General features: G+C 40.9%; 1 protein-coding gene across 1 annotated transcript; it reads right to left on the minus strand.

Annotated features, from left to right (window-relative positions):
* Window positions 1-30383: 30383 nt before the first annotated feature.
* Window positions 30384-58954, minus strand: NUS1 (NUS1 dehydrodolichyl diphosphate synthase subunit). Its single transcript, XM_004597583.4, has 5 exons — window positions 58333-58954; window positions 42660-42785; window positions 41315-41464; window positions 36431-36530; window positions 30384-31918 (listed from the first exon to the last, which is right to left on the minus strand). The coding sequence occupies exons 1-5, from the start codon at window positions 58745-58747 to the stop codon at window positions 31828-31830; spliced, it is 882 nt and encodes a 293-aa protein (XP_004597640.2). The 5' UTR covers window positions 58748-58954; the 3' UTR covers window positions 30384-31827.
* Window positions 58955-72089: the final 13135 nt, after the last annotated feature.

Consider the following 72089-nt stretch of genomic DNA (forward strand, 5'->3'; position numbering starts at 1 on the left):
CTTTTTTATCATTCTACAGTTTCCTCCTCATATTGTTGGTCAGTCTATTTTATGCAAAATTTTATTGGTTAAATATATTCCTGCTTTTTTAGTTATGTTTTGCCTGAGTTATGGTTGGTGGCAAGTCCAAAAACTCAACTCCATGATCGATATCAAGGAAATTTTCTGTTTTTCTTTCAGGAGTTGTAAGATATCAGATTAACGAATGCTTCTCTTTTTATCTTAAAATGTTTCACATAGTACAGAAAAGTAGAAAAAAAGAGTTCCATGCACATATAAGATTTAACGATTTTTAATACTTTTCCATATTTACTTCAAATGCAGATAGTATATATACTCACGCATGCTATTTTCTTGAAAGCAGAGATGGTTATCTTAATATCATAACATGGAATCCATGGAAAACATTATAAAGTGGGTAAAGATACTATATTAATATATAGAGTATAATCCAATGATTACATTTTCAAGAATTCACAAATACATATGTGATACTATTTATGTAAGTATCTATCAATGTCATACACAGTATATATTTATATAAGTGTGTGAGTGCTTGTAAACTTCCAACAATGGAAGAAAACATGTGGTGTTTTCTGTAACTGGATTATTTCTCTTAGCATAATGGTCTCCAGTTCCAACAATTTTTGCAAATGTTAGAGCTCTCAGCTTTTATTATGACTGAATAGGATTGCATTGTGTATACATACCACATTTTCTTTATATAGTTGTCAATGAATCTACGTTACTTCCATATCTTTGCTATTATGAACAGTGCTGTAGTAAATATTTGAGTGCAAAGCTCTCTTTCCTATGCTGATTTTATTTCCTTTGGATATATTCCCAGAAGCAGGGAATCTATTTTTAGTCTTTTGAGAAATGTACATGCTGTTTTCTATAATGGTTGTACTAATTTGCATTTCCACCAAAAGTGTACCAGAGTTCTGTTTTCTCTACAAACTGGCCAAAATGTGTTACTTTTTCTCTTTTGGATAGTAAACATTCTATTTAAGTGAAATGAGAGCTCACTGTGACCCATATTTGCACTCCTTTGATAGCTAGTGATACTGTCCATTTTTTCATGTGTTATTCAGCCATTTGTGTTTCTTCTTTTAAAAAATGTGTATCAGATCCTCTGCCCACTTCTTAACTAAACTTTATGCCTTATTGTTAAATTTCTCTGGCTCCATATGTATACTTTAGATGTGAATCTTTTATTCGACGTGAAGTTTGCAAATGTATTCTCCCATTTTGTCAGGTATAGATATCCAGTTTTCCCAAATTCACTTATTAAAAAGATTATTCTTTCCATATTCTGTATTTTTGGAACCTTAATGAAAAGTTAGTAACAATGCAAGCAAAAGTGTATTTCTGGGCTCCCTGTTCTGAGAATAACTTCCCAAAAATAGGAAGAGTTTCATTTGGCCTATAATATCCCATTCTACTGGTCCATTTATCTGTTTTTCTGCTTTTAATTCCTGTATTTATAGTATAATTGAAATCATGAGGTGTTGTGTCTCAAATTTTGCTTTTCCCACTCAAGACTGGTTTAGCTGTTTAAGTTGTATTGTAAAATCATACTAACTTGAGAACTATACTGAAAAATGTTTTCTTTTTTTTAAATTTTTTTTAAAGATTTATTCATTTTGTTACAGTCAGATATACACAGAGGAGGAGAGACAGAGAGGAAGATCTTCCGTCCGATGATTCACTCCCCAAGTGAGCCGCAACGGGCCGGTGCGCGTTGATCCGAAGCCGGGAACCAGGAACCTCTTCTGGGTTTCCCACGCAGGTGCAGTGTCCCAATGCATTGGGCCGTCCTCAACCGCTTTCCCAGGCCACAAGCAGGGAGCTGGATGGGAAATGGAGCTGCCGGGATTAGAACCGGCGCCCACATGGGATCCCGGGGCTTTCAAGGCAAGGACTTTAGCCGCTAGGCCACGCTGTTGGGCCCGAAAAATGTTGTTTTCAAACACAGGAAGTTCTATTTCTTTCTTAATGTGAATGCCTTCTTATTTGTTTTTCCTGCTTAATTTCTCTGGCAAGGATTTCTAGTGCTATATTGAACAGAAATGACAGTAGTGGATATTTTTGTACTGTTCCTGATCTTCGAGAAAAAAGCTTTCGGCTTTTTACCACTGAGGATAGTCTTTTGTGTGGACTTGTAATTGATGGCCTTTATTATGGATATTCTTCGATCTTCCCTCTATATCTAACTATTGAGATCTCAACTGACCTTGAACTGTGGTTATGCAACAAGGTGGAGGAATCCACCATGGTGGGAGGGTTTGGGGAGGGGTGGGGAGAATCCAAGTACCTATGAAACTGTGTTACATAATACAATGTAATTAATGAATTAAAAAAAAGAAAGAAAAAAAATCTAACTATTGAGAATTTTTAATCATAAAAATGACATTTAATTTTATCAAATGCTTCTTCTCACCTATTTTAGCTATTCATTTTTATTTATTTTTAATTGCCTCAACAGCAGAGAAAAACCAAGAAAAAGAAAACTGCAATCTACTTCTTCACTCCAAAAATGTTCCTTAAGTTGGCCTTTGCCAATTCTAGATTCATCTAGAATCAGTCTGGGTCTACCATGTGAGTGGCAGGGACTTCAGTGCTTGAGGCATCACCTGATACCAGCAAACTGGAGTTGGAACGAGCCAAAAATCAAGTGTTGGCCCTTACCTGTGGAATGCAGACATCCAAATGACAGTTTAACCATCATGCAAAATACACTCCCAGATTACACTAATTTTATCCTCATCTTGTTAACAAAGTGTATCAAATTCGTTGGTTTCTACATGTTGAACTGTCCGTTTATCTGAGAGGTAAATCTCATCTGACCAAAATGTATAATTGTTTTAGTGTACTGGACAGTCTTGTTTACTAGTTTATGGATGAAGATTTTTGCATTTGTGTTTGGTTTTATTTTCTGATGGTATCTTTTAATGGCTTTAGTTTCAGGCTGATACTAGCTACATAAAATGAACCTGGGAGAGTTCTCTTCTGTTAATGATTTTTTAAAGAGTTTGAGAAGGATTAGTTCTTTAAAAGTTAAGTAGAATTCATTGCTCAGCTAACAGACTTCTTTACTGAGAGAATTTTGATTGCTGATTGGGTCTTCTTACTCCTACTATTTTGTTAATAATTTTCTATTCTTTCATAACACAGTCCCAATAGATTATATTTTCCTAGAAATTGACTCACTTCTAGGCTGCCCAATTTGTTGATATATATTTTTTCCATTTATAATCTTGTATTTCTGTGCTTTCAATTATAATGTCTCCTGTTTCTCTTTTGTTTTTTCTCCTTCTACTCCTTAATCTAATGGAATTTTATATTTCTTTTTTCTATTTTATATCCATTTACAAAATATTTATGTTTCACTGATCTTTCTGAGTGTTTACACTCTTTAAATTTTTATTAATATAAACAATAGATTCCACAAAGTTTATAGGCATAATCCTAAGAAGTTAACCATACTTTCTTTTTTCCTTTTTCCCTTCCTCAATCCCCTCCTTCCTTTCTTGCTTTTTAAATTTTTTTTCCAAAAGCAGAACTTCAGTCTGCTTTATAATCACAGGCTTAATGCACCACTAACCATAATATTCAATAAGTTAAAAAAAAGTTTACAGTTCCACAAGAGTATAAACAAAAGCTAAAGTCAGCAATCACATCTCTACATACTCATTTTTACCCTATACATTGTTTTGTATTCTATATTAGTGGTTTAAATTTGTCTTCCCCACCAAACTCAGAATTTGGGACTCAAAATCTTCTGTGAATGGCACGAAGAGGACCTACCTTTGGTCCATTAATGGCGTGTGGAGAGCAGCTCAATGGCAGTTGATTGGACTGGGTTGGGCTTTCAGGGTGGAAGCTCCACGACTGGCTCCTAATGGTTTTATAAGAGACCACATTGATACAGATAGGGCCTGTTCCCTGTCACTTGCTGTCACTTGCTCTGGCACCGCTTGGAACTTTAGCAGTAAGAGTGCCATCAACAGAGACCGAACCAGAAGAGATTGCCTGACTGGGGGCAAGAAGCTCCAGTAAACCAAGAAGTCTTTTCTCTTTATAAGGTAATCTCCTCAGATATTTCATCACATGGATGAAAAGTTGATGAATTTTCTAGTCTCTTGCTCATCTAGTTCTGCTTTGATTTTGGATATTCTTTCATTTTTTATTTTGGGATTGGTTTGTACAACTTTTTCCACTTCCTTGACATGTAAGCTTATTTGAGATCTTCCTTTCTTCTTACTGTAAGTTCCTTCCTTCTTAAAACTGCTTTTATTGGATCATAAAAATCTAAAAGTATTTCCATCTTCGTTTTATCCCAAGATATTTTTTATTTCCACTTGGGTTTCTTCTTTGACCTATTGGTTATTCAGAAACATACTGTCCAATTTCCATGCACTTCAGAATTTTTCAGTTTTTCTTGGATTTTTAATTCTTCCTCCTTACTATAGTGATTAGAAAAAGTGGTTCAATATAATTTCAATCTCTTTAAATTTGAGAAGACTCAGGTTCAATATTGGTGGAATATGTTTGCCTATATAAATCAAGCCCAAGTCTATGTGTGGATATATTTATTGGGTCTGATGGTATACATAAGTTCAACTGCAGGGCTCAGATAGAGATGAGTATGGAGTGGGGCAGGAGTGAGGGCGTGGTGTTGGAGAAAAGCAACAGAAGTTCACCGGTGACATGAATGCATACTGCTGCAGGAGGCGAGACTGGTGGCATGCGTGTGTGTATGTGGCCCTAGGGCTCAGCCGCTGGTACCTCATGGCAGTGGAGCTGGCTGCAGAATCAGGGTCAGTTGTGCACACCAAGAGTTCAGGTTTAGCTTTAGGCACATGAGACGCATGGAAAGTCAGTGCTTGCGATAGAAGCCCAGGTCCTTTGCAAGCATGCATATACGGTATCCTTACTAGGTCCTAGGGCAGAAGCATCTGCAACGACATCAGCTGGGGAGTCTGAGAAAAAAATTGAGGAACCATGATGACAGTTCAGGCATCTGAAGAGTGTCTAAGTGAAAATCTGCAATGTTCAGAGATGAAAGATCCTGGCATCCTCCATGGAGAAGAGATCTAGGAGCCACAGTGCAACCACCATGGATTCCTTCTGAGAGCTGGCAGGGAAGAGGGTGCAGGGGCAGAAGAGCTCCCGAAATCCTGCTGTGGTGAAAGCTAGGAATCCAGCTGCTGTGACGCTCAGGGACATGCACCGGATAACCAATACTGCCACCACATACAGCCTCCATTTTCAGGCATGTCCTGATGGGTCCGTTTTGCTGGTCTTCCCAGTGGCCTGGGTTAACCTGGGTTGGGTGATACCAAGGCAGGCACTTGGCCAGGGAAGACTAAGCTAGCTGGCCATGCACCTTGCTTTTCCCTGCTAAGAGAGCTTCTGGTTCTGTGGAATGGCATGACACAGACCAAATGAAAGTGTTCCTCTTTCCCTGTTGGGAAGTTGTTCTCAGGTTTGCATCCTGCTGTGTGACCACATGAACTCTCCAGAGCTGCTTCTGCTTGTTGACAGTTGTCTGATTGTTACTGAGAGTGACACGTTACAGAGGCTTTGTGTTCCGTTACTGAGAGTGACACGTTACAGAGGCTTTGTGTTCCACCGTGGTGGATATTATTCTCTCAAATCCGATTTTTTTTTAAAGATTTATTTGTTTTTATTGGAAACTCAGATATACAGAGAGAAGGAAAGACAGAGAGAAATACCTTCCGTCCGATGATTCACTCCCCAAGCAGCTGCAATGGCTGGAGCTGAGCCAATCCAAAGCCAGGAGCCAGGAGCCTGTTCGGGTCTCCTATGCAGGTGCAGGGTCCCAAAGTTTTGGCCGTCCTCAACTGCTTTCCCAGGCTGCAAGCAGGGAGCTGGATGGGAAGTGGGGCCACCAGGATTAGAACTGGTGCGGATCTCGGCGCCTTCAAGGTCAGGAAGCTATCGTGGTGCGGGGTCCCAAAATCTGGTCTTTAACAAGATGATTTATTCTTTAAAAAGAGGCAGGAAGTTTGAATAACTGGTTGAGTTCAGGATGTTTTTTGTTAAAACCCTTGAGAAAACCAGCTACTCAAATTTTGGCTAAATACATGCCACATTAAGTAATAAAAGAAAGGAGTCAAGGTGACCTCATATTTTGATTCACTTGACTGATTTGACAAAACCTGTTTTGATTCAATTATACCAGGAAAAATAAAGAAGACATTAATATTCTCTGCACAAATACTGACATATCCAAAATGTACTATTTTTGGTCAGATAAAGATTGCTAGGAAATGAATCTGTCTTCATCAGAGCCAAATATGCTAAATAATCACTTCATTGAAATTGACTAATGCTACAGCTCCTTCAGAAATGGCATTTTGGCAGCAAATCATGGATAAAAATGAGATGCTTTCAACAAAAAATGGTTCTTATTTGGTCTGATTTAAAAATACTTTGCGGGCCGGCGCCATGGCCTAGCAGTTAAAAGTCCTCGCCTTGAATGCCCCGGGATCCCATATGGGCACCAGTTCTAATCCCTGCAGCCCCACTTCCCATCCGGCGCCCTGTTTGTGGCTTGGGAAAGCAGTCGAGGATGGCCCAAAGCCTTGGGACCCTGCATCTATGTAGGAGACCTGGAAGAGTTCCTGGCTCCTGGTTTCGGATTGGCGCAGCACAGGCTGTTGCGATCACTTGGGGAATGAATCATTGGACAGAAGATATTTCTCTCTCTCTCTCCTCCTGTATCTATATATGTAACATTGCAATAAAAATAAACAAATCTTTTAAAAACATACTTTGCTTGGGGCCAGCATTATGGTGTAGCCGATCAAGCCACTGCCTGTCACACAGCATCCAGGCTGCTCTACTTCTGACCCAACTCCTTGATAATGTGTCTTGGAAAGCAGTAGACGATGGTAACATGCTCTAGCCCCTGACACCACCAAGATGAAAGGTGAGCAACCAAGGCGACATTGCAGACTCCGAGCTTTGGCCCATGGCTTATCATTTGGGAAATTAACCAGCAAATGAAAAATCAATCAATCTCTCTCTCTCTCTCCCCAGAGTTCTTTCTCTCTCTGACTCTCCCTCTTTTTGTAACTCTAATTTTCAAATAAATAAATCTTCTAAATCTTAAAAATAAATAAAAGAAATAATGTTTAACTGTAAGAAAAGCCTTCATTCTTTGGCATTTCTCTCTTGAACAGCTTCCAACATGACAGCATGAGCATATAACAGGAAAGATGTGCCAGCTCACATTGTCTGGAGGCAAAAATTTCTGAGAAAAAATGGTGAGGGACCACCTGACTCAGCTTGAAACAACAGCAGCACCAAAGTAGAAAGTGAAGTATTTCTTTTGACCACGAGGGGGCGCAGAGCCAACAGAGTTACTTCAGGACTACTAATCAAAGCACAAACGTGAAGGAGGGCCCCCAGACAACACCAAGTTTGTTACTCTTTTAATGTCTACAGCAGAATGTCCACGTCCCTTACTTTTTCCTTCAGCACTTTCTCCTTTCATTCCCCTTGGGTTTGCATCTTAACTTTAACCAAATGGTTCTGATTCCCAGTGTCAGAATTACCTGTATGCATTTTTTTAATGTCATGCATGCTCGCTTCATTTACATATACAGCTAGGGCTGTACATTAGCCGATGCTTTATAGAGAGACAGAATTGATAGGATATATATTTTGATGTGTGAAAGGTGATCCTTGGAGATAACTGACTTACCCAATTATGGCAATTTGACTAAATTTGGCAAGATTCACTCATAGGTGAATCTTTTGAAAATGTCTTTACGAACCACCCAAAATGATGCTTCTTTAGATATCTAAGTATTCCTTAATCCAGTCAAGTTGGCACCTAAAATTAACAACAACAAGCTACCACAATGTAACCACGTAAACTGGCTTAAATGAGGAAATTTCTCCTATCACAGTTCTGAATGACGGAAGTCCAATATCAAGGTTTCAACACATTCAGCTTCTTCTGAGTTCTCCCAACTTGGTTTGCAGGCGGCATCTGCCTCTCTAAGCCCTCACATGCTCATCCTCGTGTGTGTGTGTGTGTGTGTGTGTGTGTGTGTGTGTGTGTGTGTGTGTCTAGTGTCTTTCTGTGGGTCCAAATTTCCTCATCTTAAAGGCACTCTCTGCGAATATAGCCACTCTCTTACGCAGTGGATTGTAATGGCCTTACCACATGAATTAGTAATGGGGGAATCACAATTTAGCCCATGAACTTACCCAAGCCCCAATTGCAGAAAATCAAACTCAGTAGATCTAGAATATTATCTTGGGATCTCTATTTTTTAAAATTGTTTTCTATGATACAATTTTAGAGGTATAGGGATTCACCACTACCCTTTCCCTTCCTCTTATCCTATTTTCCCCTCCTGCCATTCCCCTGCACCCACCCATGTTATGGGATCTCTAGTTTTGTAACCACCACAGGGAATCACAAACGCACAGGACCACTTTTCAAGACGTTGTACTTTTGGACACCTATGGCCTCTCTATAAGCTCACCGACTGATAAATGCATCTTTGTAACCCTACTCTTCTCTAGTGGGTTTTTCCCTTCTATTTATTTACTTTAGTTGATTTATTACTGACATGAATATTTCATTTGTGTGCTCTCCCACCTGCCAGAGGCATTACTGTCATATCCTGGCGGTTTTCATGAAAGCCCACCTGTATTTGTGCCTGTGTATTCCCCAAGTTCGTTCTCCTGGAGGACTCTGGATTTTAGATCACTCTTGAGAGGAATTCCAGGAATCATCCATGCTTTAGGGAGGCTCAACTCTAGGCAAATTCCCTGCTTTTCTCAATTCAGCCTTGCATCTCTGTCTTGGTAACTGGGTCTTGGTCTTAGTTCACAATCTAAATTCATGGCCACACTGTTTCCACTGAGTTTCTAGATCACTACCTACTATCTTACTTTTTGTCTTACTAATCTGTCCATTTCTTGTTGTCTGAAAACGTTCATGCCTGCTCCTCACCATCTCAGCATTATCAGAACAAACCATCAAGTTTAGGAGGTAGCAAACTTTCTCTGTGAAAGACCAACTAGTAAGTATTTTAGTCTTAGGCAGTCATGCATACTCAACAGAAATTATCTAACTCTAGCATTGCAGAGCAAAAGCAAATACACATGATATTTAAACAAAGGAGTGTGTAGTTTCAACAAAACTTCATGCCAAAACACAGGCAAAAACTAGACTTGATTAGAAGTCTGAAATTTGCAACCTTGATTCCAATAAATGGTTTTCAGTATCCCAAGAATTCAGGGGCTGCTTCTATCAAAGAGTAGAGTAAAAACAGCTTAGTTTCTTTTTCATTTTTTATGTTTAGGATTCTGTCTTAGTATGTTTGACCTGCTGTAACTAAATACCATTAACCAGGTGACTTAAACAACAGAACTCTATTTAAGTTGTAGAGGCTAGAAAGCTCAAGAACAACGCACTGACCAATTTAGAGTCTGGCAAGGATCCACTTTTTTTTTTTAATTAAGGCCAGCATTATATTATTTTTTAAAGATTTACTTATTTTACGTAAAAATCAAAGTTGCAGAGAGAAGGAGGGAGAGACAGAGATCCTCTCTCCACTAGTTCACTCCACAATGGCTACAGTGACCTGAGGCTGCACTGAAGTCAGGATGCAGGAACTTCCGGGTCTCCCAAATGGGTACAGGGTCCCAAGGATTTGGGATACTCTTCTTCGCTTTTCCAGGCCATCATCAAGGAGCTGCATCAGAAGTGGAACAGCCAGGACTAGAACTGGTGCTCATATGGGATTCCAGTACTTCAGGCACTCTGGCACCAAAGGTTCACTTCTTAATTCATAATTGGCCATATTTTTGCAGTCCTGACTTGGCAAAAGGGAGGAGCATTAGTCCCTCAGACCACGGAAGGGCACTAATCCCTCTCATAAGGGTGATCATCACCTGAATATGGGGTAAGGGTTACTAAAACAATCAGACAATAACAGACTACAAGTTAAGGTTTTTAAGGGAAAAGGAGGTTCTACTGCTCTAAGTTTTGAAATTGGACGACTTGGATCAGTTCTTACGAGTGAACAGACCAACGTCTGAAGAAGTCCCATAACCTGTCATGAGCTGCAGAGCTGGAGGCAGGAACTCCTCCCAGTTTTCCATACTGGGCTCTGATACCGCATGCTAGCTATCATAGTATGAATGCAGGAAGAGGAGTTGGCATTTCAAAAACATTTCTAAAGCTTCGTTAAAAGGATTTTGGAAGCCACTTAGTTCCTCTTCAGAGAGCAACACTCTCCATGAGGAGTGGCTCCCTGGATGTGTGACTTCTTCAGTAAGATAAACCTTCAAGGTTAGAAAGACCCTGCAATCTGCTTTCATTCTCTGCAAGTTCCTAGTCATTTTTTAACCAGAGGTCCTAAATTTCTGATTTGCATTGGGTCCTACAAAGTGTGCAAAAATCCTGCTCCTCAGCCCCAAATATGTATGCAATATCTTGTGCAGTAAGATTCCTTGAATGTCTATAGAGAGGTGAGATTCCCCTCTGACTTAATTCTTTTCAGAAATGATTGAGAATCTTCACTTTGAACTTAAAACTGAGGTGTAATGGCCTCAGGCTAATGGCTTATATAAGAGCTATACAAACATTTAAATTTGATGGTCCAAGGCAAAATCTGCAGCCTGCCAACATGGCCTTTGGTTCTCCTCCCTATAGTACATATACTTCAGGACATCATTTGGACTTGAATCCCTTCCTCAGCCTCCAGCTGTGTTTCACTACCCCCACACGCTTCAGTTACAGAAAAGGAACTTAGTAAGTAATATTTTTTGTCACAAACGTCAGTTCCTAGTAATAGTGCCTTGATATTATTCAGACACCCACATCTTCCACGTGACCTTATAATTCAGAGGAGGCCGGATCCGTCTCTACATTCAACGGTCAATCCTAAATCATCTGTGCCAATAATGAAGACCATTCTCTCCAGTCACTACTTGGAGAACATACATGGCATGTGTAAACCGAAGAACAGGAGTGGTGGGACTGGGAAACTGCCTCGCTCATTGAGACAGAAAAACATACTCTGATTTGCCTCAATATGTGTGTCATTATTTCTTGAAAACTAAAACCTGGGGACAGCAGTGGCCTAGCGGCTAAAGTCCTCGCCTTGAACGCGCCGGGATCCCATATGGGCGCCAGTTCTAATCCTGGCAGCTCCACTTCCCATCCAGCTCCCTGCTTGTGGCCTGGGAAAGCAGTCGAGGACGGCCCAATGCATGGGATCCTGCACCTGTGTGGGAGACCCGGAAGAGGTTCCTGGTTCCTGGCTTCAGACAGGCACAGAACTGGCCACTGCGCCCACTTGGGGAATGAATCATCGGACGGAAGATCTTCCTCTCTGTCTCTCCTCCTCTCTGTATATCTGACTTTGTAATAAAAATAAACACATCTTAAAAAAAGAAAAAAGAAAACTAAAATCTTCAGAATCTGTGATTGGCCCAAAGCATGTACTTATGTAAACTAAAGCATATTTTCTTGTGGTCTTGAATGACAATCTAAAAAATGAAGTTTTCCTAGAAGAAAAATTTGTTAAATGTTTCCAAATGATAAGCACTATAAGAGGGATTCTCAAAAGTCAATACAAAATAAGTATTATGAAAAAAAATACTTGGATTTCAAAATTTGTCATTTAGTGTCTGCTTTTAAAGATCTGTTTGTTTGAAAGGTAGAGTTACAGAAAGAGAACTAGTAGCAGAAACAGATACAGAGAAATAGATCTTCCAATTGATGTTTCACTCCTCAAATAATCGCCAATGACTGCGCCTGGGGCAGGCCAAAGCCAGAAACCAAACCCAGAGCTTTGTCTACTCTAGCTCTCACACCTGGTAAGCTACCACGCCATTGTGCTGCAAGACACCAGAACCAGCTATCTCCAACTGCATGTTGGTACCCATCACTCGGCTTCCCCATCCCCCACTTCCATCTCTTCCTTCCCAATCTCTAGCAATCACCATGTTAATTTCAAATCAACTATGGTTTAAGCTTCCACATATGAAAGAAAACATATCATAACTGTCTTTTTGTGTCAGGATAATTTAATTTAACATTATGATCTCTGGTTGCATCCATTTTGTTGCAAATATAGGACCCCATTCTTTTCATTGCTTAATAATATTGCATTTCTCTCTCACACACACACACAACATTTACCTTATCCATTCACCCATTGATGGCTATGTAAGTTGGTTCGATATCTCAGTTATTGTGAACAGTACTACAATAGACATGGGAGTACATGCCTGTCTTTGATATGCTGTGAATTTCCATAGGCTATATGCCCCCAACCAAAAAATGAGTAGTTTCATCTTAGAATAGATCTGTACTTAATTTTTTGAGGAACTTCCATACTGTTCACCATAGTAACTACAAAATTTTTATTGGCATCCCCAGCTTGTCAGGGACCCCTTTTTCTCTGCCTCCTCACCAGCATTTATTGTCTTTTGCTTCTTAATAATAATAGCCAGGCCATATTAAGTGGAGTGATATTTCATTGTGCTTTTAATTGTGTTTCCCTAATGGCTCATGATGCTGAGCATTTGTTCATGTTTCTTGACCATAAATAACTATTCAGATTCTTTGCTCATTTTTTAACTAAATTATTCATTTTTGTTGCTGTTGAAATTGTAGAATTCCTTATAGATTCTTGATATTAATCTGTTGTCAGATGCATGGCTAGCTAATATTTCCTCCCATTACTCAGCTATCTTCTCACTCTAGTGATTGCTTCCTTGGCTATGCAGAAGCTTTTAATCTTCATTTCTGCATTTTGCATTTCTTCTTAGGATTTTAGGGCCTCCTCTTAAAAAAAGCATTGCTGGTAAAAAAAAAAAAATTGCCTGTGCAAAGTTTTGGCATGCTTCCCCTATGCTGTGCTTGTAGTTTCATCACTTTGGGTCTTACATTGAGATCTTTGATTCATTTGGGCTGCTACTTACTTATGATCAATGTGGGGTGAATGAGTCTTCTGTTCAGAAAAATCGTTTTCCCAATACCAATTAGTAAAGTGAAGGTCCTTTCTCTGCTGTATGTTTTTGACATGTTTGTCCGAATCAGTTGGCTGTACAAGCACAGCTTCATTACTGGGATGTCTATTCTGCTACGTGGGTTCATAAGTGTCTTTATTGCATTACCGTGGTATTTTGTATACAACAGCTCTGTAGTACGTCTTGAAGTCTGATATTGAGATGCCTCCAGTTTTGTTCTTTTCATTCAAGATTGCTTTAGCTATTTTGTCCTTTCTGCTTTTATACGAATTTTGTGATTTTTTTTTCTAGTTACATGAACATGAACAACGCCATTGATATTTTCATGAATATTGATTCAATCTGTAGACTTCATTTGAATAGTATAAACATTTTAATAAGACTCATGTTTGCAAACCATGACCATAAGGATTTTTCCCATATTTTTGTGTCTTCTCCAAATTTATTTCTTAAACACTTTATAATTTTTACTGGAGAGAACTTTCATATTTTGAATAAATTTGTTTCAAGGTGTTTTAATCTTGTAGCTACTGGGACTAGGAATTCTCTTAGTTATTTCTCCAAAAGTTCATTATTGAAGTACAAAAATATGTGTATATTGACATTGTATCCTGCATCCTTACTAGTTCGATTAGTGGTGCTAAGAGTTTTTGGCGAACTCTTGAAGCTTCTGTACATATAGAATTATGCAATCTGCAAGTAGGGATAATTAGACTTCCTGACCCCCTATTTGTTTGCTTTTTATTTCTTTTTCTTGCCCTATTTATATACTTTTTTTGCTTTTCATTTCTTTTTAGTGCCATATATATATATATATACATATACATATATATACTTGTCTACCTATATATCTATTTGTTTTTTATTTTGCATAAGTACTGCCTTCTATTAGAGAGAACATATGGCATTTGTCCTTTTGGGAATGACTTATTTCTGAGCATAATGGCTTCCAGTTAGGACCACTTTGTTGCAAATGGTAGAATTTCATTATTTTTAATGGCTGAATACTATTCCATGGAGTAAGTGTACCACAGTTTCTTTATCCACTCCTCTTTCGGCGTGCATCTGGGTTGTTTCCATGTCTTTGCTTTAGGGATGCAGGCTGTTTTCCCATATGTAGATTTCATTTCATTTGGATATATTCTCAGGGTGGGATAGCTGGGTCTTACAGTAGGTCATTTTTTAGTTGTCAGAGCACTCTCCACGCTGAATTACATAGTGGCTGCACAAGTCTTCACTCCTATCAGCAATAAAGTAGGGCGCATTTTTTCCCCACATCCTCATCAGCAGGTATTAGATTTCTGTGTGTAGGTGGAACCTCAATATGGTTTTCATTGCATTTTCTTAATAGCTAGGGAGCTTGAGCATTCTCTCATGTTTCCCTTAGCTATTTCAGATTGTTCTTTTGAATGTCTGCTCATTTGCTTTCAATTATGTCATGATGCAGCTTTGTTTAATGGTATGTGTCCAGAAATCTATTTTTTCTAGGTTTTCTTTTTTTTTTTTTTTTTTATTGTTAATTATTTTGCATTATGTGACAGTTTCATAGGCTCTGGGTATCCCCCCCTCCCTCCCCCTCCCCTCCCCCCGGTGGATTCCTCCACCTTGATGCAGTATTACAGTTCAAATTCAATCAAGATTCTTTCATTGCAAACATATACCAAGCATAGAGTCCAGCTACTTATTGTCCAGATTGGTTGAACAGTTTCTTGGGGAGACCTTTTCTGGTCTGAAGTTTGAGCTGGCAGAATATCATCACAGTCAATTAAGAGTCCCAATATAACATCAACAGCAATTTGCAATGTTATGGAGTTGACATGGTTTTGAGTAACCAGTGTATTAAAAAGAAAAAAAAAAAAAAAAAAAAAGGAAAACAAGTCCTAGCCACAACCTATGATTAGCTCATTGACATTTCAATTTAGTTCATATACAGGACCGGCTGCTCTATACCTTAAAATGGCCATAAGGCACCATTCAGCTATTTCGTGTCCATTTCATCTTAGTATTTAGCCAGTTGTTGTGTTGAAGTAAAATTTTGCTGATCTTGGCAGATTTTAGGATAATCCAGACTGGCTTGTAACTCTAACAAGATATATGTCAACATTTTAGGTGCAGAACATTTTTTTTTTTGGGGGGGTGCAGGAAAATCCTCAACACCATGGTGAGGAGTAAAACTAATCTTTGTGACCCACCCAGCGAGGCATGAGCCAATCCATGCCAGCTCTTTCCTGTCAGATTTCAAGTTCTACTTTCTGTTGTTTATTTATTTTCGGGTTTTTTTTTTTGTTTTTTTTTTTTTTTTTTAGTTTGTATGATTGTTTGTTTGCTGTGAGGGGTTTTCGAAGCGATCCCGATGGTCATTGCGAGGGAGGGGGGGGTCCAGAAGTGGAGCCAGGCTTGGACCAGAGAAAGCTCTCCTCCCTGGTCCCGAAGGACGTTTATTGTTCTTCTGTGTCTGCAGACCACTCAGGGCTTCTGGTTGTCTTTCCGATGACGTTGGTTTCTGCACGGTAGTGTTTGGACTTCTTCCATCCCCTGTGGAAGCTCCGGTTGGGGGTGGGTGACCTCAGAGTACTCGGCCTCCGAGGGCATCCAATTCCCTGTGGCCTCCTTGGCAGTTGGGATATAGTCCTTGTTGCTCGTATTAATAGTTTGTGGTGAAGGTCTGGGAGTCTTCATGGTTGGGATCCAAGCTTCCTCCTTACCACCTGCTCCACTCTGGAGTGCTCCCCTGCTCCACGCACATGACCTCCTGTTAAGAGGTTGTCAGGATCGCACCCGATTCCCCCCTCATGCATTGGTATAGTAGTTTTAGTGTTGTTTAGTGCCGCTTTGAGTCTGTTATCTATGAATTACCAGATTTGATCTTGATAGGCTATATTGTACTTTTTTCTCACTCTTTTTATGGTCCTGAAAGATTTCCCTGCACTCCCCCCCCATTACAGGTTAGGTTTTCTTATTTGTTGCCATATAACTGCTTGTAATGGTTCTATGTATATCAAAGGGGTCTGTTGTTATGTATCCTTTTTGTCTCTGATTCTATTAGTTCATCTCTTCTCCTTCATTTATTTATTTTGATCAGTTGGGTTAGTGGGTATCCATTTTGTTTATTTACTCAAAGGACCAGCTCTTTGATTCATTGATACTACATTTTATTCCTTTGGTCTCTATTTGGTATATGTCCTCTCTTATTTTAATGGCACATTGAAAAAGGAAGTTTGCATCTTTAACTTCTATATTTTAATTTCATTTCCATAATTTTAAAAAATCTATTTATTTAGCATAATTCCTCAAACTTTACTGTTCTGCTTCAGGTTTATTATTCCTGTTCTAGGACATGCGAATTTTCATATAGTTTTGAGTCATCTTTTCAATTTTTGAATCAATTTGCTGGGATTTTGATTAGAACAGTATCTACAAATAAAGTTGGAGATAATAAAAGTCTAACAACGCTGAGGCTTTCGAGCTCACGGAAAATTGGAGTGCCCTCGTAGGTCGAGAACTCTGAGGTCATCTATTCCCTATCGGACCTCCCACATGGGATGCAAGAAGCCCAGATCCTTCCTCACAGGATCTAATGTCATCGAAACTGCAGCCAGGAGCCCTGAGCAGTCCTCAGTAACAGAACAGTAAACTCCCTTCAGGACTTGGGGGAGGAGCTTTCTCTGTCCTTACTTAGTTCCAACTTTGGCTCCCTACACTCTCTTGCAATGACCATCAGGGTGGCTCTGGAATACCCCGTGCCCCCAAAATTAGATCAGATAGAGACCAATAAGAAAAGCTTAGAATAGACAAGAAAAAGTAAGTCAGCTTAGACTCACATATACCTTACTAGGTAGGACACAAAGATTAGTTACTCCTCACTAAGGTATTGAAGATTTCTCTGCACACCCCTCCTAAAACTGTTCTGCTCCTCAGACGTTAATATATGGCTTGTTAGATTTATAAGCCTTGTTTGGGCTACCCTGAAAATTCGCCAAGTTTAGTAAAAATCATGATTCAATACTATAAGTTGCTACATATAAAAATGAAAATAGTTGGCTCAAGGACCCCCTGGTATGCGCAAAATCTGGCACTGGGAGGGGTTCTGATGGAGGAGCCTGGACAACTCCTCTGGCAGGACACAGTCCCTGCAGGTAAGCACAAGAAGCATGATAGGAAACAGCCCAGAATAGGCCATGGAAAGTTTCGCACTGGCACACATTTGGCATGGGTCAGGGGCAGACCAGGCTGAATCAGTTCATGTCATCCACTGGCAAATCCGAACACCAGAACAGAGTGTGGGTTGAGCCGGGTTTGGTCTCGACAAAACCAGTCACATTATGGAATGCCAGGGCGAGGTTGCCTGTACTGGATTTGACTGCAGCACCCAACCAGCACACGTGAGATCCAAAGGGAGGGGCAGAGCTGGCAGGGGGATTAAGGGGCTGGTCCCACTGGAGAGTGTGGGCTGGGATGGGGACAGATCAGACTAAGCAAGGCTGCAACACCTGTGCGCTGGATGTGGACTAGATTAGGGAAAAGCCAGGCTGGGCTGATTATTCCTGCTGGTGCAAGCATAAATTAGAGTGGGTGAGGGATGTTTGGGCATAGCAGCAGAAGCTGGCACTGGGGACTAATTCTGTCAAGTCAAATCACAGAACCACCTAAAGAGTGCATAAACCGGGACAGAGAGACCTGGGAGGGAAAAAGTGGGTTCCCCCTTCTTGGGTCACTACTCCTGTGGGAGGGCAGGAAAACTAGGACGGGGGCTGGGGTGGCTAGACAGAGAGGCACTCAACAACATCCGTGAGGGCTGCACAGTGGAGTTGGTTAGATGGAACTAAGCTTTAATACCCATTGACATGTACAAGAGCCAAATGGGATGGAGGCAGACTGGTCTACTGCTACACATACTGGCAAATCAGGGTAGGGGGCGGGCCTGGTGGGGGTTATTGTGGGTCACCCCGACTAGGCTGCAGCTCCCACTGGTTGATGTAAGGGCCGAGTATGTGCTGGGCAGAACCAGACTGGACTGCAACACCCATTGGTTCCAGTGAAGTCGGGACTGAAAACAGAACCAACCCAGCAATTGCAACCACCAGCTGATCGGGGTGATGGACTGTGCCGGGCCCTGTGCTTGCTAGAACATACAAGAAACTAGTCTGGGAATACCTCAAAGTTTCTTTGGATATCTCCCCAATCGAGCTGCTGGACTCAGAACTCTAATCAAGAAAAGACAGAAGACAGAACAGGTCAATCATTCATCTCAGCTATATGTTGGTAGCAAAATATGGGGCAAACGGTGACTTTATGATGGACCATATCAGTGGACAACCTCATAGAGTGAAACTGGCAGCGATTCATAACTGGAGAACTATTAACACCACTTGAGCAAATATCTCAGAGCATGCCCCACATCCGGGACTTGGGATGGGTGGGAAACCGGGTGGGGCTTCTCCCTCAATATCCCCCTTTACCTCAGATACAAGATGGAAACAATATGGACATAATAGTATTACCCACTTCCCTATACTCCCTGAACCTCTTTTTTTTTAACCGTAATTAACTATGTAAAGATTGTCAACAACAATACAATAAAATAAATTTTTAAAAAAATGAAAATAGTCACGAGACAGGTGAATGTACCCTATAACCATTTTAAGATTTATAGCAGCCGGTTGTGTGCAAACTAAAATTGAAATGTCAATGAAGTAGTCACAGGACGTGGTTAAGAACTTGCATTTTCTAACATATTGGTCACTCAATACCATGTCAATTAACTCCATAATGTTGTAAATTGTTGCTGATGTTTTGTTGTGGCTTTTCATTGGAGGGGATGATATTTAGCCAGCTCTATTTTCAGACCAGGGATGGTCTCCCAATGAAACCGTTGAATTTATCTGGACAATAAGACGCTGAACTCTATGCATGGTACAAGCCCGCAATGAAGGAATCATGACTGATTATGAATTGTACTACTGCAACAATAAAGAAAAATCTAACATGGGGGGAGGACCTGGGGAGGGATTCCCAGTGCCTATGAAACTGTGTCATTAAAAAATGAATAAATAAAAACTCTGAGCCTTTCAATCCATATGTGTGCCATGTCTATTTTTAGGCTTTAATTCATTTTTCTTAGCCTTATTTTTGTGCCTTTTTTAGTGTAGAAGTTCCCATAGTTCTTATTGTTTTTCTATAAAACTGATTTTAAATCCTGCCATATTGCTAATTTCATTTATCAGTGTAGTGCTCATTATACAGATGTTTTTCCGTACAGCTATGTAGTCATCTGTGCTGAAGGGTACCTGTGCTCTTTCCTCTTCCATATTTATGCTTTGTATTTCGCGCCTTATGAAGCTAGCTAGGATTTCTGCACGGTACAACTCTGCCCTTTCCCTGTTCTTAAGGGAAATGTCATAGTAGTTTGCTATTAAGTATCTTACTGGTTATTTATAAGATATGAAATGATGCTGGTTGTTTGCTCTTTTATTTTTTAAAACATTAGTGGGTGTTTTGTCTTTTTTTCTAGCTATGGAAATTGTATGACTTTTCTTCCTATTTTCTGTCCTAATGTGAATGACACTGACTAGGTAAACATGCTAAACCTATTTTACATTCCTCAGGTAAACTCCACTAGTTCACAATTGTACATACTGCTGGATTAATTGCTGAATTTTCTCTAGGAATTTTGAAATATTCATCATGAGGTGTACTGATCTGTATTTTTTTTAATTTATTTTTATTTGTTTGAAAGTGCAAGAGAGCAGAGGGAATGGAAGGGGAAGAGAAGAGAGGAAGAAGGGAATGAGGGAAGAGAGGATGGAGAGAGAGAGGTCATGTGATTACTTAAAGATGAATTGAGGAGCCTGGCCTATAGAAGGAGCGAAGGCACTACACATCTGACCCCAGCAGAGCCTCCAGTGCCCACTCCACCGTCGGAGACTTCCCAGAGCAGACGCTGGACACGATGCAAGGAGCTCAGCTTGGATGCTCTAGCTGTAGCAGGCATGATGTGTAACAGATTGCCTTTCCTATTGCTTGTGTGAATTCAAGGTATGCAGAATAGAATGATTTAAAACATTGTTCAAAGCATGAAATGGCTAGATTTTTAAAAATTTTTTGAAGATTTATTTATTTTTATTGGAAAGCCAGATATGCAGAGAGGAGGGGAGACAAGGGAAAATCTTCCATCCAATGATTCACTCCCCAAGTGGCCACAACGGCCAGAGCTGAGCCAATCTGAAGCCAGGAGCCAGGATTCCTCCAGGTCTCCCACGTGGGTGCAGGGACCCAAAGCACTGGGCCGTCCTCAACTGCTTTCCCAGGCCACAAGCAGGGAGTTGGATGGAAAGCGGGGCCACCAGGATTAGAACCGGCATCCATATGGGATCCTGGAGTACGTAAGGCAAGGACTTTTAGCTGCTAAGCTATCGTGCCCGGCCTAAAATTGCTAGGTATTTTGTCATACATCACATAGCTAAAATATGACTACTGGGATAAGCTGCAGGGGGTAAGCATGGGGTCAGGAGCGGAAGGGATGAAGAGGCAAAGCAAGAACGAAAAGAACAAACACTGAAGCGGCAGAGGACGCCAGTCACAGAGCGCTGCTTCAGACCGTCCACGGCATCCAGCTCCCACTAAAGAGCTGATCGGCGCAAGAGCTGAAAAAGCCGTATGTTTCTACCAGTTTATCATGAAACCCAAGCTTTAAGCGTTTTCACTCTACACTTCTGTGTAGAGATTCTCCATATGGTTTGTAGCTGAGCTATAAAATTGAAATTGCCGTAAGTAGTCCCCAATGACTTTGTAGATGAGGAAAGTTGTCCTGCGTAAAACAGATGCTTTGAGGAAGTGCACTATCCTTTTACATCTGAAACAAACTGAAGCACAGATTCATTGGTGGAATTCTGCAGCTGACTTCAGGCCACACCTGCTAGGCCAGCTGCCGCATCTGTACACGGTGCTGTTTTGAGATCCACACTTAAGCAAGAGGCAATGGGCACAGCAAGGCTGGCAGTGACAGAGCTGAACGACACAGATGCACCTAAGACAGAAAGGCTTGCAGAGCTGATTTTCTAATAATGGTTAAATACAAGCACGAAGGATGAACAAAGCTAGCAGCCGCTTCTACCTGGTTTTCCTTCCCTTTCTTCCCTTCCTGCATTTCTTCATATAAAATGGAAATTTTGGGCCTGGTATTGTAGCCTAGTGGCTAAAGTCCTTGCCTTAAATGTACCAATATCCCATATGGGCGCTGGTTCTAATTCCAAAGGCTCCACTTCCCATCCAGCTCCCTGCTTGTGGCCTGGAAAACAGTCAAGGGTGGCCCAAAGTCTTGGCACCCTGCACCTACATGGGAGACCTGGAAGAAGCTCCTGACTCCTGGCTTCAGATCGGCTCAGCTTCGGCCATCACGGCCCCTTGGAGAGTGAACCAGCAGAAGCATCTTTCTCTCTGTCTCTCCTTCTCCAAGTATATCTGGTTTTCTAATACAAATAAATAAATCTTTTTAAAAAATGGAAACATGCTCATAAGATTCTTAGGAAGATTAAAGACAACCAATGCATAAAATGCTTAAAACAATGCCATAATATTCATCCATTCATTCAACAAAATACCCCACCATTTCATCTTATGTCTTATTACATACCAAACAGGATCTGACTACCATGACTGATAGATATAATTGTGCAAAACAGTCATTTGTTAGCTTGTCACAAAAAGTTGCTTACATGTTCCAATTACTTCATACAATTTGCCATGACTCGAAAAGCAAAACAACACCAACAAATGTAGGTCTGAGCATGACGGCTTACTATGATGAGTCAGAATCCCACGGGATTAGAGATTAAAACCTGTCAGGATATCCGCAGCGAGGAAAATGAAGCTGCAGCTCTTAAGACCCAGCTTTGTGGGCCCAGCGCATTGACCTAGCGGCTAAAGTCCTCGCCTTGAACGCACCAGGATCCCATATGGGCGCTGGTTCTAATCCCAGCAGCTCCACTTCCTATCCAGCCCCCTACTTGTGGCCTGGGAGAGCAGTCGAAGTCGGCCCAAGGCTTTGGGATCCTGCACCCATGTGGGACTTGGAGGAAGCTCCTGGCTCCTGGCTCCGGATTGGCACAGCACCGGCCATTGCAGCCACTTGTGGAGTGATTCATCGGACCGAAGATCTTTCTGTTTCTCTTTCTGTATATCTGACTTTGTAATAAAATAAATAAATCTTTCAAAAACAAACAAAAAAAGACTCAGCTTTGTAAGCTACACAGAGCCAGACCCACACTGATGGCACAACAAATGAACACACTTTCAGAAGATACAGTATGGATGGATTTGGATGATACAGAACTCTAAACATCTGCCATAGGAATTTAACTGAATTCATTCGGGGGTTAGAGACAAGATGTTGCCTAGGGAAACAGCACCAGCATCTTCGTGGGCAGCTCCTGTTGGAGTCCAGCTGCTCCACGTCTTGTCCAGCTCCCTGCATACAGCCTGAGAAAACAACAGAGGCTGCCCCGAGTCTTTGTGTCTCTGTACTCGTATGGGAGATTCAGAAGAAGCTCCTGGTTCCTGGCTTTTACTAGCCCACCTCTGGCCAGTGTGGTAATTTGGGAAGTGAACCATTGTATAGAAGACCTCTCTCTCTTTCTCTCTGCAACTACATTTCCAATAAAAATTAATAAATGAATCTTTTTAAAAGAAATATATGCATGACATGGATGGAAATAATTTGGGAAAATACATATGTTGAAGAAAATCACACTGAAATATTAGGAAGAATTCAACATTCCAAATATAGAGTGGAAAGCCTTAAGAACAGACTCAGTGAGTCAAAGGAAAGAATATACAATCTAGAAGACAGAGTTTTGGAAATAACTCAAACCAAATAAAGAAAGAAAAAAATCACAAGAACCAAAAATGGTGTTCAAGTTTAATGGGAAACCATCAAATGGATCAAATGTATGTGTCTTACAAGTTCCTGAAGACATGGAATGACAGAGTGGATTAGAGTACTTAATCAGCAAAATAATAGCAAAAATGCCCATAATTGAAGAAAGATACAGACATCCAAGTACAGCAGGCACCTAGAATTCCCAATAGAAATGAATAGAAAAATCTTCACCACAATGTATCATAGTTAAACTTGCAAAACAAAACATAAAGAAAAAGTCTATGTCCACAAAGAAATTTCACATTACCTTTAATGGATCTCCACTTAGACTAGGCTGATTTCTCACAGAAATCCTGCAAGCTAAGAGACACAGAGTGCAGTTCAAGTCCTAAAAGAAAGAAGCTGCTAAACCAGAAGAGTGCACACTACAAAGCTCTCATAAATGAAGGGGAAATAAAGACCTAAAGCAAACAGACTTACAAATGATACTTATGAATGTGCTACAGCCAGAAACAAAGAAAGCATCAAGAAAGAATATGCAGATAGAAACCTCCAATTAAAAACACAAAGGAAATTCAAAATAAAAATTGGAATATTTATGGGAAAAATATTCAACAAACACGCCTACACCAAATGTACATTAATCCTATATTTTTAAACTGATATCTATAGAACATTTCACCCTACGACAGCAGAAAAAACATTATTTTCTGCAGTGCAAGAAACTTTCTTTAGGATAGAGCACATGCTATGCTATAAAACAAGCCTCAACAATTCCAAAAATGAAATTTTAAATGCATTTTTCTCTGACATTAATGGAATGAAGCTGGAAATGAACAGCTTAAGAAATTCTAGAAAATATGAAACAACACAGAAGCTGAATAACATGCTCTGAATGAACAGAGAACATAGAAAAAAATCAATAAGGAACTCAAAAAATGCTTAGAAAGTCATGAAGATCATAACACATCCTAACTTACAGGATACAGCAAAAGTACTGCTAAGAGGAAGGGTTATAGCAATTAATGCCTACATCTAAAATTGGAAACAATCAAATAAATAATTTGTACAAAAACTAGGAGGGGCTGTGGTGGCTAGACAGAGAGGTACCCAACAACATCCATGAGGGCTGCACAGTGGAGTTGGTTAGATGGAACTAGGCTTCAATACCCATCAACATGTACGAGACCAAGTGGGATGAGGGACAGACTGAACTAGTCTGCCACACATACTGGCAAATCAGGGTAGGGGGCGGGCCTGGTGGGGGTTATTGTGGGTCACTCTGACTAGGCTGCAGCTCCCACTGGTTGATGTGAGGGCCGAGTATGTGCTGGGCAGAACCAGACTGGACTGCAACACCCATTGGTTCCAGTGGAAGACAGGGCTGAAAACAGAACCAACCCAGCAATTGCAACCACCAGTTGGTCGGGGCAATGAACTGTGCCGGGCGCTGTACTTGCTAGTACACACAAGAATCTGGTTTGGGATCACCTCAGACAAGGTTTCTTTGGGTATCCCCCCAAACTGCCGGACTCAGAACCCTGACCATGAAAGGACAGAAGACAGAACAAGTCAATCAACCACCTCAGCTATATGTTGGTAGTGAAAGACTGGGCAAACGGAGACTCTATGATGGACTATGTCAATCAGTGGATTCTTCAACGACCTCATCGTGCTTGGAGTGGCGAGACTGGCAGCGATTCATAACTGCTGAACTCTCAAAACCACTTGAGCGAGACCCTCAGAGCATGCCGCACATCGGGGACCTGGCGGGTGGGAGACTGGGTGGGGTTTCTCCCTTAAAATCCCCCTTTACCTCAGATATATGAAGAAAACAACATGGAAATAATAGTCTTACCCATTTTCCTGTAGCCCTTGAACATTTTTACCCTAATTAACTATGTAAAGATTGTCAAAAATATAATTTAAAAAATGGGAAAAAAATAAATGATTTAATGATTCACTTTAAGGATCCTGAAAAACAAGAATAAATCAAGCACAAAATTAGTAGAAAAAGGAAACAGTTAAAATTAGAAAAGAATCAAAACTGAAATAAAAATATAAAATACCAGTGAAATAAAAAGCTTGCTTTTTGAAAAAGTAAACCAAATTGATACACCATGGAATCAAATACAAAAAATAAATGATGAGGGAGAAAACCAAAATTACTAAAATTAAAATAATTAAGGAAATTAACCAAATAGAGACCAACAGAACATGCATAAAATCATGATCAAAAAGCTAGTTCTCTGAGAAAATGAACAAAATAGATACGCCCTAGCACAAATCTCAAAAAGGGATGTGAGAATATATGACTCAATAGATTCAGAGATGAAAAAGGAAACATAACAAAGGATCTCTCACAACCAACGAACCAACAATCAATGTGAGTCAGACTGCTTATGATCTACATCAAAGAATTGTAAAACCTAATATACTTTTAATGCCCTATGTTATTCCGTAAAGGGGTGGGAGAGTGGAGAAATCTTCCATCGCCCCAGAAGGTGTGAAGATCATTGATGGGAAGGTAGAAAGGTACAAAATTAACATAAATCGATAGCCCTAGTATTCACAAACAACTCCATGGCTGAGAAAGAACTTGGAAGATCAGTCCCTATCAAAATAGTGGACAAAAACCTTAAACACCTTAGAATAAAACTAACCAAAGACATAAAAGAACTCTATGAGGAAAATTGTAAACACTAATAAAAAGATACATGTCAGTCACGGAAAGATGGAATAATTTATCATGCTCCTGGATAAGCAGAATCAACATAATCAAACTGTCCATATTACCAAAAATAATACACAAATTCATGTGATCCTAATCAAAATCCTAACATTCTTCTCAGAGCTAAAAAAGATGATACAAAAGTTCACCTGGAATCATATGAGAGCACGAATAGCCAAAAGCTGAAGAATAAAAATAAAGCTGGAGGAATCACCATTCCAGACCTCAGGATACACAGCAAGGCAGTGGCCGTCAAAACAATCTGGTACTGATACAGAAACAAAGATCAATGGAACAAAACAGAAATCCCAGAGGTGACAAGCAAACTGAAAACAACCCAGGAAAAGAGGTTGGTCTCTTCCGTAAATGCTGGTGAGACAACTGGATAGTAGTTTTTAGAAGAAACAAGACTCCTACCTCACCTTATGTCGGGGAATCTCCGGACCCGCGGAAGAAAACCAGACGCTGAGTGAATGTGTAGAAACTCTTTATTCCATCAGGCAGCATGCAAACAGGAAAGCCGCCTGCGCCTTCTTTCTCTCTCTCCGTCTGCCCTCTGCTCCAGGACCCAACCTGCTTATATGTAACACCTAGCCAATCAGCTAAAAGGTCACCCCTGCACGTGGGAAGCGACCAATCAGCTAAAAGGTCACCCCTGCACGTGGGAAGCGACCAATCAGCTAAAAGGTCACTCCAGCAGGCAGGACAGGCAGCCGTGCCCCAAGGGGAAGACACTTCCTGAACTTGTTTACCGCTGCCCTCGTGCTGTGCTAGACAGCCCCATAGATCATTAGGCGCTCTCAACAACCTTACACAAAAACCAGTTCGGAATGGATCAAAGACCCAAATCTGTACCCAGAAACCAACAAAACAAAGGAAAACATAGGTAGGAAGCACATTTTTGGTTCGATAGGCAGATTTTAGAGGAGAGACAAAGGTCTTCCATGCACTGGTTCACTCTCTAAATGGCCACAATGGCCAGAGCTGATCTGGGAGCCAAGAGCTTCTTCCAGATCTCCCACATGAGTGCAGGATCCCAAAGACTTCGGCCATCTTCCACTGCTTTCCCAGGCCCCACGCACTGAGCTGGATCAGAAGTGGAATAGCCTGGACACAAACTGGTGTCCATATGGTACGCTTGTGTGACAGGGTGACGTTAGCTTGCTGAGCCATTGTGCTGGTCCCCCCAAAAAAATAAGATTGGTAAAGGCCTCCTCACACCAGGCCTAAGTGCCATGTATTAAGTTCATCTTTTTGACAACATATTAGATTAAAAATGGGCCAACAGCTGAGTAGTACATGTTATACTTCTTTTAAATTTCACAATCACTCTTAAATTGTGTTAACTTTGCTTTTCTGTTCCAGCATCCATAGCAGATGCTGTGGTTCTGCATTAATTAAAATTATCACAAATTATATATCCTAAGCCCTGTGGACGGTGTTAACATCAGAGTCCCTTGTATCTGATTGGTTTGGTTTTACAAGCAATTTATCTGTATATTTATGTATGGATGCTTTAATTGCAAAACACTTTGTAAGTTAATATTTAATAAGAAATAATTTGCCTGGAAATCTTCTGTTCACCTGTCAAATTCTTCACATTTGGTGCTATGCTGCACATGTCAAAGACAGCTATCAGGCTATTTTTTCACATATACATCTCATCTGTAACAACACAGGCAGATTTATTTATCACTGTTATTCTTCAGAAAAATCATCTTTACTTACGCCAAGCATAATCTCTATAGGTAAACTCTCATTACATAGTTGACCTGCAATTAGCTCTTGGAAAAGTTACAGGAGCATGAGTCCACCTGTATCACAAAGCCACTAGATTAAATTACTTGAAAATAGGGTCCAGCATGATAGCCTAGTGGCTAAAGTCCTCACCTTGAATGAGCCAGGATCCCAGATGGGTGCCAGTTCCCATCTAGCAGCTCCACTTTCCTTACTAGCTCCCTGCCTTTAGCCTGGGAAAGCAGTTGAGGCCGGTCCAAAGATTTGGGACCCTGCGCCCGCGTGGGAAATCTGGAAGAAGCTTCTGGCTCCTGGCTTTGGATTGGCACAGCTCTGGCCATTGCGGCCACTTGGGAAGAGAACCAGCGGAAGGGAAATCTTCCTGTCTCACCTCCTCTCTGTACATGTGCCTTTCCAGTAAAAATAAATGTCTTTAAAAAATTACCTGAAAATAAGCGATGAGAACTTTTAATAGATTTAGTCATCACTTTGAGACGTGACCTCAAAAGTAAACACTGGTTAGATATTAAAAAAAAAAAAAAGCTTTTAAAAGTAATTGTAAAAGAAAAAACTAGGTGGTTCAATTGCGGCAATTATTAGTACATATATAACATAAATGAAGTTTCTTGATGTAGACACAATTGGTAGTTCTAAGGATGAGATTTCTAACATTTCACATAAACAAAACAACAACCAAAAAAGATTTTTATTTGAGTCAGTTATAGAGAGAGAGAGGGATAGGGAAAGATCTTCCACCCTGGTTCATTCTAAAAGGACTGGGTCAGGCCAAGTCCAAGCATCTGGAATGTTTTCAAGTCTCCACATGGGCGTAGGGGGCCCAAGCACTGCTGCTTTCCCAAGTGCATCAGAGGGAAACGGATCTGCAGTGAAGCAGCTGGCACTCAGCTGGTGCCCCTGTAGGATCTCAGTGGAGCAGGCAGCAGCTTCATCTGCTATGTCATAGGCCTAGCCCCACAGAACATTAAAGAAAGCATTTTCTTTCAAAAACACTTGCAATAAGTTGATTGGTTTTAGAATACTGGTAGTTACAAAATTCCTAATTAAAATGTGAACATAAAGAATAAAACTTATGAAAAGTATAAAGCAACTAGTGTTCATGAAGAATAAGTTAATCTTGGTACAAAAATTTTGAAATCCATGCACATAAGGGACACTATGTTCACCAGAAACGTTAAAATTGTACATGAATGCCAAACTCTTTTTGCATCAAAATGGCATTATTTCCCATACATTTTGAAGCTCCTTATCATCCCATGTAGATAAAATACATATGCATTCACGTCTTAACTGAGATTTACACATTAGTAGCCAATCTTGCCTCCTTTCTTAAAGTTACCCCATACAAACATTAGGCATGTAGCATCACCGTACCCCAACAAGAGACAAAACTATTAGGATTCTGAACCTCAGCGTTGCTGACACGTGCGGCTGGGGAGGTCCAGTTGACAGGGCCGGGGAGCGTGTGCAATGCGCTTGGCAGCATCTTCTGCACTTCCCACCATGTGTCAGTGGCCTCCTCTCCACCATCCAATGTCACTAGGAGGCAGTATCTTTACTCCTGAGGACCACTGTATAGGACAAATGCTTTCTCAGAATCTCCAAGTAAAGTCTCATCTTTCAATTATTTGAAATTAATTAAAATGCCAAGATCCTCTTTGGAGACTAGCTACTATACAACAGTATTGCTGTCCACCCACAGGAGGTTTTCATGACAGCAATACAGCCCCTACATGTACAGAAGAAAAGTAGCATTCACATAATACTATAGTCCATGAAAAGAGTATATCTTTATTGTTTTCTGTTCATACATGTTATCTCAATTTTCAATAAAACTCAATAAAGTTTATTCCTTAATCATAAAAACTCACTGTACACATTATTTACATGTTGCCAAAGTCTACAGCCATACAAAACATCACAAGGATTTTACTGACTCTATGCATGGTACCATCACACAGAAGTAGGGAATTAAGTAAGTAATATACATTCAGAGATTATAGTTATCCACAGTGATTTTGGCACTGTTCATTAATGTTTTCCTCTCAGAAATGGGCACTCTTGTCTTAGTCACAATTTGCCAGAATTTGTTATTCACATTAAAAGCCAGGTTTTAAACTTTCTAAACAGTATTCAATTAATTTAAAGCAATGCAACACAACCAGAATTGGAAAGATGTTCAAACCCTCCAACCTCTTGCTACACAAGAAGCTGCCAAGCACGAAGAGGTATCACCTGGTGATTTGTCCATTGTGGGGACTGTCAAGAAACCATTTACGACAACATCCTCCAGTACACAAGCAGATACAACACTTCTCTTGAAAAATCATCAGTTCTTCTGAGGAGTGCAAAGGGAGTCTTGACGATGAAGTCTGTGATGATTCAGCAAGAACTGTAGAATGACCAAGGCCATTCCAACAGCAGATTGTACTGGCAGCTGGGCCCATAGGAAAAGGTTTTGAAATGCCTAGGTTTGAATTCAGAACCTGTACGAAACTGTTTTAGGGTCTTGTTCTAGAACAATGAGACTCAGAACCAGGGCTATAGATCTACTTGAATTTCTACAATGTTATGAAATAAAACTACATGTTTTAGAAACATGTACTATATCCTATAAACCTTTAGAAACTTGCACTATAACCCAGTAATTTATCTGACTAAAAATTTAGTTTTGATAAATATTAAAATCCTTTCACTTCAATTAACCCCACTAAACTCATTAAAGTTGCATAAATTCCAGAATGTTTATGAAACACTAATATCTACCATGTTTCACAGAACACATAAACTCAGTCTTAAACTAATATATATATCAATACGTGATGGACCACAATCTAGGGGAACAGAAATAGAAACATTTTCTGACAAAGTTTAGATATGCTGTAGCTTTACACAAAACTTCTGCAATAAATTAAGACTTTAAAAAAGGTCTTACAGTGTAAAAAAGACTATGAAATGTAAAGTAACATCACTGGACCAAAATTCAGTTTAATCACTTTTATTTCAAGTGTATTCTTAAAATCATAAATGGGGTTCTGAAATATAAACTTGAAATACGTATTCTTCATAGTTTTAGAATTCAAGCAAATCCAGACCATGCTTCCAAATTCCAGTCTTCTTTGCTACCTTTTTAGATTCCAGAGACCTTGCATTTATACTACGGCATTCAAAATGTACAATTTTGGAAAATCAGTTGCACATGTGCTGACAAGAGAGTTTTCTGAAGAGTAAACCAAATGTAAATAGTGATTTCTCACTGGGGATCAGCAGTGAGGGAGAAATATTAAACACCGATCAAGAAATCATTTATTCATTTCAGAAACAACAGAACCAGTGCTGTTCTCTATTTTAAGACAATGTACAGCAGTAAGCTATTTTTGCAGACGTTGGTAATATTTTCTTCCCCATGTAGGTCTCAATACTATTTAAAGGTCTTTTATGCAAAGTCACCATTGGGATTTACTGAATAAAATTCTGAGTGTTATTCCACAGAGAAATAGGTCACTTTTGAGGAACAGATCTGATTCATAACTTTCCTCAAATGCTTATTTTAAATAAAAAAGCTAATGGAAACACTTTTAAAACTAGCTCTGGGGTGCTATTTCAAATGCTAACTGTCAACAAAAAAAAAGGAAATCAAAATTGCTTTCATTTTTAAGAAAATTTTCTATCTTCACTGTAATATTACAACTTATTCACCTTTTTTGATCGCCTAAATATTTAAAGGCCTAACGTTTTGTATTTATCAGTATATATGTGGAGTTCTTTTTCAAATGATCTTCACAACTCAGACATCAGATAACAGACGCCACAGGACACTCCTAGGTCGCGCCGTCTGAAGATAATGAAGAAAGAAATGAAAATGGACGGATATATGAAGGTAGGTATTCCCTCCGCCTTCAAGGTGAGAAAGGTCTTATTACGTCAGCAACAGAGGACTCTGTTCCTCTGAAGTACTCTCAAATTTAGAACACTTCTACTTCATAAAATCAACATATCAGTATTAAAATTAAAAAGTTTGGTCACTAGGAAATATTGAGCAAAAATGACACTTTTCTCAACAACCAAGACTCTTCTAATCACCCTCACTGTTCCCCACAAAAACAGGGGAGTAGTAGAGGCTGAAGTCCTTAGGTCTGGAATTCCAGTTCCTAAAACATTTGCTATTTGCTCAAAGCTGCAGGTCTGTGTATTTCCTTCTCCAATACTTCCCCCATTTATAAGTTTATTCCCATACATACACATGTGCACGCACACACACACGCACACTCACTCATTCTCAAGTAAGACACTTTTTGTATTTGTTGATAAATTATGAGGGTATGAACTAGGTGCGTATAGGGTTTCATGAATGTTTTGTAAACATCAGAGTCACTTGGGTCCTTTTCTCCGAAGGCCTGAAGTCCTATTACACAGTCGGGGACAACTACTTCCCCAGACGTTGTTCGCAGGCTGCATATTGACGAAGCGCAGAGAAAAAGTCCTCATAACTGATGTTAAGGTGGGAAGGCAAAGAGCTGAAAGGTAAGCACACGGGAGCAAAAAAAATTAATTAAAGGACATACCATAATTTGGTGGGCAGAATCAGGATAACAATAGAATAAAGTAAAAATTACAAGCAGAATATGCCAAATCACTATACTAAAAATTTGTTAAACTGTGAAACAGTTCAAGCAAAAATTAAACTTCCACTTCTTTCCACAATAAGAAACAAGTTAGATTCACAACCCATTGAAGAATAAGCTTAGAGTAATGCCAGCTGGAAATGTAAGTTTATAAAGGAACTCATTCACACCCACATTTAAGAACTCTTATGGTCTAAGTCACTACTGCTTGGAATGTTTTATGCAAAAAAGCCAGGCTTACATTTGGGCCAAGCTGCACAGCACCCCCACATTATAACACACTGAGGCTACCAAGAAATAAACACGGATCTCCAGCACTTCCAGCTGCTAGGAGGCAATCAGAACATAAAAATATGTACTCTTAAGACAGAGAACAGACCAGAGGACTCCCCTATAAGCATTAATAAATAAATAAATAATCTTATTGGAAAGCCAGATCAGATTTTTGAAGAGGAGAGACAGTGAGAAGGAACTTCCATCCACTGGTTCACTCCTCAAGCGGCCACAATGGCTGCAGCTGAGCAGAGCCAATCAGAAGCCAGGGGCCAGAAGTCTCCTCTGGGCCTCCCACATGGGTGCAGGGTCCCAAGGCTTTGGGCCATTCTCCTCTGCTTTCCTAGGCCACAACAGGGAACGCAATAGGAAGCGGAACAGTTGGAACATGAACTGGCACCCATGTGGGATCCTGATGCTTCCAAGGTGAGCATTTAGCCACTGAGTCAAAGCGGCAGGTCTCCCCTGTAAGCATTTTACCACTTAAGCTTTCAATAATTAGTATTGAAAATATATGTATACAGCTCTTTAAGAAGCTCTGACAATCCCAAGAAGTATCCAAGCCACACCTCTGACCAGCAGAGGTGTCACATTCAGAGAAAAGATAAAAGAGGGACTTATCAAATCGCCCATGAAAGAATTTGATTTACGTGAGGTAGAGTCTTCTGCATCCTTCCTCTGACCACCAGAGCTCCGGAAACATGTCACTCACTCCCCTCTAATTCCTTATTACCCTGAGATTCCCCGTCACCCACCTATGTGTCTCTACTGAAACGGTATCCTCAGAGGATACCTTTTACGACATTCTTGCTAAAGTTTGCTTCAAATTAATTCCTCAAACTTTCCACTTTCCTAACTTTCTCATTTGGCCCTTATTCTGCTCCCTCAAGATGCACTGTCATTTCCATTTTATGCCTCAGAAGCCATTTTGCTATTTCGCAGTCTGTTCTCTGCAGCCCTGTCCTTCTATTTCTCTGTGTTATGACTGAGACTGTCAGCATGTGCTGACAGCATGGTGCTGGGTGGTGGAGGGTACAAGCACACAGAGCAACTCTCCATGTAACAGGAAAGAGCTACAATAGGCACAGGCACTGAAGAGCTAGGTATCTGATGTCTGTTTTCAGATGTAACACCCAACTCCATAATAAAACGTCTATTTCATAAAACAGAAAAAGTTAAGTAACTTTCTAATACCATGCTCTTGACCTATATAACCAAAATGTAAATATTTCCGACTTCGCAAGATGTCACTGCCTGCTGCCAGTCATACAGCTGCCCAGAAAGGCACCTAAAATGACTTGGAAAACCCTGAGAAAACCAGAGAAGAGAAATGTGCCTCTTCCACAGGGACATTCACAGTCTCAATTCCATGTAGTACATGCTTAAGCAATGTTTCTTCTCCAATTTTATCCACAAACTGAGAAAAGGGGACCAGATAATTCACAATAATTTCCTATTCACACTAGCCGCTCTCTTCTGTCATTTTGACATTTTTTTCTCCCATCTGACCCAAATTGAATTGCTTCTTAAAAGACAACCCTCCATACACTTTGCAGAGAATCTCTCTTTATATATATACATATATATATATATATATACATATATATATATAATTTTGAACTATGTGGTACAATTTCGTATAGATTGGGATACCCCCCAAACTCCCACCCCTGACAGATTTTCCCCATTTTACTAAATGGTGCAGTATTTCATAAGGAATCACAATTCTATCAGTCTCTTATTTAAGTGTACCCCGACACTGTCATAGACACAACTATTCCCCAGATTCTGATATCCCCAAAAATACATTTTTAGCTTTGATTCCTTATCCAATCATCAATCCTACATCTTTACTTGCCCTAATGAGTGTTTCCATTTAAAGAGATTAGAGTCTCAAAGGCATCTACACCTTCCTATCAAAAAATATGTATTCCCCAGAACCAGTGCTCTGAATCAATGGGATAAAGTGCCATTTGCAAAACTAGCATCCCCTACAGCAGATGCTACTTCCATTCTGACCAATCCTCTTCCGATCCAGCTCCCTGCTAATGAACCTGAGCAAGCAACAGATGACTGACAAAATACTTGAGCCCTACCACCCATATCGGGGAGAGGGATGGAATCCCTAGCCTTTGGACTGGCTAACCTGGCTGTTGAGAGCATATTAGGAGTGAACTAGTAGGTGGAAGAGGGTGTGTACCCCTTTACTGTTACTCTGCTTTTCAAATACATATATCTTTATTTTTTTTTAAGATTTTTTTTATTATTATTATTATTGGAAAGCCGGATATACAGAGAGGAGGAGAGACAGAGAAGAAGATCTTCCACCCAATGTTTCACTCCCCAAGTGAGCCGCAACAGGCCGGTACACGCCAATCCAATGCCGGGACCAGGAACCTCTTCCGGGTCTCCCACGCGGGTGCAGTGTCCCAAAGCTTTAGGCCGTCCTCGACTGCCTTCCCAGGCCACAAGCAGGGAGCTGATGGGAAGTGAAAGCTGCCGGCGCCCACATGGGATCCCGGGGCTTTCAAGGCTAGGACTTTAGCCGCTAGGCCATGCCTCCAGGCCCAATACATATATCTTTAAAAAGCAGTAGAAGATGGCGCAGGTCCACCAACCCCTGCAACCCATGTGGAAGACCAGGAGAAGCTCTGGCTTCCCGGCTTCGGGCAGGTCAGCTCTGGCAGCTGCAGCCACTTGGGGAGTGAATCAATAGATGGAAGATCTCACTGTCTCTCCTTCTAACTCAACCTTTCAATTAAAAAATAAATATAAATATTTTTTTAAAAAAATTATACTCAACCCTTCCTGAGTTTTGCCTCAAGACATATTTTAACCATTTAGTCTTAAAAATTCAGTAATCATTTAATGTCTTCACTAGCTTTAATCAAAATTAGTAAAGCTCTCAGGCCAAAAACATACATACTTGGTAAGTATTTCTTTAGACAGATAAAATCTGCAATATTTCCCTTCTAAAATCCAGGGCTTATATATAGTTGAAGCTACCCAGTCTTTCCATTATTATTAATCTGAAATTGGCAAACGCATTGCCTGGTATACATTTTTATCAGAACATAGTCGGGCTCACTTGTCTTACATTGTTAAGCTATATTAGCAAAGTTAAATTGTTCAAATAGAGCGGAAGAGTTGCAAGACACTGTATGGTCTGCAAATACCAAAAGTTTATTATCTGACCCTTTACAAAGCAGTGTGTTCTCTCCACTGTATTTTTCCTAAAATTACAGCTATGATCCTTTCACTTGTCTTTTCACGACACCCTCCCCAAAACTCAAACCACTGTAGTCTGTAGCTTCCAAACAAATCTTCAAAAATCACTAGTCCCATATTACCCACAGGCTGAACAGGCTCCTACTGCCTCTCTACTGTTATACACAGTCCTTATGTTGGTATTTAAGAAACTGTGACACACACACACACAAGACGAATGCTTTCATTTCTTAGTACTGCCTGACATTGACTCTTTTCCTTGGTATGCCTAGTTCCTATCTCTTTAAGACACTCTTGAGGTCTTTTCCTCTCTTGCCCCCCAACCCTAAGATTTATTTTATTTATCTTAAAGGCAGTGACACGCACAGAGGAAAAGACATCTTCCACCTGCTGCTTCATTGCCTGGAACCTGAAACTTCATCCAGATCTCCATGTACTTAATCCATCTTCCATTTTTTCCCTGGGATTACAAGCAGGGAGTTGAATCAGAAACAGAGTAGGCAGGACTCAAACAAATGCTCTGATACGGGATTCCAGTTGGGGAGGTCAGGGCTTAACGTTCTGTACCATGGCATCGGCCCTGCCCCAACTCTTTTTTTCCCCCCTTTCTATTATTCTCATCTTTTCTTTAAATAGGGAAATTCTACACATTTTATATATGCTGGATCAAGCCCTATTTTTTTCTGTAGAATCAACAGCGCAGACAGCTGCAAGGGTAGCTCTTACTCCTGATCTCTGAAGACACTCAGTGTCAATACAAAACATCTGGATACAAAACATGTATATACACTCTCTCGGGTCTAACTCATTTATGTAGGCCTTTACCTATCATAACAATAAGTGACAAAAGGGACCCAGCAGTATGACTTGATTTTTCAGAATTGAATATTTTAAATTACTTACATAATCTCAGTCAATCTGATGTGCCAGGGAAGAAAGCCTAATGTGCTGTCCACAGGACCAAACTTCAATACTAAATCAGGATCAGGGAAACCATTTGAACCTTGGAAATAAAGAAATACGTATGAACTTAAAGCATTGCAAACAACAAAAATGGCCAAGAACAGAATTTTCTTACTAAAATTGGTTCCTTATACCTGTTTTCTTCAGAAGCCCACAAACTTTAATATAAACATTAACTTCAAATGTGGAAACTTTTTTTCCTTCTTTTAAGGTTTATTTTTATTAGAAAGGTAAATTTACAGAGAGAGACAGATCTTCCATCCACTAGTTCACTCCACAAATGACCACAACAGCTGGAGCCGAGCCAATCTGAAACCAGGAGCCAGGAGCTTCCTCCGGGACTCCCCTGCAGTATAAGGTTCCAAGGATTTGGGCAGTCCTCCTCTGCTTTCTCAGGCCATCAGCAGGATGGGAAGTGAGGAGCCAGGAAACAAATAGGTGCCCATATGCAATGCTGCTGCTTGCAGGCAGAGGAATTCTCCAATTGAGCCATTGTGCCAGCCCCCAAATGTGGAAATTTTCTGACTACTTGTTAATGAGGAGTAATCTCTCACCCTGAATCCAAGAGGTGTATCCTCTAAATGTCTTCCTTTCAAGACTTGATTTAGATACTCTCTCAGCATCCTAGGGATTACCCTGCCCCAAGAGTACAACTGTTGATTCTACCTCTAGACTCAAGTAAACTCTGAAGTGAAAAGGAACTTAAAACATATCTACACTTTTTCCCCATGTCCCTCATTTTACAGCTAAGGACACAGACTGACTCGTAGTTGTACAACACAGATGTTTTCCACGTAGCCTGAGCCAGCTAGGAGAACAAAAATGGACAGGTATACATCCATTCTTTATGTTTTATGAACCAGCTTACCTATGAGATCAGGCTTAAAAATACAACATCCTCAGTTCTGCTACTAATATCATTGTCACATAAACTCTCCAAGACTGAGCTACTTCATGTCCAGAATAAAGATACTAGACAGGCACATCCAGTGGTGACGTTAAAAAATTATTTCCAAAACAATTCCCTTTAAAAGTATATGTTGGTAGAGTGGAAGAACTAAACAAAACAAGTGGAAAAACTAAACAAAACAGACACTCTTCAGCTACCTAAAAAAAAACTCTCTTCAGTAAAACATGACAAGAAGGAACTCCTGACATCAGGGAAGTAAAGACAGTAAAAAGTCCTCTCCCACAGACATGTATCAAACAGTACAAAACCAAGCATTCAGTGGTAGTGGATAACGACCAAAGATAGGTAATTATAACTACTGTATTAAAAACTAAAGAGCAGGGCCCAGCACAGTGGCCTAGTGGCTAAAGTCCTCGCCTTGAACGCCCCGCGATCCCGTATGGGCGCCGGTTCTAATCCCAGCAGCTCCACTTCACATCCAGCTCCCTGCTTGTGGCCTGGGAAAGCAGTCGAGGACAGCCCAAAGCTTTGGGATCCTGTACCCGCATGGGACCTGGAGGAAGTTCCTGGCTCCTAGCTCCAGATCGGCGCAGCACCAGCCGTTGTGGTCACTTGGGGAGTGAATCATCAGATGGAAGATCTTCCTCTCTGTCTCTCCTCCTCTCTGTATATATGACTTTGTAATAAAAATAAATAAATCTTTAAAAAAAAAAAAAGGAAATAGAAATGCTATAGCCTGAAGTTACAGAACATCGTTGTAAAAAAATTAGAACCCAGATAAATACAGAGATTTAGTATGTTCCAGGACTAGAAGCCTTGGTATTATGAAAATGGTAATTCTTCTTAAACTGAGATACAAATGTAATTCATATCAAAATCCAAACAGCATGTTCCTGGAAAATGAAAAAGCTGACAATAAAGTTTGTATGAAAAATACACATAAGATCCAGAACAGCCCCTGCCTCCCGGTCAAAAAAAAAAAAAAATCAATGAACTTGCATTACCTGCATGAGCTGATCTCAAAATGTAAGAGTATAGTGTAACGATCAAGAAAGACACCTTGGTTTCAAAAGAATTAACCAGTTAAATAAAATAGGAAGCCCAGAAAGAAACCTACAGACCTATGGACAATTGACTTGCAACAGGAACCATAAATTCAAGGGCAGGAGTCTTCTCCGCAAACCATGAAGGAAGAACAATTCATATCCTTTACCTCACATTGCCCAGGAGTTAAAACGGATTCTAGACTTAATTCTAACAACTAATACTAAGAAACTTCTAGTTGAAAACAAAGGAGAACATAACTGGGTCTTCAGATTAGACAGAGATCTCTTAGAAAGGGCAAGAAAATCACGATCCATAAAAAACAAAAAAACCTGACACATTTCAGAAAAAAATTAATTATCTTGAAAGAAGCAAACAAAAAATAAGGCATGGACTGGAAGAAAATATTGCAAATGATGTATCTGACCATTAATAAATGATTTATATCCAGAACAGATAAAGACTTCTTAAAACAAATAGCAAGACAAACAACTTCCTAAAATATATCAGAAGACACTTCACCAAAGACATAGATGACAAATGAGCACATGAAAAATGTTCAACATCATTAGTCATTAGGAAAAAGTGAATTAAAGTCACAATAAAATGCTACTACACATCTGCTGAAATGGCTGAAAATTTTAAAAACCAAAACTTACAATACCATGTCTTCACAAAGAGATGAAAAATCTGAAACCCTTTAAGTTGCCAATGGAATGTGAAATGCAGACACTACTTGAGTAACAGTTTGGTGGTTCCTTAAAAAAATTAAACATTCACTCTTGTAGCAACTTATATCTACCCAATAGGGAAAAGAAATATATCCATAAAAAGATTTATACACAGTTACTGCACAGCAATTTTAATCAAAAACTGGAAATAGGTCAGCACAGTGGCAAACTGGGTTAAGCTGTGGCCTATGATGCTGGCATCCTATACGGGCATTGGTTCAAGTTCTGGCTATTCCACTTCCAACCTTGCCCCTTGCTAATGCACTTGGGAAAGCAGAAGATGGTCCATGTGTGGGAGACTCGGATGGAGTTCTAGGCTGTTGGCTTCAGCCTTGCCCAATGCTGGTCAATGCATCCATGTGGTGGAGTGCAGCAGTAGATAGAACACCACTCTGTCTCTCCCTCTGTGTAATTTTGTCAGCACAATGGCTCAATGGCTAAATCCCCATCTTGCAAGCACTGGGATCCCAAATGGGTGCCGCTTTGTGTCTCAGCTGATCTATTTCCCATCCAACTCCCCATTTATTGCCTGGGAAAGCAGCAAAACATGGCCCAAAGACTTAGGGAGATCCGGAAAAAGAACCTGGTTCCTGGTCTCAGGTAGGCTCAGTTCCAGCCATTGCAGCCATTTGGGAAGTGAATCAGCAGATGGAAGAGCTTTCTCTCTGTCTCTCCTTCTGTCCATAAATCTGATCTTCCTTCCAATAAATAAATAAAACTTTTAAAAATATATCAACCAATGAATGCATAAACAAAATGTGATTCTTCCATGAAACAGACTAGTTCTCACCAACAAAAAGTAATGAATGAAGACGTGTAGTTTGGATGGACCTCAAAAATATTATTCCAACAAAGCAAGACAAAAAAGACTATTATATAATTCCTTTGATATAAAATTTCAGAGAAAGCAAAAGTATATCCAAGAAAACAACCAACCAGTGGTTACTTGATGAGAAGGTAGATTTGGCAACCAAAAACAGTACAAAGGAACTCATTGGGATGATTGTACTTCAAGAGTGTTCACTTTTGCCAAATAATTAATCTAAGGACTGTGTTTAATTTCATTTACTGTGAATTCACAACTCCTGAAGCAACATCTGGACACAGTCTTTACAACTTTTCCATGAGCTACCTAGAGGTCACCTTTGGACAACAGGCTATCTTTAAGGAATCTTCATAAATTACTGTTTGGGATTTCATGGGGTCTGGGAAACAGTCAACATCTTAGTTACCTCTAGCAAGAGTACCACACAAAGTTCTACTACTCAGTGACCCTGAATGTAGGTAATGTCAAAGTAGAGAACACAGGGGAAAAAGAAGGAATAGTTAGTGAAACCAGAAAATTATTAATACAACCAAGAGGCCAAAATCTGAGTTGGTACGTACGTTAAAGTGAAAAAAAAAAAAATAAAGAATGAAAGCTATATAAACAATCAACACAGAAAATGCATGATAAATACAACAAATGAAAAGCCCATGCAAATGAAAAAAAAAATCATCTAAAATCATATGGCTACAGAAGCCATCAATGAACTTGATTATGCCAGACTTTCTACAAAAGGTTAAAGATAATGCTTATAGGCAGAACCATGAAGTTAAGTTCCTGGAAGGGTTCCAGAGAAAAGAAGTATATTGAAGGCTTTATAAGCAGTTGAAAGAAAAACAGGTTACCATGGTATTATATGACAAATACAGGTGAATATAGTAAACACACAGATGCAACAGAAAAATACTGAAGAGTCATGTATGAGAAAATTACACTCTTGGGAACACCTCATAAAAAGTTATTAAGTTCAAATCTATCAGAAAATTCAAACTAAAAAGAAATGGGATGACAGAAAGGCTGACAAATAGAAGAGCTGTTTTTAAGAATATTTCTTACTGCAAAAAAAAAAAAAAAAAGTCCTTTCTTTTCCCATGAAGTCTTTGCACAGGTCAGTTGACTGCAAATAACATTATCCCAAAACCATTTTCATGTGCAGGCTTTCAGATTTCACAAATATGAAGAGTCAAACAACAACAAAGCCTAATAATGTAAGGGAATATGAATATCTTCTTTCATACCATATTCTTGTATGACACAATTTAAAACATGCACACGCACACATATTTACATATATACACATACACACGACTTACTAAGTAAACTGTCTAACATATCTACATCCAAATCTGTGGATTTCTTTTGCTGCTGGGCTACTAACTGGCAAAAGTCCTGAGCAGCTCTCACGATATCTGCTTTTCCATCTTCTGGAGACAGCACCTTCACTGCCGAATGGCAATTTAAAACTGTAGGAAAAAACAGAAGAGATTTTTTAAAAAAATCCTTCTTTTTCAGATGTATCTCAAAACTAGTTTTAAGAATATAAGTTAGGATCAAAACAAAATTATAATTCTTGCAGTAAACAAGAAAAATTTAAGCTCTTCATTTCCAATATCAAATATATTTATTCTTCTTTCAAAGGCCTCATGCATTTAAAATCACATATGCATGTATTTTATACTACCTTGTTTTTAAAAGGCTCATCATGATCTTGTTTATGAATTAAATCCTAAATACAGAACTTAACTATAAGCTACATGATTTCTACTCATCTAAAACTCCATGGCTGTAGAATTTGCAGTAACATACAGAATAAAAGAAAAAAAAAAATTAAGGATTATAGAAAAAAAGTGTTTCAATAGACTATGTATGCACTTTCTATAGCACGCATACCTTATCTATTTTTGATTCTTTGGGATCTATGTTACAATTGATGGGACTCCAGAGATGTCATAATAATGTAAAATTCTTATCCACACACATGTAGGATCTTTCCTCGCAGGTGGAAGTTCAATTGAAGTGAAATTCCTTTCATTTCACAGAAAAGCCAATCTTGCTTCTATTTACATATTCATTCTATTTCCTTATGTGGAAATGTGACTATTAGGATTCTCTGTTGAATCAGCTGTAAGATCTGTCCAATTACATAAAATATTTATCACGTGCTTACTTTTTAATATCTATGTAGACTATTTTTTTTACCCTTTCTTGATAATTATCTTTTCAAAGGATAAAGACAAACAAGTCTAAATTCATGACTGAAGATGTTGACACCATGGGTGTTTGGCCAAGTTACCTTAGGGACATCTACAGCCTATATGGTATGTGCGAGTTTGAGTTCTAACTCTGCAAATTCCTGTTTCCAGCCAACAGCCACTAGGAGCCATCAGGTGACCGCTCAAATAATCAGGACCCTGTCCCCCATGTGGGACACTTGGACTAAGTTTCTGGCCCCTGACTTCAGTCTAGCCTGGCCCTGGCAGTGTGAACATTGGGGAAGGAAGCCAACCAATGTGAGCTCTCTACCTCTGCTGCCGCTACTAAAAAATGAACAAATACAGTAAGATAAAAATGTAAAGGTTGAAAACAAGACTAGCAGGGCAAAATGAATGAAGAAATGACCAAATGACAGATGTGCCTCACTTTTAAACCCATGCTTACCTTGATCATCTTTGTCATTACTATTTGCAAATTCTGGTGAGTATTTGGAACAATCCAGGCCCAGAAGTTCCTGCTGTTGTTTTAAAATTTCATCCATCAGTCTGGAATTATTTCTTTTGAAAATACCTTAAAAAGAAAATTAAATAAGCAAATCAAAATCAAGTTAATTCATCCTCTTCAAAGATCAATGGAAGTTGGTTTGTGAAATCAACACTAGAATCAGAACTGAACAAATCCCAAGCAAAGGAGAATGTAAAAGGAAAACTTGACAGCAAAACTCTCAATACAAGAGTCAAAAGACTAAAATAAATTGGCTAAAACTTGAAAAAAGGAAAAGGGTAATAAGTACTTCATGTGATGTGAATGTCAACACAACATACATTTTGGACTAGAACGACAGTTCAAGAGCTTATTTACCTGAAACTTGTACAAATTTAAAATGAAACTCATGACTATAAATGGCTCTTCCAAGAACTCATACACCTTAGCAATGTCCAGAAATAACAGCTTCCTATCTCTCAGTCTAACGTATTTTTCTCTTTGATCACTATGTACATTAAATACTATTGCCCCAATTTGATTGGTTTTATAATCTTAAGAATTGAAGCAAACTATGTAAAATAGACAAAACCAATATGCAGTAAATTAAAGCACAGAATTAAACTACAAATTTTTTAATCCGAACAACACATAGAAAACACTTTAACATCGTGTTCCTGAGAAACACATAGAAACTACATAACAAGAAAGAGCCCTACCACCAAAAAAACGGCATTCTCTGCCTATTTTCAAAGACGCAGCTTTCTGGTAGCCACTGCCTTCTTGATCTTTATCAGTTGTTCCTACTCTGTACTCTCAGTCATGCTTGACTTCAAAGCAGTTCAAAGATTAACTGGGAAGCAGAACATGATTTGTAAAAACACATAAAAAACCAAGCACATACACAAAGTCACATCTTCTTATTCACTGGTTGTACATTCATAGATTCAACCAACTGTGTGTTGAAAATATTCCACAAAGAGGCCGAAGTGTGTTTCAAATCTTTGCTCCACTCTGAACTCCAGTTTCCTTCTAAACTTGCCCTGGAAGGCAGCACATGATTGTTCTATTACTTTACTCCAGTTCCTGCCACCAAAGTGTGAGATCAAGACTGACTTCCACATTCTTGACTAACCTGGACCAGCCCCAGCTTAGGAAGGCATCTATAAAGTGACCCAGCAGATGGAGGATCCCTGCTTGGCTTTCAAATGGAGCAATATTAAGTTTAAAAACTAAAAGTACTAAATAGTGGAAGTAAGAGAGAAGCAAGCACACAAGTGAGCGAGATTGGCCTAAACTGTTACCTTGACCACATCTCACGCAGGAGCCAGTGGGTTTCAGTGCTCTCTCAGGCCCCAGCTCTCAATTTTAGTTTCTTGCTAATCATCTGGAGTTGGCAGGTGACTTGCCCAAGCAGTTGTGTCTCTGCCACAATGTGAGAAACCTTGAGTGAGTTCCTGGCTCAAGACTTCAGCCTAGCCCTGCCTTTGTCATTGGGTGCATTTCAGGATTGTACAAGAGGAAGTTTAGTCTCTCTCTGCCTCTTGCATAATACAAAAAAAAAAAAAAAAAGAAAAGAAAAGAAAGGAAGAAAGGAAGGAAGGAAGACAAACCAAATAACTAAAGCAATCTTAAACAGCAAAAACAAAAGAAGCATCAAAATACCAGATTTTAAGACATCTTACTGGACATTTATAATCAAACCAACTTGGTATTAGCACAAGAATAGACAAATGGACCAAAGGAACAAACTAGGGGACCTAGAAATTAAGCTACACATCTACAACCAACTAAACTTTGGTAAATGGGTTAAAATAACTTCCTGGAGAAAGGGCAATTCCTTTCATAAAGGCTACTGGGGAAAATTGGATCTCTGCATGCACAAGCCTGAAACAAGATGCACATCTTATACATTACACACAACTCACATCACAATAGATCAAATCATAGAAAACATTGGAGAATCTCGGCAAGACACTGGCACAGGCAAGCACTTGCTGGATAAGACTCCAGAAGCACCGGCAATAAAACCAAAAATAGAAAAATGGGATTACATCAAGCTAGGAAGCTTCTATACGGCAAAGGAAACAATTAGGAGGTAATAAACAGACTAGGAGACAATATTTGAAAATTATGCATCTGAAAAAGTACTACTATTAAAAATCTATAAAGACCTCAAGACACAACACAAAACGACAATTCAGGTAAAAAAGGGGTAAATGAGATGAACAGGTATTTTTCAAAGGATGGAATACAAATGGCCAACACACACATGAGAAAATGTTCAGGATCCTCACCATCAAGAAACACAAAACCACAATGAGGGTTTTAACTCACTCCAGTCAGAATGGCTACCACTCAAAAATCAAAAATTAATATATGTTGACATGGAAAAGAAGCACCTTAATCAACTGTTGGTGGGAATGTTAACTAGCAATATTACAGAAGACAGTACGAGAAGTCCTCAGAAATCTAGAAACAGATCCATCCCAGCCATCCTACACCTGGGAATTTACCCAAAGAAAATGAAACCAGCATATGAGTTATCTGTACTCCCATGTTTACTGCAGCTTAATTCACAACATCTATCAATTCAGATGTCTATCAACTGAAGACTGGACAAAGAAAATGTGGTATGCAGATACAGTGCAATATTACTCAATCATTAAAAAAAAAAAACCAAAACCCTGTCTTCTGCAACAAAATGGATGCTACTAGACACCATTATGGTTAATGAAATGTCAGCCCCTAAAAGGCAAACATGTTTTCTCTGATATATGCTAATATAAAATATAAAAATGTGTAAGAATGAAACAAACATCTTACGATGTATTATTTGCACTGGTCTTCTTACTTGTTAAACACAGTGGTATATTTTGCTTATGATTATATGTTAAATTGAAATTGTTACTGCAAACATTTTTTAAAAAAGAAAAGAAGACAGAGGAATTGGGGGATGGAGGGAATTATTTATACTCTTAGAATTGTGTCCATGAAATCTGTTCTTTTTATAGGATAAAAATTTAGAAAGAAAAATTTCTTTTTCTTTAGATTATTCATCTATTGGAGCCAGCACAGTGAAACAGCAAGTTAATCCTCTGTCTATGGCCCCAGCATCCCATAAGGGTGTTTGCTCATGTTCCAGATGCTCCACTTCTGATCCAGCTCCTTCCTAATGGCCTAAGAGAGCAGTACAAGATGGCCCAAGTTTGGGGGCCCCTGTATCCATGTGGGAGATTCAGAAAAGCTCCTGGCCCCAGCTTCAGATCAGCCTAAGCTCTAACCGTAGCAGTCATTTAGAGAGTGAAGCAGCAGATGGAAGATACCTCTCTCTCTTCCATCCTTCTCTCTTTAACTCTGACTTTCAAGGCAATAAAAATAAATCTGAGAGAGCGAGAGAAGAACAGAAAAGAAAAGAAAAAGGAGAAGAAGAAGAAGAAATCAGCACCATATGTGTAAGGATTTTACAGGGATCTTTTTGGTTTTGTTGACAGTGCCTGCCACAGAGCAAACATTCAACAATAGTCTGAAAGACAAGAGGCAACATGCTGATGTGTGCGCCTGGTAGAAATCCTCTTCCTTAAGGTGAGAGAGCTGTATACACAGTAAATGATAAATAAAACTTCCTAAGCTAAAGGAGGATATATGGGAAATTGACATATGACTCCTTATAAAAGCTCAAAATTAAAGGGTCCTAACCTTGGGCCTGACAAAATGGCTCAGTGGCTAAATCCTCACCTTGCAAGTGCTGGGATTCCATACGGGGGCCAGTTTGTGCCCCAGTTGCTCAGGTTCCCATCCAGCTCCCTGCCTGGGGCCTGGAAAAGCAGGGGATGATGACCCAAAGCCTTGGATCCTGCACCTGCATGGGAAACCCAGAAGTTCCTGGTCCTGGCTTCAGATCATCTCAGCTCTGGCCACTGTTGCCACTTAGGGATTTAGGGAGTAAACCAATGCACAGAAGCTCTCAATCTCTCCTTCCCTCTGTAAATCTGCCTTTCCTATAAAAATAAATGAATCTTTAAAAAAATAAAAGAGGACCCTAAGGTTGTAAATCTAAAAGTAAACATTTTAGAACACCAATAACCACAGCAGGATTAACTGAAATATATTCCTAAATACTAACAAAACTGTTAAAAGTGGTAACTATGAGGAGTTATTAGAGTAGCATTATTAGTATATTAATACACTAAACCTAAATGTTCCTCTGCAGCAATGCTTCCTACATGCTACACCCATCCACCTTTTGCCCACTGCCTCCTTCCTGACATGACAAGCAACTTCTATTAGGTCTTCTCTCCCCTCAAAATAAGTACCACTAGATTAACTACCAGATTACTCTTGGCCTATCCAACTTCCTTGTTTTCAGTAAGTCCTAAAAAGCACAGTATACCAAGAACATGGAACAACAACGCCAGCCCATCCTTTCACATTCAGGGGAAGAATTATGTTAATGAAAAAATAAAAACATGTTTCTCTATTCTACTTCATCCTCAGCAAATCAGAATCGTCCTGCTTCTAAAAATCAAATGGAATGACTCCAATTCTCACCCTTCATGTGACCTTTCCAGGTTTGTAATACTCTAATTCTTCACAGACCAGACGAAATGTCACCTTCACTTAACGGGCCTTTCCCAATTTAACAACCAGATGTGCCTGATTCCGCCTCCAAATCTCCCTCTACACCCACTTACACACACAGTTTGCTCAAACCCCTTAAAAAAAAAAAAAAAAACAGTATGTTCCTTCTTATTAGAGCTGATCACCCCTTTCCACCAACAGTGACAGGTATTCTTTTGAAGTTGTGTCTTACTCATCTGTTTTCCCTTAAGGCACGTTCTACTCGGCCAACTTCAATGCTTATTTAATAAACTTAATTACAAGTGCAGAATTATCTAACAATAACAAAACCTAAAGGGATGTGTAACTGAATGCAATTTTTTTTTTTTTTACTTTCCAGGAACCTCTTATAATAAAGGCAGATATTTCCTTATTGTACACAGCAGGCATTCTGTTAACAAGGAAGACTGTCACATAGAGGCACCAGTACAAAGTCTATTTTGTACAAATACCTTTCATGAGTAAATGAAGGAGGTGGTAAGTGCTTAGATGAAATAAATTATGAGCGAGAGGTCTTCTCCATATCACATAAACTTGACCTCCTTCAGAAAGCTAATTTACTCTTCAATACTCATTTATCCATAGATAATATCATCACCTTACATTTTCTTTAGGATTCAAAGTCTACACACACAAATCACATTCTATGAAAGACTGGAAGAAGATATGTTCCAATATGATTGAAATACCCGATTTCCCTAGTACCATGACAGTACATGTAGAAACATTTTCCCGTTATCATAATTCTTTTCATTTGCCTTACAAAATCTAAAGTAAAGCCAAAATGATGGAGTAAAAGTAAAGGAACTATCACAAAAGTCATTTATTTAAAAAAAAGTTGACAACATACATATACAAAAACAACTTATATTTTGTCTATATATACTAAACTTCAACATTTATTTTATTCTATCCTTTCACAAATGAGAGAACAGAGCTAGAAAGGCCACGCTTCTTTTGATTCCAAGAATCCAGCTTGAAATCTAATTCTGACTTTAATTACCATTCAGTTCAGTAACTTTTTATCTCTGATAAATGAATGATGCTAAACCCAATTTAAGATGTGAATTCCTCTCTTTACTAAACTTGATCTTTAAACTGATCACCCCCTGCCCACCAACACTGACAGGTATTCTTCTGAAGTTGTGTCTTACTCATCTCACCAGACCCTACGAGGTGGCCTAGTGGCTAAACGTCCTCACCTTGAAAGCACTGAGATCCCACATGGGCATAAGTTCTAATCCCAGCAGCCCCACTTCCCATCTAACTCCCTGCTTGTGGCCTGGGAAAGCAGTCGAGGACGGCCCAAAGCCTTGGGACCCTGCACCGCATGGAAGATCCAGCAGCAGCTCCTGGCTCCTGGCTTCAGATAGGCACAGCTCCGGTCATTGCAGCTGCTTGGGAAGTAATCAACAGATGGAAGATCTTCCTCTCTGTCTCTCCTCTCTATGTATATCTGACTTTCTAATAAAAACAAACAAAAAAAATTTTTAAAGATTGTTTTCTTTTGAAAAAAAAAAAAAGAAAGAAAAACCAGAACTAGTTTTTCCTTACAGGTTTTTAAAAAAAGATTTCACAAAACACATATTTGAGATCTTTAAGAATGACTTGAGGAATCAAAGTATGTTTCTGCAAAAATTTTAGGAACCTAAGAACCTAAGAGTGGGGCTGGTGTTGTGGCATAGCCAGCTAAGCCTCTCTACCTATGGTATCAGCATCCCAAATGAGTGCCAGTAAGGTCCTGCTGCCCAGCTTCTGATTCATCTCCCTGTAAATGCACCCAGGACAAGCGGAAGATAGTCCAACCGGGTGGGAAACCCCAAAAAGGCTTGTGGCTCCTGCCTTCAGCATGGCCCAGCATGTCCAAAGCGGCCCTCTGGGGAGCCAATCAGCGAAAGGAAGAGCTGTCTCTCCTTTCTCTCTATAACTCTTTTTTCTTTTTTTTTAAACATTTATTCATTTTTATTGCAAAGTCAGATATATATATAGAGAGAAGGAGAAACAGAGAGAAATATCTTCCATCCAATGATTCACTCCCCAAGTGATCGCAAAGGCCGGTGTTGCACCCATCCGATGCCGGGAGCCTAGATCCTCTTCTGGGTCTTCTGACGTGGGTGCAGAGTCCCAAAGCCTCAACTGCCTTCCCAGGCCACAAGCAGGGAGCTGGATGGAAAGTTAAGCTGCTGGGATTAGAACTGACGCCCTTATGGGATCCCGACGCATTCAAGACGAGGACTTTAGCCACTAGGCCACGGTGCTGGGCCCTGTAACTCTTCCAAAATAAATAAATCAATCTTTGCAAAAAAAGAAAAAAACCTCAAAATTTAAAATGAGGACATGTCCTCAAACCCTTCTCAACATAACAAACTCAGGGAACAGCCCTAACCTTTCCAACATAATGCAATTTACTCCCACTTTAAAAATTCTCTAATCTTTCCCTACAAGCATATAACCCCCTTGAATATCCTGCTGCTTTCCGTTGCACATGTGTCTCCTTGGTGTTCGTCTCCTGATTAAGATCATACTGCCGCAACTCAGTTCTATTATAGATTTAACACATATTCTCTTAGCATCCAGAGTTCAGCATACTTGAGAAGAAAAACACCAGTACCAACATTTTTTAAAATGTAGGAAAAAGTATTACTATGAGATCAGGAATATTCAAAGTAGCCATAGATGAGGGACCTGTGGGCTCTCGTGATGAATGCAGCAAGCTTGCCAAACACAACAGGAAGCTGAGGGGGAGTTTACACACAGTGTGGATGATCTGATCTAAAAGGATTACTGTACAAGTGTGTGAAAAAAAAAAACATTTTATGGGATCAGGACAGAAACAAACTCCAATTAAGAGGCTTCTGCAGTAATTCAGAACTGTGATATTAACTCACACTTCAGTGGTCAAAATGGATTTTAAAACAAATGGCAGATAGATTCTAGAAGGCCAAGGACAGTAACTGAAAGATACAGGTGGAACAACAAGGAAGATTCACACATAATACTTAAATTTCCTAGCCTGCACTTAATCAAAGACGGTAATATTTCAACATCTAAATTTGAAACTAGAATTTCTACAGTGCCAATTCATTCCGTTTGGTAGAAACGTTAAAAAAAAAAAAAAAAAAACTAGGGACCGGCGCAGAGGCCTAGTGGCTAAAGACCTCACCTATGGGTGCCAGTTCTAATCCCGCAAGCCCCGCTTCCCATCCAGTTCCCTGTTTGTGGACTGGGAAAGCAGTCGAGGACGGCCCAAAGCCTTGGGACCCTGCACCCCCGTTCAGATTGGTTCAGCTCCAGCCATAGCAGCCGCTTGGGGAGTGAATCATCAGATGGAGGATCCTCCTCTCTGTCTCTCCTCCTCTCTGTATATCTGACTTTCCAATAAAACTAAATATTTTTTTTAAATTATTTTTATTTTTATTTGAAAGGCAGAGTTAAATAGAGAAGGTGAGGAGAGCGGAAAAGATCTCCATCCTCTGCTTTACTCCCCAAACAGCGAAACGGCTAAAACGGGCCAGTCAGAAGTCAGGAGCCAAGAGCCTCCTCCAGGTCCCCCACAGGAGTACAGGGGCCCTCCCTCACAGCCTTCCCAGGCCATCTGCCAGCAGTTGGATTGAAGGCAGAGCCGCTGGGGACCTCCGTGCCAATATGGGATGTTGCAGAGGCTTAGCCTGCTACACCATCATATGGACCCACAAAACAGATCTTTCAAAAACTACTTAATAGCAAGTAAAGATAATGACTAAAAAAGTCTTTCCTAATTGTACAATACTGTTCCTCACCTGCTGCAGAATTAGAGTAATAAGTATTTATAAATAGATGTCTACCCTCAAACTAATCTATCTTTATTTCTAAACAAGACACCTAAGTAAGTTACCTCCTGGTGGGTTATGCTCATATAATTTTCCTGGAAATCCAACTGTAACATTATTAGAGAGCAACCCTCAGACGAAAACATATAGAGCAATTATTTAAAACGAAAAAATGAAATCAGTCATTAAAATTTTGCATTGCACAAGAATATAAATCTTACAGGCTACTGGCCATTTTATTTCAAAAGAAAGCACCCGGATATTTCTCAACATAATTACACTGGAACATAACAAATAGCAGACTAGGGCGGAATGAGTGCTATGTGTTAACTCACAGCTCTTCACCAAAAGAGTCGTGTAAAATGAACAGGCGACGTGGGTTTTCTCGGTCTCTGGGCGCACTTTGTATAAATGATGAGAATACCCATGCGGGAATCTAACTGAGTGGTTAAGGTATCTATGTTTCATATCGGAGTTTCGGGGTTCACACTGGCTCCGGCTCCTGGCTGGATTTCAGCTAACAGGAACCCTGGAAAGCAGCCGTGATGGCTCCATAACTGCTTCTGTCAAGTATGTAGGATCCACAGATTGAGCTCCCAGCTCCAGCCAGGCTCAGCCACAGTTCTCTGCAGACAGGAGCTCTTGCTTGGTGCCTGTCTTTGCCTCTCAAAGAAGCACATATTTTTAAAGAAAGAGCATATCCAATTGAAAAGGAAAAATATCTACACTGACTCTTCACAGAGTACTTCATAGAGCAATCACTGAATTCAGAGCAGAGGCTCCAGAAAATTCAATCTAGTTGAATAAAAAAAGTGTGTTCCATGACTCATGGGATGCATGTTTATATTGATGCTAAGAAGAAAATTCTATTTGCCTTTTTTATATATATAAATAACTTATGACACCTCTGGAAAGGTTTCATTTGCTCAAGCATTTTTTTTTTTTTATCCAAATATTTATTTGAAAAGCAAAGTTACAGAGAAAGCGACGGGGAGACATACACACAGAAAGAAACTATCTTCCATCTACTGGTTTATTTTCCACATGGTCTCAATGATCAGAGCTGGGCTGGTCTAAAGCTAGGAGCCAGGGTTTTCTTCCGGGTCTCATATGCAGGCACAGGGGCCGAAGGCTTTGAACCTTCTTCCACTGCTTTCCCAAGGCACTTGAGCAGGAGCTGAATCTGAAGTGCAGCACCAAGGCTGCAACTGATGCCCATATGGGATGCCAGTGAACCCATACATCAAAGCACTGGAACCAATCACCCAGGCTTTAAGATGACCCTTAAATATAATCAGGAATGGGCCCAGCAGCTTGGCTAGCAGCTAAAGTCCTAGACTTGAACATGCCAGGATCCCAATGGGTGCAGATTCTAACCCCAGCAGCTCCACTTCCCAGCCAGCTCCCCGCTTGTGGCCTGGGAGGGCAGTCAATAATGGCCCAAAGCCTTGGGACCCTGCACCCATGTGAGAGACATGGAGGAAGTTCCTGTATCCTGGCTTCAGATCGGCATAGCACTGGCCATTGCACTCACTTGGGGAGTGAATCACCAGACGGAAGATCTTCCTCTCTGTCTCTCCTCCTCTCTGTATATCTGACTTTCCAATAATAATAAAAAAAATCTTTGAAAAAATATATAATCAGGAATAATACTAGAACCAACTACTGTGTTCAAATTCTTACCACTAGAAATCACTGTAATAAAGATTAAGTATAAAAGTTTTACAATAAAATCTGGTTCAAATTCTAGGTCTATTCCTTACTAGACAAGAAAGGTCTTCAATGAGTTTGTGAAAAATGCCTGTTACAAACAGCACCTCCGCTGTAGCAGCCCGTCTTGACGATCCCATCCCCTACCTGGCTCTCCACCACTCAGTGTCCTCCGCACCTGTGTATCTCTGAAGGTACTCCCATCCCCAGCTGGCACAGCAGCAGTCACGTGCCTAAGTGCATCAGTTTTCTTCACAGAACAAAGACCCACAGATACTATCCATCCTCATTTTACTTGTATTTGTGTAGCTTGCTGTTACGCATGTTAGTGAATATTCAATAGGTGTTCCTAAAATTCAATGAAAGTGGGCCCAGCGTGAGAGCCTACTGGCTAAAGTTCTCGCCTTGCACATGTCAGGATCCCATATGGGCGTAAGTTCTAATCCCAGCAGCCCCACTTCCCATCCAGCTCCCTGCTTGTGGCCTGAGAAAGCAGTTGAGGATGGCCCAAGGCCTTGGGACCCTGCACCTGCGTGCGAGACTTGGAAGACGCCCCGAGCTTCTGGCTTTGGATAGCTGCAGCTCCGGCCATTGCAGTCACTTGGGAAGTGAATAAACAGACAGAATATCTTCCTCTGTCTCTCCTCCTCTATGTGTATCTGACTTTCTAACAAAAAAAATATTTTTTTTAATCCTTTAAAAAAAAAATCAATGAAAGTCTGAGTTGCAATTTCTGCTTCCTATATTTTGGTGTGGGAACTATAAACCCAGCAACCTTAAACTCATGAACATAGAGAACACAATTTGTCCACTTTTCTTACTGCCACACTGCTACCTATGCTACTGGGAAGTATGATTTTATTAACTATTGCTCTCCTTACGTAGAAAGAAGTGCTAGCAGTGCTGAAAACCTAAATACAAATGTGATTACATCTGAAAGGAATACCTGGATCACTCGCATTTCCTCACATGAGAACTCATGGGAGACAATGCCCTGTCCTCACCTTCACCAGTGGGTACTTTGCTTCCTGGTACGCAAGTTCACATTTATCTTAGTGTCCGGGAATGTCTGTTTGGCAAACAACTACCTGTGGAAGCCTGTCATCTATTCTAGGTAAACCCACCTGCAGTATCACCTCAAAATGTGAGTTCGCTCAGCTCCTTCATCTCTGATCTGACTCTGCCTTCCAAAAGCTGTATCCTGCTTATCTTTTAAAATGACTTCATTCTCTGACTATCTTTCTATGTAGTGCTGGGTTTGTGTCCCAGCTGCTCCACTCCAATCCAGCTCCCTGCTTGTGGTCTGGGAAAGCAGCGGAAGATGGCTCAGGTCCTTGGGCCCCTACACTCATGGAGCAGACTCAGAGGAAACACCTGATTCCTGGTTTCCAATCAGCTGAACCTGAGCCATTACTGCCATCTGGGAAATGAACGAGCAGATGGAAGACCTCTCTCTTGACTCGCTCTCTGTAACACTACCTTTCATATAAAAATAAAATAAATAAGTAAATCTTTTTTAAAAAGTGAGATCCACATGAGGGGGCTTCAGAAAGTGTGCTAAAAATGTAAATTATTTTAGTGTAAAACATTTTGGAATCACAGAAGACAAGCCCGGCAACACATTGTTAGAATTTAGATATAAAAGTAAAATGGAAAATAAAAAGGTCAATTTACTGCAAAAGTCAAATCAAGGTAAGTACCAATGGATTTATTTTAGTTCTAAGGATTAGACACAACATATATCCACTCACATCTGGAAAGCCTATTAGAATACAAATTTGGAAGGGGGAGTAGAATAGAGAAAACCCTAAATGTGTCCCCAAAATGCTCATCAGTTGCTCCCTGTCCCAGCCCTACTCCTCCACACAAGCCCCTCCCTCCTGACAGGTGAGTCTACCCTGGTCCTCTGATTCAGGCACATGCACGACTCTCTGATGAGGAAACCACAGCACAAGTGTTACTTCATGATTTCAAGCTAGACTGTCAGACGCCTGGGATTCTGGCCTTTGGCAAAGTCTCTGGGAAGACTGTAAGAAGTCTGATTACCCTGAGGCCACCACTAAAAGAGGTGGCTCAAGTTGGTCAGATGACCAGCCGGCCCTCATCTGTTCCAGCCACCACAAGCCAGCCACCAGCCACGTGATGACGCATGAGTTACACCCCAGCTGCTTAACCGCAACCTTCTGAGTGACCCCAAAAGAAAAACTGCCCACATGAACTTAGTCAACACAATTAATGTTTTAAAATTCCATATCCTGAAGTAGACTGTTACAAATCAACAGATAGGGGCCCGGCGGCGTGGTCTAGCGGCTAAAGTCCTCGCCTTGAAAGCCCCGGGATCCCATATGGGCGCCGGTTCTAATCCCGGCAGCTCCACTTCCCATCCAGCTCCCTGCTTGTGGCCTGGGAAAGCAGTTGAGGACGGTCCAATGCTTTGGGACCCTGCACCCGCGTGGGAGACCCGGAAGAAGTTCCAGGTTCCCGGCATCGGATCAGCGCGCACCGGCCCGTTGCGGCTCACTTGGGGAGTGAATCATCGGACGGAAGATCTTCCTCTCTGTCTCTCCTCCTCTCTGTATATCTGGCTGTAATAAAATGAATAAATCTTTTTAAAAAAAAAAAAAACAAATCAACAGATAACCAAAACAGTTATCTCAGCTTTCACCGTACTTTAATTTCCAACTTTCAAATATCACAAAATCTTACCTCTTGCAGTCACCACTCCCATTACTCTACTCAACACTACTACTGTTCACGCTATCATTACGAGAAATGTGCTAACACATATTTTAAACTGCATCCCCTCCCTGCTTTGTTTTTCCTTGGTGCACTGACAATACCACATATTCTACACCACTTACATATACATTTTCTTAAAGATTTAATTTTATTGCAAAGTCAGATATACAGAGGGAGGAGAGACAGAGAGGAAGATCTTCCGTCTGTTAATTCACTCCCCAAGTGACCACAACAGCCGGTGCTGCGCCAGTCTGAAGCCAAAAGCCTGAACCTCCTCTGGGCCTCCCACGCAGGTGCAGGGTCCCAAAGCTTTGGGCCATCCTCAACTGTTTTCCCAGGCCACAAGCAGGGAGCTGGATGGGAAGTGGGGCTGCCAGGATTTAAACCGTGCCCATATGGGATCCTGGCTCGTTAAAAGTCAGGACTTTAGCCGCTAGGCCACTGTCACTTACATTATTTGTCAGGCTCTCACTGAGCTCTAAGTTCCACATCTGTTTTGTTAATTCTGCCTTCCCATACTTGGAAGACCACCCAGCACTTAGTAGACACTGAAATGTCAGTAGTTAACTGAGTGAGAAAAATGAGTGAATCTAAAACAACAATGGGCAGGCTGAGGATCTCTTATTTCAAATAATGAAATTATGCCTTAAAATAAAAAAAAAAAGAAACTTTTTTACAGGACAAAAATTTCCCTAAGCCCACTCATCAAAAACACTCCTTAAGCCTCTTTTAAGTTCTCAAGTTCTCAGTCACAAGTTGGCTTACCTTGACTTCTACTTTTCAATACTAGCCTCTGAAAAAAAAAAGGGAATATGATACAAGATATGTCTGAATTTCGTCAGCAATTCAACAGTAGGAAATGCCGGAATAAGGAAGTGCAGCAATATAATAATCTTACAAGCAGGCACAGTCATCAAGTCAAGCAAGTCGTGATACATTCTCCCTTCCTTTAAAGAAACAGCTGAACAGAAATCAATCCACCACCTTGTCTAACATCTTAACTTCCATTTTTGCTTCATTTGTTTTATTCCCCAGATAATACGAATTGCACTGGTTCAGGCAAGGATTGTTACTTAACAGTCTCATGATTTGCAATGATCTGTGAGCTCTTTAGCAAGCTGCATAAAATGTCAGGCCCTGACTTTATTAAACTTTGTGTTACGGGAAGAATCATCAGTTAATGACAACAGACAATTGAGTCACCATGTTCTTGCTAGTTGTAAGGGAGATGATAGGGCAATAAGAGATTATTACTTACCCTTTCTGACAAAACCCTGCACTTAAATCTGTCTGACAAAGATTTAAAGGTAAAAATCAAGTTGTAGCTTCTGCAGAGCACACCAGTAATTTAAGTAAATCGAACAGAGAATAAAGCACTCATTTTATTTCATCCACACCAATACTCCTAAACCATTCTAATCACTGCAGCTTTATCTTTAAGGAAATTCCAATGCTTTCATGATGTCTGAAACCCAAACTGACAGGTAAGGTAAGGCATTCCTCAACGGTATCTCCTAAGAATTCCTAAAGACATTCCTCAACTTTATCTCCTAATACCCGATTTGCTGCTCAAATCCCAGTGACTCTATAGGAATCTCAACCTCCTCACTCAGCATGTTCCCCCCTCACCCACTCCCAGTACTTCCCAACCCCATCACCTGCCCAGGTGTCTTTCTCCCCACATGCTGGGGGGCCCATGGAATTCAACACAACATTCTAGGCGCAGTAGCCTAGTGGCTAAAGTCGTCCCCTTGCACACCGCTGGGATCCTATATGAGTGCTGGTTCATATCCTGGCTGCTCCACTTCCCATCCAGCTCCCTGCTCATGGCCTGGGAAAGCCTTGGGACCCTGCATCCACATGGGAAGCTAGAGCAAGCTCCTGGATCCTGGCTTTGGAACAGCTCATCTCCCGCCATTGCAGCTGCTTGGGGAATAAACCAGCAGATGGAGGATCTTTGTGTCTTTTTATCCCTGTACACCTGCCTTCCCCCCAAAAAATAAATAAATCTTTTAAAAATTGCGTCCAGGGAGTAAGTCACAAAATAAAAGTTTTCTTAAAACAAAAGACTCTAAACATCACACTTAGCAGTGTTTTAGTCCGCAGCCACCAAGTAAGTGCTGAATGTTGGTTCTTGAAAAATTCGCTAGGGTGAAAATTCATACCCTTGGAACGGGAGCTGTACCAAGTATACCGGCCACCGAGGGTAAAGGATCTCACACCACTCCAGGCGGCCAAAACTCGAACGGGACCACTTTCCTTTTTTCTGCCAATCCAATCTCACCTACTTCCCATCAAATCACGCCTGGTCCCAAGGGCTCCCGCTTGCAGTACTTGACTACATACAGCCCCTGATACCCCACTGCCTGCCTGCCTGAGACTTCACCAGGGCGCCCTGCACTTCTAAGAACTGCTGTGGCGGAACGGAAAAGTGAAGCCTGAAAGCGCGGGCAGGCTACAGTTCCAGTACCTCCCTGCCCCCAAACCCCATGCTACCTTCGTGACCTTGGACAACTCGGCTCCTTCCTCCCTCAAAGTGTACAAATTCCAACCACCTCACACGGGTATGCCAAAGCACACACAGTCTTCTTAGATGGTATAAAAAGAGAAGCAAATCCGGGGACCTCATAGGTGTTCCACCACGCTCAATTCCCTCCTTGCACGTCAGGGCCGCGGGCACCGGCCGAAGCCGGGAGGACGTCCCCGGCACACCTGCCCTCCCAGCCCCAGCGACACACGCCCGCGCCAGGCCTCACCTTGGTGGTCGTAGACGCTGATGTAGGAGATGCCCACGGCCATGCACCACACCACGAGGCTCGCGATGTCCGTGAAGCTGGGCTCCTGTTCCTCCTCGGTGACCACCAAGCCCATGTGCACGGGCAGCTTGTCCAGGGCCCGGCCGTCGGCACGCCAGCGCAGCCGGGGGTGGGCGGCGGCCGGACGCGGGGTCCCGCGCGGGGCCCGCAGGTGCCGGCGCTGCCTGCCGCCGGCGGGGGGCTTGCGGAGCGTGAAGCCGAGCGGCGCTAGGACCGCGGCGGTGGCGGCGCGGCAGCAGCGCCTCCAGATCCAGTGCCAGGTGCCGAAGCGAACGCGGAGCCAGGACGCGAGCGTGCGGTGCAGGCAGAGCAGCGCGTGCAGCACCCGCCACACCAGCTCGTACAGCCCCGTCATACTCCTGCGGCGCTCGGGCCCCTTCCCCTCCCTCCCGCCCGCACCCGCGGCGCCACGGCGTCTTATCCGTCCCGGCGACCGGCGTGGGCCATCGCTGCGCGTCCCCCCACCCCCCGTGCCCGGACCCCTCTCCACTGCCAACACCTCACCTCGCCCCCGCCGCCATCTTCCTCCTCCCGCGGCAGCCCCGCCCCCACGAGTACATGGACGGTTGTGATTGGCTGGCGTGGAACACTGACGCGGCCTTTGGGTCCGAGGATGTGGCCTAGCCAGGCGTGGTGCCTGCCAGCTTGTTAGCCGAGAGCCTTGGGCTCCCCCTAGTTGTGTGGAGGACAAGGAGCCGACGCCCTGGCTAGAACCCGGGCGAGGCACTGGGTGGGTGGAAAGCATGAATGGGTAGCATCAAACACCTAGGCATCTTACGCTGTCCAGCTTTGTTTGTTTGAAAGAGTGATAGAAGGGCATGTAGAGAGACAGAGGTCGTCCATCCACTCGCCCACCACCCAGATGCGTGCAACAGCCAGGGTGAGTCCAGACCTAGGTCAGCCACAGGAGCTACAGGAGCCCGGTTACTGGGACCAGCAAGGAACTGCTTCCAGAAATGGAACAATCGAGACTCCAAGGGCACTCCCCGCCCCGGCATGGATGGGGCTTTCTTTTTAAAAAAATTAGTTATGCTACAGTTCCATAGGCTCATGGATTTCCCCTTCCACCCTCCCCATTCCCACCCTCCCTACTGTTTTCTCGTAAATTGTTGCAATACTCCTTCAGCAGGAGTCACAGGTGGGCTGGGGCTTTCTGCTGCTGCTGGCCGCTCCTCTCAAGAGCCTGAAAGAAATGGCTTCCAAGGACGAAAAGTGAGCGTTGGAAGTTACAGACACTTGGGGGTGAAAAGCAGCCCTCAGCTACATGCCTAATAGAAAGCATCTCCAAAGCTGGAGCGGACCTCTTAGCAGAGGTTCTACTTCTGTTGTTTGATCAACTTCCCAGCTGTGGCCCGTTTTCCCCACAGTGTGAATGAGTAGCTTCAGCCATGTCCCTGAGCCGTGCCTCCACCGCCATCACCCCTTTCTAAACAGCATCCTTACCTTTCTGTCCCTTGCTGAGTGCACGCAGAGGCCGTAGCCTGGCCCAGTCGTCAAAGGATTTTCTACTCTTGTTTAGCATACAGTTGGCCACCAGCCAGAAGGTTTCTGTGTTTCTATTTCCTGGTTCCTTGATTCATGTGGTGTCTTCTGGCGTCATAAATATAGAGCGTATATATGTGTAAGTATTCTTACATGTTGGTGCAAATGCATAAACATACAAATGGAATTTCCGTAGTACTTATGTAACTTTTGTCCTTGAAAACTCCCTTTTGCTGCTGGGAAACGATGTTAACTTCTTGTCACATGCTTTCCGTTTTTAACACACACTTCCAATTGGTTTGCACAGCATGTCCAATTCGAAGTTTCTTCCCCTTGACATCCCTGCCCGGAGAAGTAAGGACTGGCCATCAGGAAACACTCTATCTCTTCCGATCTCTGCCCCTGCTGCTCTTGCTAGGATGTGATAGGCAGGCGGCTAGTTGAGCCTAAGTGAGCTGGAATCCTTGCAGCTCTTGTCACTCAAAAATACCTGCCATCCCAGGTGCTCTTGTGTCTCATCCCACCATTAGCAACATAAACTCTATGTGGAAGTGCCATAAAACTCCCAGATGGCTTCACATGGACCAAGGCACCACCCCGTACCTCATAAAAAGAGGCCGAGAGTTCAGGAGAGCCCGTTCATGCTGGGCATTTATTTCTCTGGGTGGAGTAGCCCATACTCACACAAATGTGCGTGTTGTCTCCCACTGTTACCTAAATCCTGTTCCAATGTCACTTGGAATTCTTATCTCTGTTTGAGGCAAGAACCTGGAGTGAAAATTAACATGCTCATGCCCGCATCAGGTGGTGAGGGGCAGAGAAGACCATGAATGGGAAATGGCTGGATCTAGGATGCTCTGCTGGAAAGCTTCCTCTGCACCCTGTCCTTGACTGCTGCTGAACTCATGTCTTTGACCCAGTGCTTGCCACTGTTGACAAAGTTAAACCATCACTCCTGCATCCCTGGGACCAGCTGTCAAATCTGTGGGCAGGAGCCTTCTGTACTTTGAATTGCAAATTTAAGCAAAAAAAAAAAAAAAAAAAACGGTTGTAGTCACATCCCCACCTAACAGCCCCATGCACATACAGATCCCAGCATCTCACATGCCCCCACCGCCCCGCCCCGTTTTGTTTCTCTCCTACTGTTGCCAGAGGCAGGTTACTAGGTCTCCTAATTTAAGAATTAAAGAGAAAGGAGGTGCTGAGGGCCCATTTTCCTTTTTTTTTTTTTTTTTTTTCTTTTTGAGTTAAGGAGGAACTGGCTGACAGCCCAGGCTCTGTTCCAATTGCTTTTAGAGAAAAAAAAATGGTTTACCCTAATGAATCACTGTGCCTCAGGCTGGAAAACACAGGATGGGCTGTTTTAAGGATTCCCCCACTGCAGTGCAGGTGAGATACAATCAAATGCAGTGCAGGAAGCTGTGAGTGAAGTGCTACCCATTGCACACTTTGCATGTACTGCAAAATGCAGTGACTTCTGGTTGCTCGTCTGCATCAGGGAAGGAGACTTACTACTTTTTGTTTTCAGTCACAGTTCAGGAAGGACAGGAAAACTTCACTGCATGTATTGCTTTGCATGTACGTTCAATCTAAAATTTACACAGAAATAAATTAGCACTTCCGGAGGAATTTTGGAATATGAAGTTCATATTTCTTAATTTTGCCAGGGACAGAAACCTGTAGAATTATGCAACCTCGGAAAGATGCCAAGTCCCAAACAGTATGGGAACAATATTTTAAGTCATAAAATGTTTTAGATGACCTTCACTTACTCTTCATATCTAACATATGAACTAGGTTGACTAACTGGAAGCCTTGATTTAATGGAGATGAAAATTATTTGGGGATTAGCATATGTTTAAGAACAAAGAATAAGGAGTGGATTATGACTCAGCAGACTCGGTTCCACATGGCAATCCCTTCCCTCCCTTCCCTCCCTTCCCGGTCGTCAGTGCTCCAATGGAGGTAGTGGTATGATGACAGTTGATGTGGGCATATGGGCATATAAAGGTTTAGTCCAGATTTTGAACCACACAAAGATAAGAATTCTCTCTTTTTAAGATTTATTTATTTGAAAGGCAGAGTTACAGAGAAAAGGAGAGAAAGATCTTTCATCCACTGGTTCACTCCCCAAGTGGCTACCACAGGGAGCTAAAACCAGAAGACTTGATCTTCTTTTGAGTCCCCAAGTGGAACAACTAGAACTAGCACTGGCACCCGTGTGGGATGATGGTGCTACAGGTGGCAGCTTAACCCATCGTGCTGCAGCTCTGACCCCGGGAGAGATAAGAAATCTAAGCAAAAACATCATTGGAACAGGATACATGCTGTCATGATATTCCTGGCTTCATAGGATTATCATAAGGATTGAGTCAGCATTATCCATGAAGTATTTAATGCATTGTTTCTTCAGTAGTGAGTGTTTAGTAATTGCATCTACAGCAGAATCAAGAAGCAAAAATAACAGAAAGACTGACAAAAATGTTGACTTAAACAAGTTTTGGCTTCCAGCGAGTCACAGTTTAAGAAAAAGAGAAGTAAGCATATAAAATGTAAATGAGGACTATTTAGCATTTACTTTTTTCGCACGTGCAAGTCCCCCCAAAAAGAGATTGCAAATTTTGACTAGCATTTGTAATATTGTCACTGCAAAGGAAAGCTTATCTTGAAGCACACACACAAAGAAAAAGGCTTGTAAGCACTTGGAAATATAGCATGCTGACATTTTCCACAAAATTTCTGAAAAGAAAAAGTTGTCTAGTATAGGTTGTTCCCATAGACTTCACCCTTGTCCCATTACCTGCATGTTGAGCACAGTGGAACATTGATTTCAGTCAATGAACTCACAGCTTCATCGTTGTGTCTCCTAAGTCCATATATTGCATTGCAATTCACTCCTAGTCCACCCCAAAAGACCTGAACATGTGAGGAATTTGTGTCAGTGTAGCCTTTTTTATTCAATCACTGAATTAAACTGTGATATCTGGAAAACAGTTTTTAAGATCATGAAACAAAAAGCCAGAAGCGGATAAATCAGGACTCCAAGGAGCAGAGTGATTATACAAAATTCTCATAAAAGTGCAACTACATGATGAGAAGAACGAGCAGGAGAATTGTGATCTAAAAGTCTCACCTTTTTGGTGAGACGTTACCTAGCATTTTTTTTCTGCTAAAACTTTGGGAACAGAATAGGTTGTTTGGTTCTTCAGAAAGTCAGCATGCAAGGCGTCTTGCATATCCCAGGGAGGCTGTGCCCGTGACCTTTGCCCTACACTAGTCCTTTGCTGTGAATCAGTCACTTCTCATGCTTGGCAACCATTGCTCTGATTGTGCATTGACTTCAAGATCATACCGGCAAAACCATGTTTTTCTCCTGTGACAGTTGTTGATTTCAATAAATGCTGTGTTTTCATTTGCCCTGATCTGGACATTACAGTTTTGCTACCCATTGTGTCAGTTGAATCTGCTTAGGTAACTAGAGACACTGCTTAGTGTACCTGCTGCTCTTTTAAAAGATTTATTTTTTATTGGAAAGGTCAATTCACAGAGAGAAAGAGAGACAAAGAGAAAGATCCACCATCTGCTGGTTCACTCACCAAGTGGCCTTGATGGCCAGAGCTGATCTGATCTGATCTGAGGCCAGGAACCTGGAACTTCCAGGTCTCTCACGCAGGTGCAGGGTCCCAAGGCTTTGGGCTGTCCTCAAATGCTTTCCCAGGCCACAAGCAGGTATCTGGATGAGAATTGGGGTGGCTGGGATTAGAACCAGTGCTCATATGGGATCCCAGTGCACGCAAGGTGAGGACTTTAGCCACTAGGCTTACTGTGCCAGGCCCCTGTACTTGGTGTTAATCTTTGGTCCTTTTCAATGAAGGCATGAACAAGATGAATTTTTTCCTTGTAAATTGATGTGGATGGTCTGCTACTACAGGGCTCATCTTTAACATGGTCTCATCCCTTCTTAAAAGTTATGCATTTGTAACTGCTGACTTCCTGGAACATGGTGCCCATTTGCTTCTTGGAAAGTTTTCAGTGATTAATTAATCTTCATCATCAACTTGATGTCTTGTTCTTACTTATGTTTTGATAGAATTCATGGTGCTCTGATAAAGGATCTTTCAATCCAATATCTTGTCCTTGCTAGAGTCTCAAACTAGGCAATGTTCAAGCTTTTTATAACAAGTTAGTAAAGGTTTAGTTTTGGTAAAGAATATTTTTTGCAACCCCTTATATTGTTCCTTTTAAAACAATTTTGTTAACTTTTTAAATATTCTTCATTATTTCATTTTTACAGCTGTTAACCTAAATGGCCTCATTTTTAAAAGATTTGTTTATTTATTTGATTGTCAAAATCACACAGCAAGAGAAAGAGATGAAGAGAGAGAGAGAGAGATCTTCCATCCGCTAGCTCATGCTCAAAAATGGCCGCCACAACCAGGGCTGGGCCAGGTTGAGGCCACAAGTCTGGGTCTTCAGAATGTCCCACATGGATGCAGGAACCCAAGTACCTAGGCAGCCTTCCACTGCTTCCCCAGTTACATTAGCAGGGGTAGTCTTGGTCTTTCTTTTTCTTTGTTTTTCTTTCTTTCTTTCTTTCTTTCTTTCTTTCTTTCTTTCTTTCTTTCTTTCTTTCTTCCTCTTTCTCTCTCTCTCTGTCTCTCTTTGTCTCTCATCTCTCTTCCTTTTGTAAATTTCAAGTTCTACTTCTGCATTACTAATACATAGCAAAGTCATTGACTTGTGTATTAACCTTGTATTCTATAATTTTGCCACAGCTGCTTACTAGTCTAGTCATGTCTTTGGAATTTTCCACATAGACTGTCCCATCATCTGCTTCTTCTTACCGGGTGCACATACAGGAAGCTGAATCAGAAGCAAAGCAACACTCTGATATGGGGTGCTGATGTCACAAGCAGCAGCTTAGCGTGCTGTTTCTAATTGTGTCATACTCAAGAGTCTATCTTTGATTTTCTGAAGTTTGAATCGGATATGCCTAGATGTGAATTTTTAAGGTGTTTTGTTTTTGATTTCTCTTCCTTTTTTTTTTGTTTGCATTTGTTCTGTTTTTAGTACTCTGAGTTTTCTGTATTTGTAGTTGGTGTGTGAAATTAATATGGGGAAATTCTCAGTCATTGTTGCTTCAAATATTTCATTTTTTCTCTTCCTCAGACTCCTGGTATTCCTATTATTCCTTATTTCTGGCATTTTTGGAACATGTCCTGTCAAGCATATGTCATGCTGTTTGTGGTTGTCCCATAATTCTTAGACATTGTGTGTGTGTGTGTGTTCACTCTTGCTTCCTCATTGAGTCTCTGGTTTGATGTATTCTGATGATATATTCTCAACTTAGAGACTGTTTTCATCACTTGTGTTCAGTCTATTGATGAACCTATCAAAAATATTCTTCATTTCTGTTAGTTTTTCCTGATCTGTAACATTTTTTCTGAGTCTTAGAATTTTAACTCTACTCATGTTTCCTGTCTGTTCTTCAACACTGTCTACCTCGTCCATCCTCCTCAGGATACTAATAGTTCTTTCAAATTCTGAGCTGACCAATTTCAACATTCTCACTATGTGTGGGTCTCATTCTGATTTTTGCTGTAGCTCTTCCAAATATCATTTTTAAAAAGAGTTATTTTATTTGGAAGGCAGAGAGACAAAGAGACATACAGTGACAAAGACAAATTTTCTACCTGCTGGTTCACCCTCCAAATGCCAGCATCATTCAGCAGGAACTCAGTCCAGATCGCCCATGATAGTGGTAGAGACCCCACTAATGAGGTCATCGCCTGCTGTCTGCCTGCATGAAGCTGGATTGGAGTGGAACCTGGACTCAATCCCAGGAACTCCTCTCATGTGGAATGTGGGCATCCTGAACCATGTAAATTCTGATGATAGGATCTATAGTCGAACATCTTAAATGGAATTTTTAAGATCATTAATTTTAAAACCTGCAAATAATGCTAAGTTGGGCTCAGAACTTAATTGTTAAGAATTGCATAGACAAGGTGTAAACAATATAGAACATTAAAACAGTCACTGTATATAATCTAGGGCCTGGTGCGGTCGTCTAGTGGCTAAAGTCCTCGCCTTGAATGCACCAGATCCCATATGGGCATGGGTTCTAATCCCAACAGCCCTGCTTCCCATCCAGCTCCCTCTTGTGACCTGGGAAAGCATTCGAGGACAGCCCAAAGCCTTGGGATCCTGCACCTGCATGAGAGACCCAGAAGAGGCTCCGAGCACCTTTGGATAGGCTCAGCTCCAACAGTTGTGGTGTTTGGGGAGTGAATCACCAGACAGAAGATCTTCCTGTCTCTCCTCCTCTATATATATATCTGACTTTGCAATCAAAATAAATAGATCTTTTAAAAGTCACTGTATATAATCTGTATATTCATATGCATACATATCTACACACTTACATGTATGCACACACATATGTATTTAATAAATATATCGTGAAGATGTATTAGTAAATTGTATATTGTTTGGAGCTGCAGACTTACAGGCCTTAGACTTGGCATGCCTGACAGCCTGCTGCATTGCAAACCAACCCTGGGCAAGCAGGATATTGCCGCCAGACCATACCGTGCAAAACAAGTGGAAAAGAACCTCCACCCTTGTTCCTGTTCAAATAATTAGTTCCTCCCCTGTTTCAATATAGATGATTAGTTCCTTCCCTGTTTCAATGAAGATAATTAGTTCCAGAAACCCCTCTCCTTCCCCTCCTACTCTAGAGAAGGTGTATTTATGAGGAGTAAAATAAAAAGATGAGGCACTCTTTTTCACCAAGTACGTGTGTCCATGTGTTTCTTGGGCCAGCAGCCCGGGGCTAGCAGCCCGGCATTCCCAGTCCACCCTCAGGATTTAAGAATCCGTGTCCTGCAGGTCGGAACAGTATATGTGTATACATAATGTGCACCATGTATGAATAAGGTTAACTGATATGACTACATGAATGATAAAATTTTCTGTAAGACAAAAGACATCATAAACCAAGCCAAAAGAAAAATGATGGTTTAGGAGAAAATACTAGTATTATTTGGGAAAAAATAGAGAATATATTTACAGGATACAAAGAAATCCTGCAAATTGCCTCTTTTTAAAGATTTATTTTTATTGGAAAGACAGATTTACAGAGAGAAGGAGAGACACAGAGAAAGATCTCCCATCTGTTGGTTTATTCCCCCCATGCCGCAACAGCTGGAGCTGAGTCAAGCTGAAGCCAAGAACCAGGAGTTTCTTCTGGGTCTCCCATGCAGGTTCAGGGTCCCAAAGCTTTGAGCCATTTGCTACTGCATTCTCTGGCTGTTAGCAGGGAGCTGGTTAGGAAGTAGACCAGCCGGGAAACAAACCAGTGCCTACCTAGATGGGATCCTGGCATATTCAAGTAAGGATTTTAGGCACCGAACCATCACAGCAGGCCCATAAATCGACTTTTAAAAAAGTCAAAGACTCTTTTTTTTTTTTTTTTTTTTTTTTGGTAAATGGGCAACATTATATGAGCAGATAAGTAATGGAAATGAAAAAGCTAATACATAGACGGGTTCATCTTCACTAGTAGTTAGAAAAGTGAAAAATCAATGAGATACTAATTTTTCACCCATCAGATTGGCAAAAAGTAGAGACCAAGAATAAATGCTTATTATAACTTGGAAACAGAAATCTAAGACCCTGCTTCTAAGTGAGGGAGCTGACACAGTGATTAGGGAAAATAATCTTCATAAAATCATCTGGTGAAAAGGAAAAATGCACATAGCCTTTAACTGTGGGATCCCATTTGCGAGTTTCATTACATGTTCTGATGAATAGTTATCATGAATAAATTTTCATGTAATACCTAGAAATTTATTGCTTTTTAGCGGCTTTTGTGATTACAAAGAAATAAAAATGTGATTGATAGATCTTAAGCAAGAAATGAGTTTCATAAGACCGAATAACTGTGATTCAGTCCCGGGTATGGGAAGCTTGCAGAACGGGGGCAGTCTGAGGGGTGGGAAGAAAGCAGGTGGGATCAGTTGACTGCCTACTCATTTTTTCAAAACCGGAATAGAGTGAATTAAAGACACTCAACTGTAAAGGCAATCATCTCTTTCAACAGCTGAATAGAGGCTATTAAACCACAGCTTCAATATATTGGATTCCTAAAAACAGTGTTATATGGAAACCTATGGAGAATATTAAAACAATGTCTAGCATTAGAGAAAAAAAATATGGGGAAATCCAACATCCCAGCTATTCTCTGTCAAAAACAAAAACCATACAACTTTAATGGAAAAAACATTGAGTTTCTTGGTGATTTCTAAAGAAAATAATTATTTAATTTGTGTGTTTATTTGGTTAAGCAAATGTTGCTAAGAGTAAAATGTCTACTCAGTTAATGATGAGCAATATAGCTGTTATGAACAACAAAGGGAAATAGGACTGCAGCATTTTCTGCTAGAGTGCCTTGTGTAAGTGAGATTTATAAAATTGGTGAGCAAGCTCTCATTCAGAGCTGATAAATTCTGAACAATTTTGAATAGAAACCGAGAGTGCTCTTTAATAAAGATAACTGCCCTGATCAAAGCAGTACTTTGAGATCATGTGTGTGGGTCAAAAACAAGCACCCATGCTTTCTCACAATTCATTTCAGCAATTTCTCCCACATTTCTGTATCACATTGACAGTTGCTTTCATTTGAGTATAGTCAAGCCTTTACGTATTTTTTAAAGAGTATTGATTTTTATTGGAAAGGCAAAGACACAGAGAAAGATCTTCCATTTGCTGGTTCACTCCCCAAATGGCCACAACAGTCAGGGCTGAGCCAATCCAAAGCCAGAAGCCAGGAGCTTTTTACAGGTCTCCCACAAGGATGCAGCATCCCAGGACTTTGGGCCATCCTCTGCTGTTTTCTCAAGTCATAAGCAGCAAGCTGGATTGGAACAGGAGCAGCTGGGACATGAGCTGGTGTGTATATGGGAATCCAGCACTTGCGGTAGGGGTGGGGGAAGAGGATTAGTCAGTTGAGCCATTATGGTGGGCCCAAACCTGTAGATACAACTAGGAAGTTGCTCAGTTCTGACTGGGTGTAGGTCTAAGCAGACATGATTTGAAGTGTTGGGATGTGAAGAAAGGGACTAGAAGGGCCTTTGGTGTGGACGCATGCTGTTCATGGCCCAATTCCAGGGACACCATTTGCATTCATGACCATGATTGTTAAGGCTTTAAGCAAGTCTCATTTAGAGAAAGGAACAGATTTGCAAATTATGGGTGTGTTAGGAAAATTATTTCTTTCCATGCAGATTGAATTCAAAAGATATAATCCTAGGAGACTTTACAGTAATGCCCATTTTACAGCACAGGAAACACGGGCACTGGTAGGTAAGAGGAAAAACTAGTCTCTGGATATCCATCGTCCCTTTATCCCCCAAGGGATTCCTCTTCTTGGGCACCAAATGTACCCTTGTGCCTGAGAGAATTCCAAATCTGGTGACATTCACCCTACACCTTCCTTCTGGTAACTCACTTTTTGTATTTTACCTTTTTTCCATATGCCACCTACCTTACATCTCCAATTGCTTTCCAAGGTTGATAATTATCTGATTTTTAAAATAATCTCTATGTGAGTATAAATTTGTAATTATTAAGGTTTTAAATTGACCTAAATGCTTTTACTTATCTCCTCACTTCCTTTTACTTTTTTTTTCTTCTTTTTATATGAATTGAACAAATGAACTTAAGAACCAGAAATTTTTAGCCTGGCACAATAGCCTGGCGGCTAAAGTGTTCTATCGCCTTGCATGCACTGGGATCCATATGGGTGCAAGTTTTAATCCCAGCAGCTGTGCTTCCCATCCAGCTCCCCGCTTGTGGCCTGAGAAAGCAGTCGAGGATGCCCCAAAGCCTTGGGACCCTGCACCTGCGTGAGAGCCCCGGAAAAAGCTCCTGGCTCTTGGCTTTAGATTGGTGTAGCTATAGGCCGTTGCGGCCACTTGGGGAGTGAATCAGCAGACGGAAGATCTTCCTCTCTGCCTCCCCTCCTCTCTATGTATATGACTTTCCAACAAAAATCAAATTAAAAAAAAAATAAAAGAACCAGAAATTTAGGTAGAAAGGAACATAGACACAGAGAGACAGACAGACTGCTATGGTGGACTAATTGTATTTCCCCCCAAATTCATATGTTAAAGCTCTCCAATGTGATGGTATTTGGAAACACACTTTATGTGTGTGATTAAGGTTAAGTGAGGTCAAAAGCCTGGGCTATATGCCAATGGGACTGTATTCTTAAAAAAAGAGGAAAAACTGCCACTTGGAGAGAAGAGGTCATGGGAGGGCACTGCAAGAAGGCAGTCTTGAGCAAGCCAAGATGACAGCCCTTCCCCAGACACCAACACTGATGGCCCCTTGCTCCTGGACTTTCAGCCTCTGAAACTATGAGAAAATTCACTTCTACTGCGTGAATCGCTCAGGCTATGGTTTTGTGTTATAGTGGCCCAGGAAAATGAATGCAAGTGCTTCTGTGTACACATTATTTTTCTAGGCACTGTAAGTTAAAAATACCAAACTCTGAATGCTATAGCAGAATTACTGGACTGGAGAAAAAAAAGGACCCAAGTGCCATCAAGTTCTAGTTCTGCCTTTTCCTGTATGTGTGAAATTGTTACTTCACTGCTCTAAGGTTGAGCTCCCCTGTGAATTCTGATGATACACTCGCAGGCAACCTCAGTGCGTACACATTATTACATACCGTCTACCATTATTCTTAGAACTGCTGCTCTAACACACTGACAGGTTCCAACAATAGTAAGGAAATTCCATATACATGTAAGTTCATTTTTCATATTCTTGAGATATGTCTCAGCATGCTAAGGTGTGGGGCTCAGGAGCAAAGAGGTCACTAAGTCAATAAGATGGCAACAGTCAAGGTCACTGGGTTACAGGTGGTGGGCAAGATGGTGGCCAAGGACAGAGCCCTGGGCAGGGTGAACCAGGGCAGGGGTCACGTCATTTCAAAAAAAGACTGATTGGCCAGAGCCATTTCGCTCACCTGCCCCTGGCCTATGGGACGTGGCTTCTGCAGTCATTCTCCTAGTAATTGGCTCCTAGTTTCTCCCCTCCTGGAATTCCTGAAATTCCTGGTCTGAGGCTATCCCTTACCCTAGATAAGAAAATGAATTTCCCCAATAAATCGGAACTGCTTAGACAGAACCTCTGTCTGTCTGTTTGTCTCTCGCAGGCTGGGAGGCTGGGTGGCGGGCAGCAGGCTCATCCCCTCCAACAGCGGGGTACTAGAAGAATCTGTGCGGGAGACCCCGCATTAGGGAGTATGAGAAACCACATTATAAGTAGGTCTCTTCGGGCCTGGCGCAATAGCGTAGTGGTTAAAGTCCTCACCTTGCAGGCGCCAGGATCCCATATGTGTGCCAATTCTAATCCCAACAGCCCTGCCTCCCATCCAGCTCCCAGTTTGTGACCTGGGAAAGCAGTCGAGGACGACCCGAAGCATTGGGACCCTGCACTCGTGTGGGAGACCTGGAAGAGCTCCTGGCTCCTGGCTTTGGATTGGCTCAGCTCTGGTTGTTGCAGTCACTTGGGGAGTGAACCATCAGACAGAGGATCTTCCTTTCTGTCTCTCTTCCTCTCTGTTTATCTGCCTTTCCAATAGAAATAAACAAATCTTTAAAAAAAGTAAGTAGGTTTCTTCTCCATAGAGTATCAATTTTCAAAGATTTTGAAAAAAGAAACTGTGGACATTAAGAAAGTAACACAAAATTTGCAGATAATTTTAAGATAAAACATGATGTTCTCAAGAAATTCTGTTTCCTAGTGAAATCCTTTCTCATTCATACGGATCTTATTTACTATCTCTTGTATGTACTTTTTCTGTCCTTAGGGATATTTCAATAGAAAACTTCACAAAGTACTGCAACAAATAAATACTTCTAATTGGAAAAGAAACAAATTTGGATAGGGCTTCAAGTGTGTTTACAATTGCAGCAGTAGGCAAGTGGCTGGTGGGCCTGGTTCATGACAAATTTGTGTTACCTATAACAATGTCCCTGTGTAATTACTCTTTCTTTTTTCTTTTTTCTTTCTTTCTTCCTTTCTTTCTTTCTTTCTTTATTTCTTTCTTTCTTTCTTTCTTTCTTTCTTTCTTTCTTTCTTTTTCTTCCTTTCTTTCTTTCTTTCTCTCTTTCTTTCCTTCTTTCTTTCTTGTAAGCAGGATA

Source organism: Ochotona princeps, chromosome 1 (assembly GCF_030435755.1).
Source record: "Ochotona princeps isolate mOchPri1 chromosome 1, mOchPri1.hap1, whole genome shotgun sequence".
NCBI classification, from domain to species: Eukaryota; Metazoa; Chordata; class Mammalia; order Lagomorpha; family Ochotonidae; genus Ochotona; species Ochotona princeps.

Excerpts from the sequence above, each read along its gene's own strand:
- NUS1 (XM_004597583.4), bottom strand. The coding sequence starts at position 58,747 with ATGACGGGGCTGTACGAGCTGGTGTGGCGGGTGCTGCACGCGCTGCTC. Across the intron at positions 42,786-58,332 it reads CAGCGTCTACGACCACCAAG|GTATTTTCAAAAGAAATAAT; the intron begins GTGAGGCCTGGC and ends TTTCTTTTTAAG. Across the intron at positions 36,531-41,314 it reads TATGTTAGACAGTTTACTTA|GTTCAAATGGTTTCCCTGAT; the intron begins GTAAGTCGTGTG and ends TTTATTTCCAAG.